Here is a 64,898-nt window from a genome sequence, read left to right on the forward strand (position 1 = left end):
GATAATTAAGAAAAAACTGAAGTAATACTAACAGATTCTGAATAATCATCTTTCTAGAAGTTGTTTCCAGGAGTAGTGGCAGTATTGCTAGGTACAGGTAAACAATCCTGTGGTTGCAGTTAACCACCAATAAATAGCCTACGATAAGTTTTATTTGCAGTAGAACCCAATATTCCATCACAGCAATGATGACTATAAATTGTGAAATACCTTTGCTTTCGATGGACTCTTGAGATGTTAATCTCTTTCTTTTGCCAAGTTCCAGTGAGTCCTTTGTTTTGTACGATTCGTGATCACCTGTGCTGGATGCCATCTTATAATTTTTTGTAACTAAGACACAAGAATATCAAAACGTAGAGATTAAAGCTAATTAAAAAACAAAATATTATCTATCATATCAAGCTATATCATGTGTTTGAAACAATTTACAAGAGACTTTCATACTAAAGTTAGTTATGTTGTATAGATGAGTATAACAATTCAGAAATATTCTTTTTAAATTCCTAACTGACTAAAGAAACAATGCAACCTCTCCTTTATATACCTAATATTTCTAACTTTGCTCAAACTGATTATTCAACTTTACATGATAATGCTCAACCACGTCTAACAAATCTGATACTCCCTTTTTATATAATAAACATTTTAGCATAACACATATTTCTTTCACTAACCTTCAGAAACAATCATAGAAGACATAAAATTCTGATAAAAGCAAACAGGAAAATATAGTTGCTAACCACACAAGGGAAACCAACCAATCAAAAAAAAACGAAAGTTGAACAAAGTAAACAAGTGGAAACAATAAATCCACATAGTTTGTTTAAAGTATTACAAATGTACGTACAAGGAAGTTGTGTACTACAAAGCAGGGTGTTGGCATGGAATAAGATGGAAAAACAGCCATCTCCAAATTTCTCTGATTTTTCAGAAGTTTTAGCAAATTTCTCTGATTTTTTAGAAGTTTCAGCAAATTTCTCTGATTTTTTAGAAGTTTTAGCAAATTTCTCTGATTTTTTAGAAGTTTCAGCAAATTTATCTGATTTTTTAGAAGTTTCAGCAAATTTCTCTGATTTTTTAGAAGTTTTAGCAAATTTCTCTGATTTTTTAGAAGTTTCAGCAAATTTCTCTGATTTTTTAGAAGTTTCAGCAAATTTCTCTGATTTTTCAGAAGTTTCAGCAAATTTCTCTGATTTTTCAGAAGTTTCAGCAAATTTCTCTGATTTTTCAGAAGTTTCAGTAAATTTCTCTGATTTTTCAGAAGTTTCAGCAAATTTCTCTGATTTTTCAGAAGTTTCAGCAAATTTCTCTGATCTTTATGTGAATATCCTGATTTCCTGATGTAACAAACACTATGTTTAACGTTGTTTTTGATTTCTGAATATTTTTATTTATTTTGATTTTAATTTTATCACGGAGCTTAGTGTGACGAATGCTCAAATATTTTAAAGTAAGGTGGATTTTGACATAATTTTGCCTCCATTTTTTTCCACTTCAAAACTAAACACAGTGTAAAAAAACACAAACTAAGAATAAAACATTTGTTTATTTACAAAAAGATATGGAAAACTAATCTAAACCGGTTGCATAATAAAAAAATTAATTATATATATAATTTATAATTATGTATTAATTTATAGTTTCAACAAATTTAAAAAGTTGAACAAAACAAGGCCTAAACTTACAATCTGTAGAGGTACTTACACGTCACACTATTGTTATTTTGTAGATGTATATATTTCTTCTTTGTGTTTATAGACACAACAACATTCTTATAATAAAAACGCCGAAGAATAATAAACAGCTTTTATGTTGTTTTGTATCTTAAACTCGGGGACCTAGAAATAGTTGGGTACTACCAACCAATGCTAGCAGATCCACCATTGTTTGCAAAGCCATCAGTCACACTGTCATTGTCACCTTCTGCTACTCTGACACCTACCACAGTGCCTGCTCAGACAACATGTTAGCAGACGCATCTGCAAAAGGCCATTAAGCCATAGAAAATTCATCTTTTTGTTAGAATGCCACACACACAGATGTGTTAAATGCTTAAATGATAAAAAAATTGCGAATACATAAGGCTTGCCATAGTTTTAAAATATATCTAGAGACGGTTGCATTCAATTACAGTAAATCTTCTATCAATCATTTTCACGGGGCTTTTTAGGAAGATTTTATCATGCATGCAGCAAAAAGAACACGTCATGTGTTTTAGGTGTGCTTTCAGGTATGCTACATTGGTCAACTGCTTATAAGATTTAGGATTTTGCATGTACTAATAATGGCACACATTAATCAAATTGTGGTTGTGTGTGTGCTATTGTATGCCTCTCTAGTTAATATTCACTTGCTATAAATGTCAGAAAAAACTTCATAACACTGACACAAAATATTCTCTAAAAATTTGAGGTCCTTTGCTGCATGGTCATGATATATTATTTTTGTTCTCAGGTGAAATAACACAAAAGGCGGGTAAGTTGGACTGAAAAGAAATCATGTCTTACCAAAACCAGTGTACATATGAACATAATGAGAAAATCAAATTTCCTTGACATAAGGAAAACATCAATATTTCCCATTTAAGACAGATGACTGGTATAAACATAAATTAAAAAGGACGCCAGGTAACACCAGTCTGAGAGATAGAAAGAGTTCAGATGAGCTATAACCAGGCTAAGTATCCGTAGAACTAAAGATGTTATCCAGATAAGAAGATTGAATTGACTGGGGCACTTGGAAAGAATGGAGGGGTATAATTGGGTAAGAAAGTGTAGAGACTTGATAGTTCCTGGGGCAAAGCCCAGAGGTACACCGAGAAATACTTGGCAGGAGGTTATAAGGACGGACTTGATACAGAGGAAGTTGAGTTTAGATCTAACACAGTCTAGATCAGATTGGAAGAGGGTCATTAATATACCCCGTCCAACCCATGCTAGCATGGAAAACAGACGTTAACCCGAGAATGATGATGATGAATGGACCAGTGTAAGTATGTTTCAGGAGCAATTCCAATTCGTCTCATAATACAGAATTGACATATTACAATATTGCCACGTATATCAATCACAGCACTAGACAATATTTTAGACGATTCGTTTTTGGGTGGGTTGGTTATCAAGTTTGACAATTCCTCTGTGGTGAATTGACTTTTAAAGAATCATCAAGAAAATATGAAAATCCAAAATTCAGTAAATTTGAGTAGGGGAATGATCTTGATCAGAGTATGTACTGTACCTCAATCTGCAAAATATTTCAATTGAGGGACATAATTTTTCCTCATTGGGGGACATGTGTGCCATTCGGGAGACAATCAGTTTTCATCAGTCCCATGTAAGCATTTTTTATTAGGTCAAACTCTACAGAATTAATGGGGCTAAATGAATATTTAGCTCATTTTAATTGTGGTGACTTCAGTAAACCTTGTAGCTGGCCTGTAGAATGATAGGTACCACTCTGGCTCTGGCCTAATAATGTACCTCAAATAAGGTCAAATAATAAAGCACTTTTGATCCTGTAAACAGTTAGCCATGTTAGATTGTATCTGCTTAGAGTATTGTCTCAGTTGCCCCATGTCAACATGCCTTGCTTTGCAATGCTTAATGAAACAAGTCAATAAATACGGATACATGAGTCAGTCTAATTTTAGCCATAAAGAACTGAGGTTGTTGGAGACTAAAGATTTTAAGCTATTGATCAAAGGGATATTGACAGCAACGACATGCCACCTAAAAATAGTTAAGTAGGAATGTCTCCGGTAGGTCTAAGATTAAGCACTTTGCCCCTTGGTCCCTAGCATGGAGCAATTAACTACGTTGCCTCCTTTATTTTTATCCGTATCTTGCCACACAGCTGGTCACCTATCAAACTCTAGTTACCCAGTTTGCTAACCAATATGTCTTTTCCGCTGTGTGTTCCTTTGACAAACTGCATAGACTGCAGTTAGCTAATGACTGCTTGCACCGATAGGACCAACTTGACGTTTTGCTCGTTACCCAACACTTAAGAGGGGCTCCCTTATTACATAAGTCGTAATCGTCTCCCACCCTGCATCACTACATACTACATATGCATGTTTCAATTGTGGCCAGCGAGGACATTTTGCCACCAATTGCACTAGGTTTCCCAGTATGAGACTCTGGGCCACAACTAGGTGGTTGTGGCCCAGAGTCTCAGAGTGCTTTCCAGTATCTTTCAGACAGCTGCTTCCAGTACGTCAGATTTCCCAGGGTTTGCTGGCAGTTCAATAAAGACATGGCCTGCTCCAATAGACGCCTCTTTCCACACGTGTTCCCATTGTTCAAAAAACCACCCAGCACACCGTTGCTCATTTAGGCCCTCTCAGCAAAGTGCCCAATAATTTTTTTCCTATTTATTTCTTTGTATCCACTCCTGTATAATGTTGCAGTGTTAGGCAAATCAACAGTTTCACACCCCAATCAGGTTCTATCAGGCTTCACCTATAGGTTTAAACTTGGGTACCAAAATGGACAGCTTTTAACGTCAACGACTAACAACAATTTTATGGAACATTTAGGCAAAGTTAATAAGGCTATTTTAAAGAATTAAATAGAGGACACACAGTTGGCCCCTTCAATTACCCTCCTCTTCCTTTTTCATTGCTCCCTATTGGGTGCAGCTCCTAAAAAACATGGTACCATCCGGGTAATTTTGGACCTCTCATTACCACAAATTTTTTCAGCTCACAATGGTATTTTAGGCAGGTGGTCTAACAACTGTTATCGCAGATATAATCCATCTTTAAATTTAAGTGGTGTTCAAAATGGCCAACCTCAATTGTTAAGTAACAATAATTTCTTACTTTGATTGTCTCACTTGATCACTCAGCGCTATCACAAACACAACCAGCAAGAACACAACACAACTTGATCTATAACACAACAACACAACTGGATATCAATACAACTGCACAACCACTTGAGGTCCCACCAAGAACATTCACTATTGTTTACAGTGTATATTATGGAGACAACAAATTAATATCAACAATCTCCTTCTTCAATTAGTGAATGTTGGTGGGAATCTGTGTCTTCTCATTTTTATTAGTCTTTTTCATTTTCCGTAAATCAACTCAATCACATGTACACTATTTACAAACTTCTTCACTTTCTCAGCTTACAGCCGAGCCTCTGCGATTGCTTGCAAAAGTCGACTTGACGAAGCTCCATTCTTTGTCATTGGATCTGCCATTTGGTCTTTTGTTGTTATCCAACTAAGTTTTGAAATTTCTTTCTTTTCTATCATTTCTTTCAAGATGGCAATGTAGGTCTAATTCTTCTGTCCAAAATACCTTTACCAGAATATGCAGCATCTACCAAAGACTTGCAATCTGTATAACATTTCATTGCAATCTGGAGTCCTTCGCTATCAAAGACAACATCTCAAATAATACTCGATAACCAATATGACGATTTTGTCTGAGTAGCTACCCAATTTAATTGACCAATTAATTGCCTCATCTTTGTCTTTTCCTCATCACTTAAACCGTCTGATTTGGACAATAATCTCTTTTTAGGTAGGTATTGGATAGTATTTACATATGATATCTGATCTAACATTATCTCGTTATCTTTACAACTGAGGTTTATTCCAAGGCATTTAAATGCAACTGATTTTTCTACACCAACTTGAAAGATTTTTCTTATCTCTTCAACAACCTCTCTCTCAAAATATTCGCTCCCTCTCCAACAAAAATCATCAACATGTGTAGAAATAATACCTGCTAGTTTACAATTGTGGTGCCAATAAAACAAACCAGGGTCATATTTACATACTTTAACATTCAATTTGGTAAGTTCTTCATAAACCTTAAGATACCAAGTCCTTGAAGCATCGTTTAATCCATAAACACATGTCGTTAATTTCCATACTGTTCCATCTTTGTAGGCTTCCTTGGGTGGACGTATATATAATTCTCTGTCAATAGGGTTTCCTTGAAGAAATGCTGCTTTAATGTCGATGGAATGGCATGTCCAATTCATGACAGACATAATAGCAAACATAATCCTAAGTGACTCTTTACAGCAGGTCGGAGAATCTACTTGTACATCTGCTTTATCTTCAAATCCTCTTGCTACTAACCTTGCTTTAAATTTGACCAAACCAGACTGGTCACATTTCTTGGTAATCACCCATCTTGTTGATATCAATGATTGCTTAGACACTGGAACCTCTTTATAAACATTTTTTTTGATCCAATTTTCCAGGTCATTCGTTTTTGCTTGCTTAATTAATTCAGTTTCTGTGCTGTCAACTAACAGTATCTCTTCACTATTTGATGGACTTCTTCATTTATTCCTTCTATTTTTGATATTCCCTTTTTCATATCAATACATTCTGTAGAGCCATCTTTATGGCGAACATTCCAAAAATCTTTATATTTTCCTCCCTGAGCCTTCCCAACTTTTCCAGCTCTTGAAATTACTTCAACTTCTTTTAATTGCAAATCTTCATTTGTTGCAATGCGTATTTTCATCTTTGGTTTTAACTTAACAACATCATTTTCAACATCATCATTTTTATTGTTAGCATTGACATTCCGCTGTTCACTTACATCTTTATTGTGTTCCACATTTTCTAATTTGCTTACTTCATCAATAGGATTTATACTATCAAAGTCATCATCATTTCTCCCCATTTCTTCTTCTTCAATAGTATCTTCAGTATCTTCAAAGTATACATTGTACTCTTCTAGTGTAACAGCATCTACATCAACCTCATCATTTTCACTGTATACATCATCATCTTCTAGTACAAGATGTTTCATAAACTGTTCTGTGTTTGTTTCAGGTTTTGATGTGTCATCAGAAGCTATTCTCTCTTGAGCTTTCACATGCTTTAAATTACATGGATGCACACGATTGTATCGACTTCCATGTTCTACCAAAACTTGCTGACTTTTAAAACTTATAACTGTACCTGGGCCATGCCAATGTTTGTTGTCTTTTATCCGTCTTTTATCGTCATTCATGTATTTCACATTTCCAGAAAGTCTAGTTTGATGTCTCAAAACTCGCTGTATCTTTTCTGATGACTTGTTTTCGATATATGCTTGTCTTGCTGCATGCATAGCATTTAAATTTTTCGCTACTACTTGACTAGCAGTCTTAATTTTCATTGCAGGTGGCTTATTTGTCAATATGCATGGTATATTGGGGTTCTTGCCAAAAAGTAATTGGTTTGGACTGTAGCCATTGTAATTCGCAAATAAGTTCTTTGCACTAATTGACCAACTTAAAGCCACTTCTAACTCACGGTTTTGATCATTCATAATTTTTCGAACAGTTTCTCCAATGATAGCCTTTCAACTATTCCGTTACTCCATGGACTCTCTGCAGCAGTGGTTACAACCCTAATGTTAAATTTTTCACAGAAATCAATGAATTCACTGTTATCGAAATCCCCTCCATTGTCAACCATGAACTCTCCTGCACAGAACTTTCCACCCTCTGCTACCATTTGTTAAGTAACAATAATGACTTACTTTGATTGTCTCACTTGATTACTCAGCGGTATCACAAACACAACCAGCAGGAACACAACACAACTTGATCCGTAACACAACACAACTGGATATCAACACAACTGCACAGCCACTTGAGGCCACACTAAGAACATTCACTATTGTTTACATTCTATATTTTGGAGACAACATATTAATATCAACATCCATGACGTGCCCAAGCTCTGGGACATTTAGTTCAATAAATCTAAAGAGTGATCTGTGTTATTTACTGTAGTTATAATTGATAGACTAGGTCCTGTGGTTACGTACACAATGTGGGTCGGAATATGGATTTTATATATGTCAAATATTTTGACCTTGTGTTTATTTTGGTTATGGTCTGTTATTTGCTTTCCATAGCTATCATAAATTAGTTTGTATGTGTCTCTACGCTTCTTTGTATGTATGTATATTTTTGCTGACACACATAAGCCAGTACTCTTAATGACTGACTTTTTCCTACAAATTACCCCACTAGTTTGGGGGAAATTTGGGGATGTCAGGCTTCTTACGTCAGCCATAAAAATTTGGACAGATGCATGTGTGAGGCTTGTGTATCTTATTATTACTTGATATTATTATCACTTATATCATCATTAAGGCGAGACTTTTATGAATTCCATGCTTGTGTGTGTCATGATTATTTGATAACACATGTTTATTGAGTGCAGAAAGGCACCATATGTAATTATATGATTACAGTGAAGTGAAGGTGTACCTTCATGATTGAAGAGGAAGAGAAATAAATATTCTTCTTGCATGACAATAAATTAAATAAGTAAGTAATCAATAAAGTAAATAATTAATGAAGTTAATAAGTAGTAGTAATAAATATATGAATGTATTAGTAGTGTAATGTACCTCATGAATGAAGGAAATAAGAATGTAGATCATGCATAAAGAGATTTGGGTCATGCCTTGAAAACCATTCACAATAATGATCCATGAGGACATTAATATTGTGAAGGGCAACCATAATGTGCATACTCTGGGGTAATTACCCTCTTTGCCTTATGCAAGCATTTTGGTGTGATTACCTTGTTATGATTATTGGCAGCATGTGTTATCTGTCCTGCCTACTTCGATCATTGTATAACCAGGCATCCCGATCCATTCCCCCAATTTACAAATTGCGTTCCATGCGAATGATGTTGTATGCAAATTTGTGTGTGTTTTTAATGAGTCACCAAGACAATTACCAAACCACCCTTCAAAACAAAAATTTCACTGTAAAAAGGAACTTATTGTGTTTAGATTTCTTGATGCAACTGGTCAAGAAAAAACATTTGTGGCTAATACTAAGGCTAAGTAGAGTCTACATGTCTATGGGTTAATTTCTTTGATCATCTTTTTGTGATACAATATTTAATTCTATATTCTGTGTTTTGAGGGATGTTGCATACTGCCCTTAGGAATCACCAACAAAATGTATTTGTCCCCCTTCACAGCCTTTTGTTAAAAAGAGGCAAGGGAGTTTTATTGGACAAGAAAAAGGAATTTTGGGGGCAGATAGAGGATGTGTAAACCTACGTAACTATACTTTCAGGTCAGCGCCCATACTTAAGTTGCCATAAGGAGCATCAGTTTGACATTTTTGTGTGGAGTTTTAAGTTTGATGTCTCTTCTATTGCAATTTGACTTTTAAGAATTGGTTAAAGCTATTCTTATGCTTTCTTCTTTTGGTTACAAATTTCATCTCTATTGTGAAATTTTGTTGTTGTTTAAAGACCACTTTAGCAGCACAAAACATATTTACAAGTCAGTAAATACATTTGCTTAATCAGCTATACAGGGTTATTTTTTTAAAAATCAATATTACAATGATTCATTATTTTTATCATTGTACCTCTGATTTTGTATGTCTTAGTTAGCTAGACATACTTCCGTATGTCTAGCTCACAAAAGACCGGCAATAAAGAGGTACAGTACTGTGAAAAGGTTTGTTAACATCACATGTTAAGCACGAACCGTATGAATTCTTTTGTGTCTGTACTTTCAGAACCGTAAAACTATATGTTTTGCAGTTGTAACACATTGACGTTTTTGGTGCATGTGGGCTTGTGAGAAAGCAACCACGATACACCTTTTCACAGTTGAGTAAAAATACCCTTATTTTATCCAACTCAAGCTATCTGTACAACTAGTTGCACCGTGCTAATCATCTTAAAGCCAATTTAGAAGAGATAACTTCAATATTAAAACTGAAAATGACCTTTTCTTTTTACCAAAAATACCCACTGCTGTGGGCTGGCAAATGTGCTTCTTGTTGTTTTCTTCAGTTTTCTTATAGCTGAGCGGCATTGTCTTTTGAAACCACTACTTTGTGTATTACCACAAATAACTGTGAAAACGTGTCATTATTCTGTGTCAAAGTTGTGTGACCTTTATTTTGGATCTTCCACAAAGTTGCTTTAAATAATATTCGATTGATTATTGATTGACTGAAAGATGGAGAGAGAATATAATTGCTAGCCTTGCTACAACCAAAAAGGGACACAATTTTTTTGGTTCTACCTAGCTAGCTAGCTAGCTAGATAAAATTTTCAAAGTCAGTAATTTTTTATATAATCCAAGTAAACACAGTCAGTGTAAAAGTTATTATAAATTGCTAAGTAACCATATAAACTGCTTTATCAAACTACATGGTTATCTGGATTAGCTGGGTGAATATGTAAGAGATTTCTCCGTAGTTAGTTTAAACAGAAAGAAGCTTATACTAATCACTCTCTCTATCTAGCTACAGTACTTGGTAGTACAGTACACAGAGATCTACTATATTATTTCGCCACTAGCTAGAGCTATTACTTACTGTATTAATGTAACTCAAATTATTCTCTCTTGTTTTCTATTTATCTGGAAGTTTTCCTCCATTTCACTGCTAGGTTTTAAACTTTGTTTACATCTTGATGCTAGACTAAGTACACTGATATTCAGTTACAATACAGCAAAAAAACAATAAAGCTATGTGGTTCTTAACCTTCCTGTACATATCTAAGGACTGTACGGCTGCATGCGGGGTTTGGTAAGTCGTCCACGTATTACTTCCTGAATATGAAGGAGATATAGTATTCAACATGCGTTAGACCTATGTACGTTCCCAAGCCTTGTGGAGATAATGAATTCCTATTCTCCATGATGCACGTTGTAGTGAGGCTCATGAGTGTCTGTTGTCGAATGTAGCAAGCCCTTTCTTTCCCTGTAGTACAATGTAGTAAAGCGTAATTTTTTGTAGCGATGTGTAGCAGTACGTTATTTTCAGTAGCAGGCCGTAGTAGAGCGTATTTCTTTGTAGTAGAGTGTAGTAGCTTATAGTAGAGCGTAGTAGCCTGTAGTAGAGCGTAGTAGAATGTATTTCTCTGTAGTAAAAGCGTATTTCTCTGTAGTAGAGCGTATTTCTCTGTAGTAAAGCGTATTTCTCTGTAGTAGAGTGGTAGTAGAGTGTAGTAGCCTGTAGTAGAGTGTAGTAGAGCGAACTTCTCTGTAGTAGAGCGTATTTCTCTGTAGTAGAGTGTAGTAGCTTGTAGTAGAGTGTAGTAGAGCGTATTTCACTGTAGTAGAACGTATTTCTCTGTAGTAGAGTGTAGTAGCGTGTAGTAGCCTGTAGTAGAGCTTATTTCTCTGTAGTAAAGCGTATTTCTCTGTAGTAGAGTGTAGTAGCTTGTAGTAGAGTGAAGTAGCCTGTAGTAGAGCGTATTACTCTATAATAGAGCGTAGTACGCTGAAGTAGAGCGTAGTAGCCTGTAGTAGAGTGTGGTACGGCGTACTTTTCTAGTGCTGCGCAACATAGGCATCCACATTTAGAATGTGACTAAAAAGCCAATTACAATTCATCACTATACAAACTCTATTTACAAGAAAAATAATTATTCACAGAGCACTATAGTTAAGAAACGCAGGGGCTTACAGCAGTTAAGCTTCATACAAATAGTTTCAAAAAATATTCTAACTTTTCAGTTAAAGTGAACTGGGGAAAACGGCGTTCAAATGACTACCATCCCCATAATGGTCTCGCACTATATACAAACGAAAATTATCGGGACATTTTCCCACAAAGAGATTCTTATCAGTACATCAATTGTAGTTGGTAGATAAACAAGGCATGATGGCCGATTCGCCAGTGGTCATCATAATATCATAGACAAAGAAACAAATTTAGCAGACACGCCTAAATATTCATTTTCACTTTCACATATTGTGTTTTACTGCGCTTACCCAACGAGACATGATCCGTTTGTTTGAGCCTTACAGAATACATTACAAGCAATGTATGTCCTAAATACCATGAGTGTTCACTATTACGCTTTTATTTATACATCAATAGTCAATTCCTCACAAGTTACTTTGGGGATATTAATTTTGCTCTTGATTGTCGAATGTCTAGTTGTGGTTTTTAGGGAAGAACAGTTGAAATTTCATTACTTTTAAGCTGGATCTCGAACAATCGGTTTGTAATGTCATCCATACTTCATACTTTTCAGGTGCACAATTCGCTACTATAATTGCCCTACAGTGCATTTGCAAAAAACTACAACAGACTTCATGAAAAAAGTAAATGAAGCTCAATGTCGTGTTTATGTCCATACGCAATGCATGATAGCCGTACATTGTGTGAAACGAAACTAAATTTGGATATGTTTACATCCAACAAAGAGCTTTTGATCAGTAAATCAAGTGTAGTTGGTAGATAAACAAGGCATAAAGGGCGATTTGCCAGTGTTCATCATAATATCACATACAAAGAAGCAAATTTAGGAGACCGCGTCAATATTCCTTTTCAATTTCACAGCTTGTGTTCTTCTCCGCTCATTCAACAAGTTCGAAATACCCTGTCAGGCTGGTCTTGCAATGCTCAATGAACAAATACAACTGGTAAACGAGACGGAAGACAACCCATTTATCCCAGATGCCGAGGAAATGATTGATGCGGCTCCCTTAGAGACGATCGTAGACTACTACAGAGAAATACGCTCTATTATGCTCTACTACAGGCTACTACACTCTACTACATGCTACTACAGGGTACTACGCTCTACTACAAAGAAATGCGTTCTACTGCGGCCTGTTACAAAAAATAACGTATTGCTACACATCGCTACAAAAATTACGCTTTACTACGTTGTACTATAAGGAAAGAAAGGTCTTGCTACACTCGACAACAGACATTGATGAGCCTCACTACAGTGTGCTACATGAAAATACGCTCCATGGTACACTGTTGTTCAGAGTCTAGGCTATTGTGTGCTAAAGTGGGGCTTATGGAGAATAGGAATTCATTATCTCCACAAGGCTTGGGAACGTACATAGGTCTAACGCATGTTGAATACGTTGTCTCCTTCATATTCAGGAAGTAATACGTGGACGACTTACCGGTTTTGGTATTTTTGTGGTTTGTTTGTTGTTGTTCCAAGGGCTCTTTTCACTTCACCATCCTAGTATCAAAAATTGTAACAGAGCCCTGGGGAGGAGATTGAACAAAGTGAAATTTTTGGACTATTTTTAAACTTCCTCCTAGATAATAAGGTTAAGAGTATTAGTTAAATTTTGGTCGTAAAACATAAAGCCAATTGGATAAAGTCAAGACAGACAACTCAAACTTCTGTGGCCAAAAAAGACCGTCTGAAAAGACCGTCCTGTCATATTATAAAAAGCGTAGGTTGGTTTTCAGCAGCAACGCTTTATAACAGCCTTCCAATGGATAATCGACAACAAGTAATTTTCATTTTCCGTTAAAATATTTTTAAACTATTCTTGACATGTTGACAGTTTTGTTGCCTCTGTCCTTCACACTCTTTATTCCAAACGTGCCTTCGATTTTTGTCCTTTTCAATTTTTCTAACTTTACTGATATTTTTTGTATGTAATTTTCATTTCACCTATGAATGTTTTTAGTGTTTTGTAGTTTTATATTTCATTTTATAGAGACATCGAGGGATATACCCTGTTTATTATTTCCAGGAGGGGCCATAGCTTATATGGAGAGTCCTAAAGTATTTGATGCTCCATTTTAAGCTAAGCAGACCCAATAAGGGTGGGCGCTCTACAACACAACTCCCTTAAACTTCCAAAGTCAACAGAGTGCACCATCTCTCCAATATCCCTCACACCTCTCTCTCCAATATCCCTCACATGTCTCCCGGTAACCCAGGGCTATGGTAACATTCACTTTTCCGTATTAAATCGCCCCCTGAACCAACGGCGGTAGCCCTTTATGTAACCATATTATCATTCTCTACCCCCACACCCCCACCCCCTCCAAGAAAAAAAAAGACATCAACAAAAAAAACGTTTTTGCTTTCACAAACCCAGTGCTTTTTTAATATAGTCCTAAAGGTGACAACCACTTGCCAACAACAATTTAGTTTACAGTCAACAACAGTTAATCATACCTATTTGCAAGGTGTACTGGTTATTGAGTCTCAGATATGAGAAAGCCATTTTATTTAAATTAAGTCATAAATTGTTTTTATATCGTAACAAAAAAAGAAGGATGAATAACAGCTTTTAACTCGTATGCAGTGTCAGCGGATCTAAAACTATTGACCAATAATATGACTTTCTTCTATTAGACAAAAAGCAGAACCTGAGGTTTATCAGCATTGGGACATTTTCAAACAACCTCGTTCCCAGGATCTAGTGGCCCCTGAGTTGTTATATTACGAAAATGCCCTGGGAATTTTTAAAAGCATCAACACTGAAACTTTACACTAAGAAGCAGCAAGAAATAAAGATTCGCATTCTGAGAATGAAAACACAAGTTCGGGGTAGTAGTAGACACAAATGATTGGAAAAAAGTTCTGTTAAGTAATTTTTTGGATAGCATCTCGTTAAAGTCTGCGACATAATGTTGGCAAACTTGGCCATTACATTTTGAAGTGCACCATAAAGTTAAGTGGTAGCTACATGTTGTGGTCAGCTATGCTTACGACAAAACATAACTTCAACGAAAACGACACATAAACAGTATTTCTCATTTTTGGTGAATAGTTTGAATAGTGTGAATTAAAATTCTGTTACAACGATTCTCTTATCATTAGATGGCGACATTTGTTGAAATAAACATAACCCATACGATAGGTAATAAGAATTACCTTCACAGAGAGAGAGCAACACAACTAATCTAATTGAGATATCACTGCTGAAAAAAGAAGTGATGGTGAGTTGTAAAACCTAAAGCATCTACAACAGTACTGGAAATAAGACAACATCTTCTGCTACTGGTTGAAAACAAAAACTAAATACCTTGTTCAACCTCTTACACAGTGCTTTCTCCTTGGTAGGTTAAATCATTAAATATGAAAATTACAGGTTTATGGGATTGTGAACAAAGAAAGAAATGAAAAAAAAATAAGCCATAATCTTTTTCTCTTTCTGACAATCCTCGGACAGCAAGAGATTGTCAGAAAAAGCACTGGGGACGAGGTTGGAGTCAGGCGGTTTCAAGTAAGACTTAGAACCAAAGATACTGTGAGATATGTATGTATATATTTCGTCAGAATATTTTTTTTGTACATGTTTGTTCGCGTTTACAATCAAATAATGACTGGAGAAAGTAGAAGACATATTTTGTCTTATCATCAAGCCCCATCTAGTTGAGATAGGTTAAAAGGAGGAGGTTAAAACTAACGTAAAAAAAATATTTATATTACCTCTCCGCTTTGTATAATATTCCAATATTTTTCGAAATCTTATTCTCTACTGTTTGTATATGGCTTTTCCACGACAGGTTTTCGTCAATAAGAGCACCTAAAAAGTTTAAAGAGCGCTTCCTTTTTATGCTAATTTCATTTATACATAGATCTGGAAGTTTCAATGGCAAGTCGTCTGAATTAGACTTTTTGCAGAATAGCGTATATTTTGTTTTATTTACATTTAGGGACAGTTTGTTTGCTTTAAACCATTCATTAATACTATTCAGTTCTTTGTTTACCGTAGTAAAGAGTGTTTTGATATCTTTGTGAGGGTAGAATAAGTTAGTATCATCTGCAAAAAGAATAAAGTTTATGAGTGTCGATGCATAAGGTAAATCATTAACATATATTAAAAAAAGGAGCGGTCCAAGTATGGAGCCCTGTTGAACTCCACATTTTACATTTTTGAGTTCAGTCGCATGATTACCGTGAGGAATACATTGTTTTCTGTCTGTTAGATAGTCTTTAAACCAAAGTAAGTTTGAGTCCTGTACTCCTTAATACTGCAACTTTGATAGTAAAATTTTGTGATTCACGGTATCAAATGCTTTTGAAAGATCAATGAACACCCCAAGTGTAAACATACTTTTATCAAAACTTTCTGAAATCTTATTTACCAGTTCGCTTACCGCGTGATCTGTAGAATGTCCTTTTTGAAACCCAAATTGCTTTATGTACAACATATCATTATCAACAAAATATTTAAAATTCTATTGAACAAAATGCGTTCTAAAATTTTAGAAAAACAAGGTAGTACTGAGATAGGTCTTTAGTTAGTAAGATTGGTGCGATCTCCTGATTTAAATATTGGTGTTATTCGAGCAATTTTTAATTTTTCGGGTACAATTCCCTGTGTTAAAAATAGATTAAATGCATAAAAAAGGGGAAGCTTAATCAGATCAAACACATTTTTTATGACGTTGACACTCATTTCATCAATACCAGCACTTTTGTTGCCTTGCAAGCAAGCAGTATTCAATTCGGCCATTGTTAAATTATATTCTTCCATCCTACTGTCATACCTTTTCAAATATGAAACAAAATGCTCACTACTCGATGGGTTTTTTTCCGAGAGGCTTAAACCAATGTTTACAAAAAAATCGTTCAACACATTTGCTATCGATGCTGTGTCATTTATCATTTTCCCATCAAGCGTCAAACATTTAGGTAGATCATTGCTGACATTTTTAGATTTACCAATAATTTCCTTAATAATATTCCAAGTTGTTTTAGTGTCATTTCTATACTTTTCAAGTAAAATGGAATAATGATTCATTTTAGAAACTTTTTTTAGTTTTTCAAATAAATTTTTGTATCCCTTGTGCCTCTTTTTTTTTGAGTATGTTTTCTTTTTTAAAAACTTTTCATATAATCTTTGCTTCTTCTTTGAGGATATAATGAGTCCTTTTGTCTTACACGGGCTCAACAGGTTCTTGTTTTTGACAGTTACACGTCTTTTCGGAAATGCTTTTTCGTACTGCGTGTAAATATATTTTAAAAATAACTCATACGCGCTATTAGCATCTTCGCTTTGCATGACTAACTCCCGGTATAAGATACTGTAAAAATGTACGCATTAAGACACACACTTATTCGTTTAAAAAAGCTCTGCATCTATGTCATCCTTTTTTGTCTTTTGTGTTTCTTCTGCCTCTAAGTAGCCAGATTACAGGGACCTGTAATCTGGCCCTGTAATCTGGCTCAACGCAGAAGACGCGTGCGTTCCGTTTCTCGATTTTAACTTTTTACTCACATTTTTTCGACGGTGGAGGAGAGCATGCGATATCTCGGAATTGAGAAACAAAGAAATGGAAACTTCCTCAAAGCTGTCTTTCACGAAAAGGTAGGAGGTCACTTACCAGCAAGTTCCAGTCACCCAGTGTAACCTGGCTGCAAATATGGACCAGTTCACTATTCCTAATTCTGTTCCGGTATGCCAGCTTGAATGTGGAGTTGCCTTTGAGGGTCTTCAACAAAAAGAAAAATTATATGCTCATTATTTGTCAAATGCATGCTACCAGGGAGGATTAATTGTTCTTTTACAAACTTCCCCAGAATCGCCAGGTATTTTTATGTTGTTGCAAAGATTATTTTCAGAGGAAAGACTTGAAGCCTTGAAATCTAAGACTGTGGTTCCTGATGGCAATATAACAGACAATGATTTCCAGGTAGCTAGCTGAAGTTATTGTTAAAATACACTAAATTTAAAATATTTGACCAGCCACAAAAAAAATCGCAATAGTTGTTGCATCTACTTCATTGCTGGTGTCTTATTTGCATTTGTGTTTTTTACTGTACACTAACTAGATTGTTAACTATTCAGTCTGGGGATACGCTTATATAAATTTGCTTGATATCACCAAGTGTCGCAAAAATAAGGGGTGAATAAGAGAGTGGTAGGACAATGGTATAGTATATATAACAAAAATACACCTTGCTGCTTTTTTCCAGTGCATGCTCTGTTTGTTATTTCATTGTAAGTTTACAGCATGTAGACATAAAATTGCGGGGATAACCATATAATTTCCTTGTAAAAATAAGCACTGCCCACTTTTGTCATAACGCAGTACTTTGGGTCCTTCTGCAAAAAGCTGTGAACAGCTTCAATAACCCCATGACTACGAAAAACAGACCTAAAACACAAAAATACATTCTAAAAAATTATTTTTCATGAATTTTTGTTTCATTTTTTAACATCCCATGAGTTGTTTCTAGGAGTATATCACAGGATTTCCAATGGGTTTCTAGGAGTGGGTGTCACCCCATTGTCATAACCATTTACACCGCCTTTATTTTTTATCAAAGCACAGTTTTTCAGTGTCAGTTCCAACGTTCCATAACTATTCTTTTCCACAAAATATTAATCTGCTGGAAACAGCAGCCATACTATATAGGTAAGGAATAACGAGGGTACCGATAAGCTGCATATGCCATATAAAGTGTGGACGTTTTCAGTGAGTTCATTGTTTTAAAAAATATCCAAGTATTCGTCCCAAAAAACCTGCATAGGCCCCAACAATGCCTGAAAAAAAAGCGTTTTCTCCCAACTGTCGTCCACATGGTATGTTACAAGGAATTGCATTTCGGGAATGCTCCAGGGGAGTTCTGAAAAGTGCGGGAGGTTTTGAAGGACAACCGCCAATTTAATATGAAAAGTCACCTAAACTGGCCCTTATATATGCAGGCATTTTAGGCTTATCGCACCCTCTTAAACAATATTGTGGTCAAAGTTTACACTAATAAATAGTTTACCTTAAATTTTATTTGAATTTCTGCTAGAAAGAAGCTTTTCTGGGTCAAAGCTCTTCTAAATACTCCTGGAAAATTCCTAGAATTTACTTTTAATAATTAGGTGCGAAACCTGTGGAAAGTGGTTGAAATTTGGAGATATTTATAGGTCTTGGAATGTTAACAATGTTAAAAATTTAGCTAACGTTAAAAAAAGAAAGAAAGTTTTATTTTTCGCCCAAATGTATACAAAATCTTCAATTCTTTAAATAAGTACTAATTTATTTAGTGCACTCAATAGCACATGGTTATATGTAGATCTTTATGCAAGAAGGTTGTTTAAAATATATGTGGTACGCTAATTCGAATCATTGTGGTACTTGAAAACTGAAAAATATATTTGAAAAGGTACTAGAATATACTGGAATTTTATTTCAATTTTTACTAGCCTGTATCTCTAATATATTAGGTGAAATCTAGTGAAGATCACTTATAATTAAGGGCTAAAGGCTCGTAAAATAAGCTAAAGCCTTATAGAATAATTTTCTGCAAAAGTTAAAGAACTCAGAAAATATACACCATATTGCACTTGGCACAGTGCAAACTAGTACTTATTTTTCAGTATGTATAAAAAATGTCAAATTAGCAAACAAGAAAATGCTTGAAATTTAATTATCACTACAAGTATAAAGAGATTCCACGATCCTTCTAAAGTTAAATGTTACTTTAACTATCTATCAAGTTACATTGACCAGTTACATATTCGTAAGTCCTTGTCTGCTACTATGTCTGTAATTTGTTTTAAGGCCAGTTGAGAAATGAAGAAGTCTCTATTCGTATTTGTGTTGGTTAGAAAAATATTGATAAATTTGTTAAAATTTATGTAATTGTTGTTATTGTCTATTACTACTTGTAACAACAATTGGATCAATTTTATCTGTCACTCCTATATAAAACATAATTAATATGCTAATAATGTTCCATATGATTTTGTTTAGGCATTGTTAACTTATGCTGCTGGGTTTTACTCAAACATGGGTAACTATAAATCGTTTGGTGACACAAAAATAGTTCCAGCAATAGCACAGGTTAGTTTTTGTGTTGTCATACAGTATGTATCAGGTTGTAGTTTGCAAAAGACTATTTAAAAAAGGTTAACAGGAATGCTTTTTGTTCATAAGACATGTATGTATTTATTATCTATATATGGCAGGAAAAATTTAAAGCAGTAGTATGGCAAAGTGAAGCATACAAAAAAAACACAAAATTAATTGAACAGCTATGGGTTGGATGCAGTGGTGCTATGTATAATCTGGATCAAAGAAGAAAAGAACTTGGGCTTGGAAAAAAGGTGATGCTTTTTATTAAGTTTGTTATCCTGAAAGACATGCAACAGAAAGGATCAAAATGATTGCTGTGAGCAAGCTCTTTATGTTTTTGCTTTTATTGTTACTAGGGACTTTCTACATATTATTCTAGTAATATTACAGAAGAAGATGTAAATTTTGTCCAAGAGTTCATGCAAGAAAAGGTCAGTCTTTCTACTAGCATTACTCTTAGCACTAAATTTGCCTATTTTAACACAAATCATTAAAGAAACAATCAATTTAAAGCATATTAGACATCATTAGTTTTCTAAAATCTTGGTTAATTGTTATTAATCAATTTTTTTTCACTGTGTCTCTTATTTTAACTTTATGTTAGACTAATCATAAAAAAAAAATTAAACAGGATTTTAACTTTGATGTTTAGAAGCTGAGCCCATACAACACCCGTCTGTTCAAGGTTGCACAAAAAGATAAAACTGTTAGTTATCAGTTGCGACTAGCATCAGCCGCTGGAGCTGGTATATTTCTGTTCTTGTGCATAGATAAATCATATTTTTATTTTATTAAAACTGAACAACCAGTTCCATTGTTTACGTAAAGTATATACTCCTTTAAAGCAAACTCTTAATTTTGTTGTTCATATTGTTGTTGCTTTTGTGTGCACAAATGCAACTTTTTTTAATTTTTATTCATCCAAGATTTCCATATTTTGTCACTGCACTACACCCATTCATCATAGTTGTCCAGGTATTTAGCAAAAATGTCCTCTTGCCATGTCCTGTTTACCTTTAAACCTAAAGATATGTTATTTTTTCCATATCAAAAGTCTGTTCTGGAGTGAAGCAAATTGCAAACATTGGACTTTGTTAAGATAAGATCTTATTGTGCTTTTAAGTGTATAGGTACCTTTAATCAGGTTGCTGATTTCTTGCAAAAGATAAAAGATGCTGACTTAAGCATTTGTAGCAGAACATTCCTGCTTTTTTAACTATTAAGGGATGCAGTGTAGCTTAGAATTTCTATACTGTAAACTTAGAGAATAAATAGTATATATCTATATAGCAGTTTAATTTTGAAATCTCGTAAACTCCAGGCGATATAGCCAGGTAGCGACTTTGTTCTCTGACTATCAACTGTTCAACTGTTGGTAAAAAGTCATGATTTTACTGATCAATGGTTATCTAGGTATGAAGTTAAGTATCTTGCTAACTATACAAAACTGCTAACATTTTTTTTCTAATTCTTCAAAAAGGGTCATTGCCACCACTAAAAATGGCAGTAAGTGCTAAATGTGGCACTTGTAATTTCTTTCACTGGATAGCGATTTTGTGGTTTACTTCACACATTTTTAAGTGCCAGTAATTGTTACATTTATTCATTCGACTAAGCAACAATCAAGGCAAGTAAAGCGCTTTTCACACAGACCTGTTTGGCTTAATTGCAATTGCCGACACAATTGCAGGTCAAACAAAGAAATTACCATGAGTAAAAATGATGCCATGTGGTTGTTTGCATGCCATAACTTATTCCAAAATATTCTTTGCATTTTTTTCATGTTTAAGACAAGTGGGGGACATTTAAACTTGTAAACCGAGTACTGAGTGTGTGATTTAGCAACTCCCTCAGTATTAATTGCCTTGTTTCTGATTAATTACGTAGGTCAAACTGACATTAAAATGTTCTTAATAATCCCATTATAAGATTTTTTGTAAGCAAGGGATTATTTGCTAACTTTGTGCAAGTTGCCAAAGGCATATAAAAATCAAATTTACAAGAAACAGCTGCTGAACAAAAATGCTAAGAAAAAATGAATACAAAACTGTGAGAACAAAACATTATTAATAATGTTTTAACAACAATTTTATGCGACAAGAACAACTACCCTGAGCACCCTTTATGAATTTGTCAGATCAACATTTAAGAAATGATACATCAAACTTGATAACTACAAAGGGACATGACCAACCAAATTACTTGAGTCTGATAAAGTAGATATTATTATTATTATTTTGTTAGTTTTATAAACGGGGTGACCTCGGACAACACTTCTAGTTTTAATTCTATATAGAAGCTTAATTTACCATAAGGTTAATCTACCTGTGCCATCTCTGCATTGAGATATTGTTTAATTTTTTTAAAAAATTAAAAACATTTGAATTTGCATCTTACATTCAAATATTTAAATTGAAACGTGCAATCAAAGCAAAATAACATTTCATTCTCTCTCTTAAAGTAAAACAACATGGTCGATTCTCAAGAAATGTCCCACAAGGGAGAGAAACGTAACTCCTTTTCTATGGAATTTAAAAAGCGAGTAATAAAGTTTGCAGAATCAAATTCCCACAAAAATGTGGCAATAAAATTTAGTATTGATGTAAAAAGAATTTCTTAATGGTGTCAAAACAAAGACAGGATTTTAACAATGAAAGCTGAATGTTAACAACTTGATAAGGCAGCCAAAAAATCAACCAATGAACATTTAGAAATGAGCTGCTGAAATAGATTTTAGAAGGACGTATCGCAAAATGCTTCGCGTTTCTTGGAAGCTCCTTATGTTCAAAGCCAAGTCACGATTTGATGAGATGTGTGGTAAAGTTAACTCTTTAAAAGATTCAGTCGTGGTTGGTTTGAGAAATTGATGAAAAGAAATTCTCTTGTACAGTTAAGCACAATTCCCAAAATTTAGGAAGATCTTTGTTCCTCATTTGTTCCTTATTTTGTTATCCATCTTCACAAATTGGCTATGAAAATTGATTTCAACTCTTCTAATATTATTACAATGGTTATTTGCTAATAGTTAAATAAACAAGCAGGTTACAATAGAGTGGAATAAGGAAGTGATCGGATCATTCTCATTTCGAAAAAGGCGTCTTGTGTGGGTACCTTTAAAGCTCACATGAGATTTGAAGGATCACACATGATGAGGTTAAAGTGTCATTACCAGGTGGATGTACAAGATACATTCGGGTTCCAGACGTTTACTGGATTTTTTAAATATATTATAAGTGGCTCGAAATGGCATTCACCAAAATACTGAGGCAGGAAACATTAAACCAACCACCAGGCACATAGTTGTTGAATATCAAAAGATATCCAAGGATCTTTTGTTGATAATTTCAATGGCAGCAGCTTGAACATCAAGGCGTATGGAAGAGGAGATGGCACAATTTACTGTTTCAAATGAAATAAACCCTGTGCAGCAGGTAAAGATCTTTTAAAAGATTAAACAAACTTGATCAATGATCCAGATAATGAGATGGAAGTCAACCTCTTTATTGACCCAATAGAATCTACAGTGAAGAGGAAAACGTCTCATATTCTTCTTGAGGAAGACTGGGATGAGGACTCTTTTGGTGATGTTTTGTAAAGTTGTAATTTCAGAAAAAAAAGCACAACAAAATTTTTTATATCAAGGCTCCCCTTTTTAAATAAACGCCAAACACCCTGGGCATTTATTAGATGATTTATGTCATATCTTTTACCTAACTCAATTTTTTTTAATGTGTAATAAAAGAATGTATTATTTTTCTGATTTGCTGTTTTTTGTCTATGTGTTTTAAAAGCCCAAAAGTATTTCTGAATCAAATTTAACCAATTAGTGAGGGCTAACACTTAGTTTGAGATAAGGAAATACATTACTGTATTATAAATGTGCTAAAGATTGGAAAGATACCTGTACTTGAATTATTTATCTATCATAGGAGCATGTAACTAAGTATGCAGAGTTACAGTAACTCTGCATACTGTAGTTTATGCACCAAGAGGTTTAGTATTAATACAACAATAATTGATTACCTTATGCTGTACTATCAAAATCGCCCAAGGTCTACGTGCTAGTGCAATGACTAAGGGTAATATTTTCAGTGCAGCATGGGGTAATCAGTTATTATTGTATTTTTAAGCATCTAAGTTAGATAAAAATAAAAAAAAAAGTTTTGTTTAGTGTATTTACACTTTAATAATATACTTCAGTACTTTCTTTAACACTCAAGATAAAAATTCAAAACAGCATGCTATGCAGGATTCAAAAGTCCCTGTTGACTAAAGCCGTATAAACAAAACATTGCAATGTTTGACACTTACAGAAGAATGTGTAATGTTGAATAGCAACTAAAGTTTAAGTTATAACGAAAATTGACACAGGCTTCATATTAAATATGTAATTAAAAAAGAGAAGGATTAAGTCTGAAAATAAGGAATAACTTATTTGTGTTACTATATTTAGTATGTTTAATAAAACTGGATATCTTCTCATCGTTTTTCATAGGCAATGTAGCTAGATAGTTAACTATGTACAGTAAGATCGATAAAAAACAGTAAAATGTTTTTTATCGATAAATGTATTGTAGTAGTTAGATATAAAATCATTTCCAGTGCTTCTTGAAATTTTTTTTCCCAAGCTTGTTTACATTTTAATCTACATTTTTTTTGACGGTGGGCAATACCTCTCCATATCGGCCCATCATCAAGAACGCTAAGCCAATCAGAATGTCTGAAAACCTGTATTGCTCCCTTGCAAAATCCAGGCAGTTAATAAATACTTTTGTGGTAGTAGTATAAATTAGTGAATTTAAGGTTGCATTTGTTAAAATTTCATTATCATCACCATCATCTATGCAGATATACTTTCTACAGAGGATTAAAATGTAGAACTTAAAATATCTACCTATCTACATCTATGTTGCATCTTGTAGTAAATTCTGGATGACGAGAAGAAAACCAAAATGAAATAAATAATAGATGTCAGTTGGAAGTGAATCTTAAAATTTTGGATTTTTTTCAACTCTAACAGACTTTTTTTTTATTTGTCATAGTTTTTTTGTTTTTTAATTATTTATTTATTATTTAGTCCAGTGGGGGAAATAGTATTGCCCTAGATATATCCGTGAAAAAATCGGTGGATATATCTAAATATTTTCCACCAAATGTCATTTTCATGGTTTCATGGTTGCTTTAAAATTTGCCAAATCTTTTTTACCTTTTTCTCTTTCATTTTTGTGTAATTTTCCCACTAAATTGACTTTGAAAGACTTGCAATACTGTCTTACTTCCTTTTTTCTATGGGCTATGTATCCCTCATATATGTAGGCTACCCGTGCGCGTGTGTGTGACTTTTATAGAGGATATTATTTTGTCTCAGTGGCTAAATGGCAAAGTTACCATTTTAACATTTTGTACCAAGCAAATAGGGCAAATAGTGCATTAAAATAAGATTAATGAAGTCATTGCATTGCACTTTTAAGTTAAAGGCTATATAACTTGAAAAAGGATGAAAATAACTAAAGTCGTCTTTTGAGCTGTTAACTAGGGACTAAAATGGAAGCAAAATAGAAGCACTTTCCCAAAGCTAGGTCAACCCACCTGGTCATTTTTGTCGTCACCAAAATTCAAATGATGGATCTTTTCTGTTGTTCTACCCAAGTGGATTTTTTCAAACCATGTTCCTATTCCACATGGTGATAACTGCCCTTCAGCATATTTGATTTTGTGATTAAATTTGTTTTAGTTTATTAATTTTCAGACTTCCCAGCTTCATTTTTTATTATATTTTTTTTATAGAGAAAGCTGGTGAAGATGACGACGTACACCAGCACTTAGGATGTTCCACATTTAAAGATTTTAAAGTGGAAGTAACCAGAGGAGATTATTCTGAGTTGCTACAGCGCACAGTGACTTATTTAAACAAGGCAAAGGTATTATCTTCTGAGTTGCACGATAGTATCAAGTAACAATTAATTTTAAGTGTTAGTTTTCACATAAAGTTAAGGCTAAATTTAGAGCCTGTTTACTGATGACTGATAACAACAGATAACAACTGAATATTTTGCAAAATTATAGCGAACTGTGCTAGTTCTGTTACTTCAAGGCTTGTATATATTTCTTACAGGAATACGCTGCTAATGAAAATGAGGTCCAGATGATTGAATATTATATTAAGGCATTCACTTTTGGAAGTATTAATGCCCATAAGGATGGCTCCAGATATTGGATAAAAAATAAAGGTCCGGTAATTGAAACGTAAGTTAAATAAAGGTCCAGCCATTAAAACGTAAGTTAAATAGACCTGAAACTCCTACTAGTCAACAACATTTTGAATACAAGAATGACTCGTCTCGTAGAATGATCTTATAGAACATAGCAAATAATTTCTTTATTTACAATGCCATTTTAAGAATCTCTAAAATGCACTGAATTTAAGAAGTATTTATGCTCTTATTCTTTTCTAAGCTCTACCCCGTATAAATAAAACCTGCTTAATTTCATGTTCTATTTACAAAAATTCAAATTTAAGCTTAGTCGAAATAAGATAGCTCTTGGCAAAACACGCCAAAATATAGTGTCTTTATCTAAAAAAGTTGAGATAAAGTGTCTTTATCTAAGAAAAGTTTAAATATAATAATTTAGGGCTTAAAAATCGTAAAGTATGTAAAATTTGCCAGGGGTAAGGATTTTTATTTACTTCAACTTTTGGTGTGTTCTTACTTGACATTCTATTGCAAAAAAAAATTTTTTTTTTAAATAATAGCAAAATATGTCGTTCAATTGTACGCAAGGTGGTTATTATGAGTAAAAAGGCTAATCATTTAGGTCAACCACATCGGTCAAAAAGTGTGATATCTCACATTCGCTCCTCTTTGTCTATCCCATAGATCTTACTATTTGAATATATTTGTCAACATAACAGAAATTTCATATTGTATAAAGTTATTTTAGTTGATGTAGTAGTACTACATAGAAATTCTCTGTCAATGGAATTTGTAACATGCGAGTAACATTTTTTCTTGCTACGAGGAATACTTCATTGTAAGTTTTTTTTATACAATTATTTGTAGTTATATTGGTTTCATTGAATCCTATCGTGATCCATATGGCGTCCGTGGTGAATTTGAAGGTATTCAAAAAGATTGCATGTTTTAGTTTTCCCTACTGTTTTCATTGATACATATGCTGTAGTGATTTAAAAATTCAAATTAAAAGTTTCTTTATCCATTACAGTGTTTTTTGCTCATTTTTTACTTTTACTGAAGATAGACGTCAGACTTATGTAAATGTTGTAAGCCCTTTTCACAAACTATTCCCTCCTTGTCCCTGAGCATCTTACAGGGCACAAGAAAGGTCTGTATACCGCATCCGTAATTTTGAAGTTCTGGTTAAGTACCTGAAATACAATATACAGTGTTTGAAAAATAATTAAGCACTGCTTTAGTGTAATCAGCCTTCTTACTTTTAGGTTTTGTTGCCATGGTTAATAAAGCTATGAGTGCAAAGTTTGGCATCTTAGTTGAGAATGCAGAAGAATTGCTGAAGTTACTTCCTTGGCCGTCCGAGTATGAAAAGGATACATTTTTACGTCCCGACTTCACCTCATTGGATGTACTAACTTTCGCTGGAAGTGGTATACCTGCAGGAATTAACATCCCAAACTGTATGTTTCTTTCCTTTGTTCGTATTTCTAAACCCTTGCATTAAAATTTAAGAAATGCTGTATTTTGGATTTGTTACATTTCCTATTCGTAGACGACGATATTAGACAGAATGAAGGATTTAAAAACGTCTCTCTTGGGAATGTGCTTCAATCGCACTCAACAGATCAAATTGTGACATTTCTTAACAAAGAAAATCAGGTAAGCTAACAGAAATTCACCACAAACAATCAGACTTTTTCCACCCCTGTATCAGGGTGTGTTTATAAGCCGAGCTTTGCCAGTTGACTAAACTGGTTTGGTTAGCCGGGATCTCAGCTACTGTAATAAACCTTTATTGAAAATAAAACCAGCTTATATGAAACGGCAGCCAGCTTGCCCTGCAGAGTCTTGGTTTGATATGCCAAGATCCTGGATGGCCAAACCAGCCCCACTTAGGTAAGGAGTTTTTTTTGTTTAGGTAATCAATTTCTTTTGTTATGAATTTTTTTTAGTTTTCTATTGTTTTATGTTACAACCTGCCTAACCTAGATAGTTTCTTTGCATATAAACATAAAAACCAGCCTGGAAAGTGAGTCGACTCAGACCAGACCACCTACATACAAACAGCCCCTCAATGATAACTACATAGCTGATAAATCCCTCAAAGCGTTATTGCATTTCTAGAGTACGGGGTCTGCTTTTAATTTAAAATCTTATGAATATAAATGGAAGTACTTAGCAGGGTTAAAACGTTCAGAATACTTGACTGTTGTTTTATCTCTTATAATAATAGTTGTGGATACTACGACAAGTTATGTTAAATGAGTTTGTTTTGAACTCTTCTCTTGCCCCTTCTGGAAACAGAAGTTTAAAAAGCAGTTTAAAATAGCCTTGATTGTAAAATTGTTGTAAAAAGATATTCAAACGAAGGTGGCTTTGCAGAATCTCTACTATTGAAGAACATTTCGACTGATAAGGTTCAAAAAAACTTATAAGGATTTTAGGGTTGGTGTTTTACAGATAACTTTATCAAAACATTAGCTGGTAGACTGGAATAACATTTATGTGAGGGTATAAGGTGTTAAGATGTCTTTATTTTGTTTGTTTTTTGTCAGGAATTGTATTCAAAATATAAAGCACCTTCTTTTGAAGTTCAAGTTGGTCTGCATGAGTTGTTGGGACACGGGAGCGGAAAGTTATTTCAAAAGGTAACAGTTAAATACCCCAACTATCTTTCTGGAAATTGTTTACAAGATTCTTAACACATATGTTTTCATTTTTGCTCCTATCCTAAATGGTGTTCATATATTTGTTTTAAGATTTAAAAATGCAGTTTTAATTTCTACATTTCAGCATAATTTGGAAGATAATATTTTATGCAACAATTTGATTTTGCCGTTTTCGTTGTATTTTTTTTTATCATTTTTTAGAACCAAGATGGTACTTTCAATTTTGACGTGGATCAAGTGAAGCATCTGGAAACAAATGAAAAGGTATGACACGAGACAATCATTGAAGAACGTGATATTAACCTTCTTTACCCCCACCGGCCCTAACCCCCACCAGCCCTAACCCCCGCACTCTTCAACAAATCTTCTTGTTCTTTGGTCGTTGATCAGTTGTTTTGGTTCGTGTAGTGACAGTGATTAAAATGTAGTGATTACAACGTCAGATTGGACTACATTATAGACGTTATAAGGTGCTCCAAAAAAACTAATTGCTAAAGAGAGATCCAGTAAAGAAACGAATGGTGCCATGTAAGAACTAAATCCATATACTTAGTGTTTCTTGTTGTTTTTAGATTACATCTTGGTATAATCCTGGTGAGACTTGGGATACAGTGTTTAGTGCAATGGGTTCTAGCTATGAAGAATGCCGTGCAGAGTGCGTGGGAATTTACTTGTGTCTGGACGAAGGTATTTTAAGGTAAGAGGATGTATATTTTACTGAAGTTACTATTGGAACAACAGAAGGGAAACAGACCCTAGCTTTTTAGGCTTATATTGACGAACTCGACATTTCTAGTTACCCACTTTTCTCAACTATTTTCTTTAATAAAAAGTGTTAACAGAAACTTTCGTAAGGTTACACAACGCGTCACTTATTTTTTTGATTTTAGAACTTTTGGTCACGAAGGTGATGAAGCAAAGAAGATAACTTACATCAATTGGTTGAATATGGTCCGTGCAGGTCTGTTAGGGTTAGAATTTTACTCACCAGAAACCAAGGAGTGGAAACAGGTGTGTTATTCTCTTTGGAATGAATGTTGTGCGTGCGTGGCGTTAATTTTGATTGGTTCCGTTTATTACTTTTTTTGTTGTAATGAAAATTTCGATGTAGAGCCATTTTTGATTTGTCTTGTATTTTGAAACATTTTTTGTTTAGGCTCACATGAATGCTCGTTTTGTTATTTTACAAGTACTTATGGAGGCTGGAAACGAATTTGTTACTATACAACGTACCACAGGAGAAGACGGAAAACCGGATTTAAGAATTGTGTTAATAGAAGACCAAATTAAGACAACTGGAAAAAATGCTATCGCTGAATTCTTGAAAAAACTGCAGGTAAAAATGTTTTAAGAGACGCCGGCACACTGTACACGCAGCGCGACACTGCAAACTGTACACGCGACGCAAATATTTAAAGTGGAAGTGAATGGTTGTAATTGTAGAATGTCCTTGATAGCTTAAAATTGTACATATTGTCAGTGTTTTTTGCTACGTGCATTAAAGGTGACAAACACCCCCTCTCCCCTCCCTTCCCCTGGATAAATGGCCTTTTTCCCCGAACAATTGGCCTTTGCTAATTTCAACTTAATAACCATTCACCAGCTTACTTCTACCTATACCTAGAATAACAGCAATAATAATACTATCGCCACCAAAATGTTCTTATTTTCAAGTTTTTCAGGTGAAGAAGAACTGTAAAAAGCTTTTTAAATATTTCAGTTTGCAAGCTTTTGAAGTACTCAGTTAAGAACGTAATAAGAACACCTGTAGTGTAAATTGCTTCTGAAAAATTGTTCACTAGCTAAAAATTCAGACGGTATAAATATATGGAGTAGTTATTCAATGGGCAATTATCCATGGGGGAATTATTTTAAAATGGCAACAAAAGAAAAACAGATTGTCTTTTGATTGCTAGGGAAATTGTGTTTTTTTCAGTTTTCTAATGTAATGACCTTGAATTTCTTGATATTTCGTCCTGCCAGTCAGACGAATACTTACACGGTAACTTTCTAGGCGATACGACAAAATTGTTAAATATGTAAGAATACTTTCACTTACTACCTGGATAACACTTTTAAATACTTTGGGCCTCCTAAAATTAAAAACAAAACTTTAAATGAGCACCATGTTTTCATGTTTTTGTAAGGGAAGATGATGATCAACTTCAAACAATTTGGTTTTTTAACTTACATGTTAAATCTCAGAAGTCAACATTTTCTTTTCTACACCTATTTTTTTAGTTATACAAGGCTACTGCGGATGTCAACAAAGGCCAAGAGTTGTACAAGAAATACTCTACGGTGAATGAAGATATGCTAGCCATGAGAGAAACAGTGTTATCAAGAAAGCAACCGAGGCGAATGTTTGTGCAAGCTAATACAGAAATAATTGGTAGGTGCTGTAAAAGTTAATACGTTAGAATGTTTTTTACCCGCATGGTTTATTGACTTGTGAAAAGGCATGGTTTATCTATCTATGAGTCATTTTACTACTTGCGTTTGAAATTTTCATTTTTTTTTAGATAGTCTGCATAAAAAGCTAGACGTATTATTTGTGCAGATACAAATTTTGTGTATACAAACTATATCATATGATCTGTTGAGTTGTTTAGGGTAAATTATGCAACTCGCAGATATAGGTTTTTTAATTTTTTATGTAAAAAATCACCTCAGTTCAATTTCAGGGAACACGGGAACTTGAAATATTTTTTAAACACAATTAGAATACTTTTTTATGGCCGTTTTTCAAACACACTTCAAACACGAGTTGTAACTATGCATAGACAGATAGATATTACTTGGTATAACAGTAGAATTTCAAATGACACACTCGCCTAAAAGTTTTCGTTTACCGGCTTAACTGACTTACTTACTTCTACATGTCTGCTACCATTCTTCGCCTCTGTTTCAGGTGACGAAGTGAAGTTGACACAGTATCCTGGTAATGTTTCTTCATTAATAGAGTCTTTCACCAAACGCTTTCCAAAGCATGATAACGACTTAGAAAAACTATGGAATGCTGAATCTTCTTTTCATAAATATTAGAAACTATACTCCAAATATGCTAGAACGCCAAGTTGAAACTTTTATCAACATGGCTCGTAGGAGGATCTTGATTATTAGAAATATACATATTGAATTTGAAGTAGAGAACTTATTTTATATTGCCTTTCCAATAATTGGTTATTATAAAAATCTGAAATACTTAGTCACGCGTGCGGAAGCGAAACTTTTTTTGCTACACACATGTTCTCGTGTCTAAGAGTGGCATAATTTATTAGTGGAAGAACAACATTGACTCGATGTAAACAGGCAAATTTGTACAACCAGTTTGTATTTTTTGCTTACAATAGTTTTGTTACAACAACCTCGGGTTGTGTTTTTATTAAAAGCTTATCTCCCGTAGCAAAAAAATCTGTTCAGATTTAATATATAATTTTTTAGGCTTTATAGATTTCCAACCAATTATGTTCCATTATAACGTTGACCTTTTTTTGTCAATATCAAATGTGCCATGATTGCCAAACCACTAGTTTTAAATCCAAACTCACGAAAGACACGTTATTATAGATTGAATAAAATGAAAATATGTTTTTAAACTATAATATGTATGGCACACCTTACACAGACTTTTCTAATTTTAGGACGGATCAGAACAACGTTTTAAATTCACATTTTGAAAATTTAGTCAGAAGCGAGCTATTGCATACAACATCAAAATCTACTTTCACATGGTTTTCTCACCAAAGTTCCTGAGTTTTTAAAAATTTTATAACTTTAAGATCAGCGTTACTTTCAGCACAAAGTTAAATTAGAGAAACGTACGAATTTAAATATACTCCATATGAAGGTCCGTTGTAAAGAATAGGGGAAAGAAAAAAAAATATTATTTTAAATATAACGTGCCATGGACATTTAAAAATATTTTTTAAACATAAAGGTACCAAGGGTTTCACACTTTCTGACATCTGTTAAAAAGTCGTTCCAACAACTTGCAGCGTGGTTAAAAACGTTCTAATAACTTTGGAGCTTTTAAGTACTCTCATTGATAAGTATTCTTCAAATTAGGTAGCAGTCAACCTCGACCCCAGGGTTTTTCTCCTTTTGATATCAGGACGTCGAGACAGAAACAGAGAGATTTCTTTCTCGCCTTCCGGATATTGAAAAGAGAAAAAATATCTCAGGTCTAGGTTGTCGAGCGGTGGGTTTTTTAGGTGCAATAGTATAAGGTCTTGTAAACTAACTTATGTAAGAATACATCATTCTTTCTTTTATTAATACCAAATTAAAATTAAGAACATATTGTAGAATGTTTATAAACAAAGCTAGCACAAGTTTTCCTTAATTTCTGCAAACGTTTAACTTCGCATTGTAGAATTAAAATAATTGAAGTTAAAACGGGACTTCTTTAAATTGTTTGATCGTTTCTAATGCAGCATATCTATCTTTTGATTTGATCGTCCCAAGATGAAATTTTACACGAATAAAACTCATCACTAAATTTCAAAGCTTTAGTAAAATTGGTTGTCATTGCGAAAGCCAGATTTTTAGATTTGATAAATAAATAGTGTTTCGTTCAAGTGGCAATCTGCTGCAACATGATCTGTTCGAATACTTTTGACAACACTGGTAATACGATAATATCTTAGTTCGGATGGATTCAAACATTTTAATATGTTCTATTCACTTACCACTAAGACGAAAATATGCTTTCTTTAATACAACAGTATCACATCATCAACAACGTGCTCCGTGTATTTTACTAGAAAATCTTCAAAACCAGTCTATCAGGAGTGTTTAATAGATTTCACTGCATCGTCCATACGTTACTGGTTGAAGATAGAAACTGTTTGAGAAGCGAAATAAATTCGGATAAAAATACTCCTGAATTCTGTATTTGATTTCAGTATTTGAAATTGCCACATATTTTTTGTTTCTCCTGAATTAAAACAGTGTTTCGCAACTACCCTTACGGAATCAATTTTCGTGAGAATTATTATTCGCTTGTTTGCAGATTTTAAGGCCTTATTGGCACGCTCGCTATTCGCAAAAATATTTTTTGGGTTTTTTGTCGATTCCGTCACTAACGAAACTAAGTTCTTGCAAAATTCATTTTTTCGAAAGCTTGTTTTGGCAAAATTTGGGGTCATTGTGTATGTGTAAATTTACCCCTCCCGCCCGCATGTTGCTAATTAACAGATGTCATATTTTCTTTCGCTGACGTTCGCAACTGTAGAATTGGAGAGTGCGCAGTCATCAGTCTACTCAGATCCTGAGAACCCTTAGGTCAATGATAGAGATGACTATTCCTCCCATGAATTTGATTGTTGATATCGACACTTGATGTTGATCTTAAACTGTTTAATGAGCAGTTGTAATGTTGTGCGTAAAATAAAACATTAACGATGTAAATATGTGAAAGTGATTGGCTGTTCGCGAAAATAAATTAAATTATCGCGAAAGTTATTGAACTATCTATTCACAAAATTAAATTCTCGTGAAATATAAAAAACTATTTTAATTCGCGATCGAATTTTTTTTCCATTTAGGTAGTCTGACCCATCACAAATCTCCTTTTCATGATTTTTGTCCCTATTTTTACTTCGTTGGTTTTTGTGTTTATAAACAAATCCGCCATTTTTTCAGATTCACAGAGTGATAGAATCCGGAATACGTTTTGAAATAGAAAAATTTCTGAAACAAATATGGTAGACTAAGCTGTCAGTGAAGGTAGGTTCGTCAAAAAACTTTGATTCTACCACAATCTTGGACATCACTAGTGGAGACCCGAAATCTACTACTTGTCAGACAAGTAGTAAATTTTTGACCATATCGCTTCATAGGCACCGTTGGAGTCCATACATATTTGGTTGTCTTTATTTTTGAAAATTGTTTTTAGGTCAAGAGAAAATACAATGCTTTTGGCTTGGCACACACTTTCTCAGTATCCATTATTTTTCCAACCAACTTTCATGCATTCGGGCAGGGCAAATTAGACGTTTTTATTGACTGTTCATCGTTGAGTTAATTGAATTGCCAAATTTAAAAAAGTATGTGGTTTTTTCATGTGTGGAAACCTTTCTGTTAGAGCTAGCTAGCTAGCTAGGTAGAAAATATAAACAACAGACCACAGCAATTAAAGAAATCCGTCTCAAAAATTCCAATTCCTTTTGGCTCTTTTTCTACCCAAAAAATCTTTAATCTTTATTAACAGCCATTTTCCCTTTTTTACCTAGCTAGGGGGCTTCGAAAAAATTTTTCGGGCCCCGTTAGCGAGCTATTGCTGCTAACATTCAGACCCCTCCTCCTTCTTTTAGCGGATTTCGGTCCGTGAAATACACACATTCGGATAAATCTTGGAATGTTCTGGGGCATGTTTTGTAGATAAAAGTTATCGGAATTGATGATAAGAGGAATTATGCTCACGTACGACGAAGAATCTTCAGGCCACAAACAAATTTTTAAAATTTCCCAATCCCCAGCGGATTTTTTTTCAAACTTCAGCTCCCTTTCCCCCCTTAGCAGTGATATCCCGCTAACAGGGCCCGAAAAAAAATTTCGAAGGCCCCCTACACAAAAGTGCACACATACCTATTGTTCTCAAAATAAAATCAAAACAACTATATATATTGTGTGAAAAGTGGTCTATACCTTGATGTGCAACAAAAGTACACAAAACAAATAGAAAAATACTAGTCGTTATCCCGTGGAAAAATCCACCCGTTTTCCCGTCCTTTTTATACTGCATTGCATGCTTCTCACTACTTGCGCAGCTAAGTTACCATTTTGTGTGACAGACAGACGGACGGACAGGCATATACGGGTATTATAATATAGATGCTCAACTTTTTCCCCAGGAGGGCCTAATACTCATTTCAGGTCAAGCGTATTTGTTCTTCCTAGATTGCAAAAACAGCCTGTTTTTAAACAGGACAGCCGCATTATGTACGCATGTCCCAAGTTTGTTTTTTTTGCCCTGATTATTTCGTCGTGGTGACCGGATTATGAACGCTGATATAATATCTGGCCATGCAGACTACGATTGGCATTTTCTTCGAACTTTTGTGAATGAAACGTGGGATTATTGTTACAGAATGATGGATTTCGTGCTTTTTTTTCTCTGCGGGATAAATCACCATTGAAAACTAGGCATTAGCGAAAAAAAATCTCAACATAATTTCTAAATATAAACTCTTCTTCTGAGTGCATTTCAACAAAATATACTTTGAAGTAACTAAATTTCACAGAAGTAGATTTTACGGATGGGTGGTTGGCTCATTTTTTTTTCGCAGGAATTTTGGGATGACCTAAATTATTCGTTTTGCAGGAATTAAGTTTGGTGAAAAATTATTAAATAAACTTGCGAGTCCCAAAAATTCGTTTTGAGAACAGCAACAACTTTGTCACAAGGGCTATTTGCTTGCCAGAAGTGATAACGAATGATATAAAAGCCGATTGGCCCTGAGTTTTTTCTATAAGTAATGAATAACATAAAAGTGTCGCACATAAGGCGGCCTGGCCGATTATATTAGTTCTATAAGTGAGAAATGATATAAAAATTTTGTATACACAAACCGACCTGCCCTGATTATGTTTGTTCTATAAGTTTCAATAATATTAGACTGTCGTACATAATTTGGCCTGTCCTGATTATATTGGGGCCGTTGTGCGTTTGCTTAAGTAGGAACAAGAAGGGGCTAAAACCAGGCATTTGTGTTTACTTGCTTTGAATTCTAATGCTATAAACAATTTTGTAAACGTGATAAGTTTGTAAACAAACAAATAAACAGAACAATATCTTAAGTGTTTTCTTAGACTGGGTTTTTATGTGTGTGTGGACTTCAGACATGGTATATAATTGTAAAAATTTGATAATTTTCTTGTGTTTCTTTTATAAACAAATCAACAGAAAAGGGCGTAAGTTCTCATAACAAATTTTGAGAGAAAAAACATATCAAGCGTTCAAATCTTACTCATATTTCTAAAAGTGCCAATTTTATTGCCAAAACATCAAGAAAGCCACCTAGTCATGCAAGTGTAATATAAAAGGGTTTGCTCTAACATGTCAAAAACTTCAACTTTTATATGAGGCTTGAAAATTTTTGTTTTTTAAAAAATATGTTTCTATGTTGCAGTATTTATTTAACCCTATTTAAGAAAGGGGTACTTTTACCAGCCCCTTTGCTTTTTATTTTCAATAATTTTTCTTCTAGATGAAAGTGAATGATGATTCACTTTATCCCATTATGAGAAAGTGTAGAAAGTTTTATTCCCATCACAAAAAAACAAAAGTGAGATTTATTTATATACATTTTTTCAGAATTGCTGGAAAAGTTCTGTATTTTTTTTTAAAATAGATTTTTTAAAGTAAACATTTCTTCTGATCTAAATGTACTTGTCCTTGCTATTTTGAAGGTCGATTAGGCAAATATTAAAAAAATAGTCGATAAGATGCATGGAAAATCAACTCAGAAATGAAAAAGATCTGTCACTTTAATTTTAATAACATTAGTAACCCATCCATTCCGAAATGAATTCGGGGACCTAAGTTTGAGAATTATCCAATTAAGTCCCAGGTTGTCCCTAATTACCTGTGCATTAAACAATGACTGACATCACCACCTCACTGTTTTAAAATTATTAGGCCTTGAAGTTATAGATGCATTGTAATAGCTTCATTAATTTAAGTGCATTTTTAAGTTTAGAATTTTTTTTCTCTTTAAATTTTTTTTTATTTTATTTGAAAAGCATTATCCTATAGAGAATTTATCTTAAAACACCTGTTTTCAAAAAAATGATCGGAAATGTTTTAGATAATACTGAGTGTGTCAAAAGAGGGTTGCCGTATCCTTATGTACATATATCTACTTATCTGCATTGCAGCATTTATATCATATTAGAAAGATTTTGTTGTACCAAATTCCAAACTTGCCTCCATTTTATAACATAATCTAAATTTTCATTACAGCAGCAATCAGGGAAAACCACTATACGCTGAGTCCCGCAATCCTGGTTCTGTATACCACTCGCAAAACAACTTTATCAATATCAAATAAATAGAAAATTTACCATACCATTTGCTTGCAATAATTTTAATTTCTTAAAATTTCAAAGTATTTCAGAAAATTGTTTTTGCTTTGTGGATATTAATCACTAGTTGAATAGCCAAAAAATCAATTGATTAGGGAGGCAGCTTGATGGCATCTTTATTATTAACTTTCCTAATTTAGACTTAAAGAAACTTATTGGTATGCATTCATCACTTGCTCCTCACCTACATCAAAGTTGTGCTGAAATCATAAAACTGTTTGAGAAATGTCACGAAGAACATAAAATTGGAAAGTTTTTTGGCAAGTGCAATGATCTTAAATATGAACTTAGTAAATGTTTTGCTGCAGATACTGCAGATAGACGAAGGAAGAACCGTGAAGAAAGTATTAAAAAAAGAAAGAAATTTGAACAGCAATATCGGGAGTACTTATTCAATGAAAAATAGTTTTGTAAAATAGTGTTTATATGTAGCAAGTATTATATATAAACTTATTTTATTTACATATTATGTGGTTTTTGGCAAAAAGGAGATCACAGATATATTGTGGAGTAAACAGACGAAGCACCAAAGACAAAAAGTGGTATAATTGTCATGCTGCTAAAAGAATACCAGATTTATAATTCTAATCTAGTCTAATGAACATTTCAGCAAATTATTGTTTTTATGATTGTATACTGAAATTGGGTTATAAACAGCAAAAGTGAATATTACATACATTTAAACCTTTCTAATTCCTTTGTTTGTGTTTGTGTGTTAATAAAGTTTTAGTGATGTTGGATATATAGTTGATGAGTATTTTAATGAGCTCACACTTTTTTTACTTGAACAAACGTTTCTTCCGTTTTTTCTTAGATAATCTTGACGGAACGAGTGAGATTGTTCTTTTAACCACTGATAGTGTATTACAATGCTTACTGAAATAAAACAATTAAAAACCTTCATTTTTAGAATTAAAAAATTCATGAAAAGAGTAAAATGTACACTTAAATGGGCATTGCAGCATCACAGCCACAACAACAAGTAATAACACATACTAATATATGCACAAGAACTGTTCAAGTCATGCCTAGCTCATCAGGTGTAAACAAAGTGAGCATATTTATTTTTCTTATAAGCATTTTGTGTTGAATCAGTTCCCCTTCTTTTCCCATAAAGGTATGCTCTTCCAAGAGCAAAGCATTAACTTAAAATTGATAAAAAATTTATTTCGTAAAATCTTTTTCCCCTTGTAGAGATTTTATTTAAAATGATGTTTTTCTCTTTACGTATGTAATATTTATTACAAAAAAGCATATGAGGAGTACACCACTAAATTAAGCATTCTGTGATGTCTCCAATGAGTGCCACTCAAAAAAGTATGTGAGGACCTTTTTTTGTTTCTCATGTAACAATTAAATAACAATTAAAATTTAACAATTTAATTTTGATTTTTCGATTTGAAAATGGAAAAGCTGAGAAAGAGAGAGTAAGAAATTTATAGAACTCAGAGAAATTTTATTTTTATTTTCAGTTTAAAGTAACCAGTTTTTCTCTAAACAGTACAAATTTTTAGGCAGTGGAAAGAAACTTTAGGGGTATTTAGAAGTGGGGTTAACTACCCGTGGTAAAAACAACAACTGGGATAGCTGTTTAATAATTATGATAAACCTTTTATGAAGTAGTTTTAAAATTTAATTATATTTCTTGTCTTTTACTTTAGAAAGAAGGAGAACTCCTGAAATACAAGAATGTACTTTCAGGTTGGGGAAAGCGTTATTTCAAACTGGAAAGAACATACTTGCACTACTTCGAAACAAAACATGTATGATGTTTCTCATTATACTCTATATACTAAAATGTTTTAGTATATTTTTTTTAAATTGTATATTTGTATTTTTTCAGTGTCTCTTGAGCCCCTGGGGTATTTTTTGCGTAAAAAAACTAGCCTAATGGATGGGGATTTGTTACGAGAAATGTTTTTGGAACAGTGATGATTTTTTTACAGACTCACAAACCATTAGCTACTGTAACACGAGGTGAAATCAGTGAAGTGAAACCAAGTAAAGCATTTCCAGGAAAAGTTAACGTGTTTGAAATTCTTCTTAAAAGTGGAATAGTGTGGTACTGTCAAGCAAGCAGTCCTGTAAGTTGCTATATGTGCATATACCTATGTTAGTGTAATTGAATGTTGTTCAGAACGTGAATAGAACGTAAGTTCCATTGAAAAAAGTTCTGGCGAAACGATTATCGTTGTTAACGTTTGATTTTTGTTAACGTAGGAATCAAGGTGTTTTCTTAATTGACATACTATATGTTATGTTCTATGTTTCGTTCTGTGGTTTGTGAGTCTGTGTTTTATACTGTGTATCACGTGTTAATACATTAAAACTGTAACTTTTTTATTTTATGTTAGTTTATGTTGATTTAATTCGAGTCGGTAGTTTAACTGTTTTTTGGGATGGAAATCGGCAAAATACTGGAAAAATAAAAAAATGTTGATAAATCCCGACCCAAACTTTTTTTGGTCGGCGAGAAATTACGAAGGTCGTTCAGAAAAGGTCAAACGAATTTTTTTTAAGGACGGCCTTATTTAAGAGATTAGTGTTCTCCGTGTGAAGCTCCATAACAATATATTATTTATTTAAATAACTGGTTTTTTTTATACCTGACGCATATTGATTATAGTTTCTCTGTTGTTATTTTTAAGGAGGATATGGTCAGTTGGCTGCAATCTCTGTCTCCAATACCAATCATGTTAGATAGTACACAGGTGATTTATCAAATACTTGTGTTTTTTAATGATTAGGATTTATTTTTAAGGAAAGCATTTTTATGCATTAAATTTCCTTTTATGGCCTGAAATCGGGAACAAAAAGGGGAGAAACGCCCTACAAAATCAGATGTTTTCTTTAACTGCTGATATCAAACCGCTGCTTCCTTCCCTTTCTCCGCAATGCAATTGGCTTCAACGAAACGTCATCTCCTAAGACAACGCGAAAGGAAGATGTTGCGGAAGAATGTTTTTAAAAATAATTTAACATTTGTTTAGTATCCAACAATTCCACTGGATGAGGCATTCGTAGAAATTCACGCTCCACCACCTCAAGAGCAAATGCAACCATCTCCATTTCCGCCAGTGTCGCCACTCCCACCCTCACCGTATCGCGATTTGATGCATCAAGCTCATCACACAGCACAAACGTGCAACACACCACATGGTAGGATAGTTAGTTGAGTGATTGAATACCATGCCACCCTATTTAGTGATGTTTGTTGCCCTTTGTAGCAAAATGTTCGTCATAATTTTTTTAACTATGTTTGCTCCTAATTTCTGTACAATAATATTCAAGGATAATATTCCAGCAGATACTCTTTCTCACAAATAAAAAACATTGTGTCTCAGGATCTTTTGTTGTGTTGAAATGTACCACTTTACGTACTACATGTAATTTTTATAAGAAACACAACTTGACGGTGAGTTTAAAGGTAATTTAAACTAACTAACTCGCAAAATATTTGAAACACGGAAGAAAAATTTAATGGTATAATGTACTGTATAAATCTCTTTAAAATGAAGAAACAGGCTGAGTCTAAAACGCATGTTTCTTGTAAAAAAAAACGTACATACAACAAGTGAAAATTAAAAGGCCAAAATCTTTAAACAGAATACAATTTATGTGTTTGTCGTCATGGAAATTAAAATAGCAAAAATGTCAGTAAATTTCTTTCTGTTTTGTGTTTTTGTGTAATCGCCAGTATACGTTTTAAATTTTTTGAATCAGAGAAATAGGACGATGAACTTTTCGCCTAATCATTTTTTGATAAACTATACAATGCTTGCTTGAAAATTTCTGTTTCCCAATTGTTTTTGTCCGATTTTTTTAAATAGCCTAATTTCTAATTTTGAAGAATTTGTTTGGGGATTTAAATCTAGTTTACTCTTGATTTCCAATTGTCTGTTTTCAATAACGCCTAAGGATAGAGCTTGAAGCTTGAAGCTTGTTGTTATGTCCTGTGAAAGGACATAATCTCTACTTTCTCATACTGTTTTGTTTATTCTAAATCTTGGTAATGTCGGGAATTTGCCAGTCCGATATTTAGTTTGAAATTTATAATCGAAGTTTAAAAAAACTCCAGTGTTAGTCTTGTTTTTGCTATTCCTGATCTTCTTAAATTTGTTTTTAATTTTGTCTTTTCAGTATGTCAACACTACAGCCCACCTCCTCCATACTCTGCTGAGGAGAGCCTTCCTCCTGTTCCTCCACCACCCGATTACAGTATGAAGCCATTCAATTGAGCTGTTATCAAGAATGTCCTTCTTAAGAATTAATTAATGTGGTTCGTGCTGGTAAAATATCTGTAGGGTTAGTTGAAATTTCGAAAGATACAGTCGTCCGACATCAGTACAGTCACACTAAGCAGTGACTAGAGAAGAGTTGAATTAATATCTTTTCATTTGACCACTCAAGCAATTCATAGATAGTAACAGAACTTGATTTTTGCAATATTTTTTAATGTTGATATGCATTGTATATTTATATGTTAATATTTTATATTCTACATTTGCTCTATTTTTTGAGAATATATACGTTCTTTGTGTTTTGTATTGTACAAAACTTTCAATCAGCTACAAAAAGCGGTGTCTGACATCTGACGAAATACCCCAACCTCGTTCCCAGCGCATGTTACGTTCTGTCGTTCTGTCATAATCAGCTTCTTTTTTAAGAATATCAGGCAGGGATATCAGGTCAAAAACAAAACGTCTATTGTTTAGAACAATGGAGAAATAAGAATGACAAGCCTGGTTAGGATTTTGGTGTTCTTATATAAAAAAGCGTGTATGCTAAATATATTGAAACTGCTTGAACTCACCCGCAGTCGCCGAATGTCGATGGAAAGTAGAAGCTCTTCTAATTTCGAATTACTGTATTTAGCTCAAAATTTATTTATCTTTTGTATTATAAATTGTTTTTATCAAATACAACAATCTATAATTTTGTATGTTCTTTGCATGTTTGGTAAGACTTTAAGGACCATGGACTACGTATAAAACACAAACCAATTACGCGGCGCAATTGAAGTAGGCGACGCTCAGTTCTTACTTGGCGAAAGTGGAATGTGTTTAAATCGGCTAATGTAAAATAGATACCGTCACGAAGTCAATATTTTCATCGTCGGAGCTTCTTACAATTAGTGTCATTCATCGTGTTTCGCGGAAAAAAATAGAAATTTGCTTGAAACCTTTTAGTTTTCCGTGTTGGTCAATCGCACTAAAACACACGAATTAAATATTTCCGTTATTTCCAAGTCGATTTAGTATGCTCATAATTTCGTATTACCATTTTGAATTGATTAGTTTTTTTCATTTAAAAAGAAATATAAAAGATATGAATAGTCATGAATTTTTAAAAGTTTAAATAAAACTTTCTAAACAGCTGTAAGTTGTTTTTGTGAGAAAAAGAGAAAAGTGCACGAAAAGTTAAAATAGTGTTCTTACAGAAGGGTTGGTGTTTTTTTGTTGTGTTCTTAAGCTTATTTCTTTCCCTTCAACTATTGATGATTTTTTTCTTTTTCTTCTTCCATTATCCCCTTCTTCTTCAAAATATCCGGATTATTTATATAATGTTAACATGATTTCATCGATCAAATTGAGCAAATTTATTTTTCGTTTCAGCCATGCTACCGCGCGTTTTAACATTTCTATTCTTGTTTACTTCTGCCCAAACTTGGTATCCATGGCGACAATCATGGGGGACATTTTATTGGAACGATGAAGGAGATGTTAGCGGTTTAAACGACATTCCTGCTACGTATCAAGGCTTAGATGTATACAAAGAAGAATACGACGACACGAAAAAAATGGGCAACGAATTCATGGACCAACATTTTTATTTGTGTTATCATAAAGACGGAACGAAAACATATTATAAAAAAGTTGATCCAATGTTTTTTCAGAATAAGCGTTATTGGGTAGTATCTGCTACAAGTGGCTTCGTTGCCTCCATGGAATTTTGTTGATCGTTTATATGTTGGCTTAAAGTCCTTTAAGATTTTTTCAACAGAGGCATAAGAGTTCTTTAAGTAAAGAAAACTTGGTTGCTGCAAAAGAAAGACAGGTTACAGAAAGCGCTGCAGATAATTTTTTTTACAATTTTTTTAAAACCTTCAAGAAAAATCATTTTTTTTAAGAATCTTTTTAGCAATATAAATAACAAATCTAACATTTACATTTCATGATTTTGTTGTAGATAATAAAATAACAAATAAATATAAAAGAGAGAATTGCGTTTGAATTACTTATATTGTGGATTCCCTCCAATCTCTTCCCCAGGGCTCTTTTACGCCCACGATATTTTGACGGGATGGTTCCGTGATAGTATAATAATAATATTACGGAGTCTTCTCGTCAGAGCCCTGGAGACGAGGTTAGATTTCATCCTGTCAGCCGGCTAAATCGAACTTTTTTCTAACTAGAACTTATTTATGTTATCTTAAAGTATTTCCAATGGATTCTGTTTAACCTGCTTGGTTAAACCTTTTCTATATCAGACTGTTTTCCTGAAGACGGAGCTATGATCTCAAACTCCGCTTGCTATGGCTGTTTTTGTATTCAATACTGATACTTTGAGAAAAAACAACTTAACCGAGGGCTCGGATTTATTTATTTTTGAGAGCCTCGAATCTCTTGTTTGAGATTTTAAGCTAGTTTTTCTTATTTTTTTATCTTCTCTTGAGAATGTCGAATCCAAATACTTTCCAATTTTATTTGTATTCAAACGTATACACGTCGTACGCTTGATATTTTTACCACTCATAAAGAAAACATTGCGTGGAAGCGATTTGTTATCCATCAAATAGTCCCTATGTATTTGTAGTCATTGGTAGGATTTTAAAGTTTGTAAAAATCCTTGCATAGAGCTGGAAAATTCACAGACCAAGTCGCGAAAGAACCACTCTCAAATAAATATGCACAAATGATAATAATTTTGCTGTTTTCTTTTCTTGTTTAACAAACATTACAACTCTTCTTGCAGTTCACCAGCATATAGGTCGGATTGGATTGACACTCTCCCTTGCCTGCCCAATATGCGCAATTTTTGTCTTTATCACCCAGTACTAAAAAAATGTCTTATAATAACTAATGGCAGTCAGAGAAGTTTTTATAATCTTTATTATTCTTCAAGTTTTCGTTATTTAAAAAATAAACACAATTTACGGATTCGCTTATTTTATAACCCTAGTATAGAAATTAAGGTCGCTCGGTTCTTTGTTATTTTACAAATGCGTCTGTACAAATGTTTTTAGACGCAGAAAAATTAAGAAAGCTCAGTGTTATACAGCAGAACGTTTTCCCTACCATCTCGACAACTTCTTTTGCAGTTTATCAACATGTAATTCGGATTTATGGTGCACTCTCCATTGACTGCCCAGTATCCACAATTCTCATTTGAATCTGTGCAAACAGTGGCTCCTAAAAATGACATGCAAATGGCTGGTACATAGTTTCCCTGTTATAAAAAGACTTTATGTGACATTTGCACAATATGAGAGGAGTTTACAAACACTTGCACGTTCGCGATAAACATGCTCGTTTGTCGGAAATTTAAATGCGAGCGACTTCGAAATTTCTTAAAAATTGGCTATTGAAGTTAGAAATGTGAAAAAATGAATATAAAAAAAGATTGACGTTCAAATTCTGCATTTAAAGGTAATGTGCGAGGGAATTTACTGTTTCAAAATCTAAAGGCATAGGATGCAGTATAAGACCTTGATAACGCCTTGAGATGGAGAGCATTCCGTACACCTACCTCCTCCGTTGGTCTTTTTACAGTTATACATTTTGTTGATCTGAGCAATATCGCCTTCACTGAAACCATTCCTGTTGCCAATCACATTTTGTTTGCTGCCATCAATCGTTCGAATTGTGTCCTTACAGTTTCTGCCGTATCTGTCGCAACCAAATGCCTGTCGGGAGTAATGCATCATCGAAGCGTAGTCGTAAGTGGTACCAAGACTATCTATTTTGTTTCGCGGTAATTTGTTGAAATTAAATACCATATCTAAAAAAGACGCGGTTAAAGCTATAGTAATGTAAAAACAACCTCGTTACCAAGATTCTTTAAAGAATCCTAGTGAATAGATTGTACTTCTATAAGAAGGAGGATTTTTTTTATCTCAGATGGTAAAAAGGTTTAAAAGAGTGCGCAAAAAACTTGTTTGAGTCATCATCAAAACATTTAAAACAAAACTTTTATCAGCTCTACTCACTTTGGTCGTATACATTACGCGTCAAAATGTGAACATGCTGGTCTCTGTCTGGTCGACTCTGTTCGTGATACAAACCTGATTCGGAAAATACATTCGTGTAAAATAAAATAACTTGTGTGCTTGTGTTACAGTAATTGCAAATGATCAACCTCGTCCCCAGGGGATTTTGCCTTTTTGACATCAAGACCGGTATTTAGCCATAAGAAGTAAGCACTTAGAAGTAAGCACTGGGAACGAGGATGAACAAATGAGGTTCACTTTAGATTAAAATTAATACTTAGCAATTTGCGATAGGGTTGTTCAACAAGAGTTAGATGGTTTGATAGATGCAAAACAAAGTTAGCGTAAGAAATTTATTACCAATAGAATGTCCAATTTCGTGCATCGTTGTGCCTTTGCTGCGACAACCTATACCGAGTGTGATCTCATTGACACCATTGTTTGTAAACTCCGGATTGTTATATCCCACTGGTGATGAACACCTGACAAAAGTGATCAGAAGTGTCAGAAGAAGAAGAAGAAGAAAAAGAAGAAGAAAAAGAAGAATAGGGAGAGAAAAACATTACCCTCCGTGACCAACAAATTTAATGTATTCTCGTTGATTGGTTCTTTTCACGAATTTTAAGCACGTGAATTCGTGGTAGTCTGCAATCGCATCTGCAACAGCCTTCTTGCCATCGTTGCCTGAAAAAAATATTTATCCATTAAAAAGCAGAAGTAAGGTGTAATATTAATTTACTCAGGTCATGTATTTTTATCCTTTCATCTTTGTAGTTTTTGTCTTCCCAAGTTCACCTCACACGCAACAGTTCAATTTCTATAGAGAACTGGTGAGTGAGAACTGAATGTAGTCGATCTTATTTTCCTTTTTCCGCACAAAAATTGTCATTAATATACAATACCGTGTAAAGGGGGATTTTTCACGAGGGGAATTGAACGACGAATTTGACGGCGAATTCGATGGCGAATTCGCTTTTTAATTTTCACGACAAAATAAATTAGACGCCAAATTCATTGTTTACATTGATTAGAGGCGTTCTGATTGGCCTAAGACTAGCAGCAAAACCTTTAGCCCCGAAAAAGTAGGAACTGTTTTTACTTTTCAGCGAAGCGAATATTTCGATGCAAAATCATAACAAACAAAACTGCGCATGCTCAGATACAATTCGCCGTCGAATTCGCCGTTCAAAAAAAGGGGAGAAATTACGGCATGTAAAAAACTGCCCTTAATTTTTTACCTATTTTCGGGTGTTGTTGTCCTGAAAATGCAGGGGTGAGTAGTATTATTGTTAAAACCTTGAATGCTTGTTTAAATGCTGAAATCTTGCTTTATTCGCCATCAAAATCAAAGTAACTACATAGCAACCTTAATAGCAACCTATTATTACTACTATCAGGAGCCTTTCAGTTAATGGACGTATTTGCTATGCCATCTCTAGAATTAACTTTCGGTCTCTCAAGATGATATATTGCACTCGCGAACATTGATTAAGATTGTCTACAAGCAGTGAGAAAGGAAGCTGAATGGTGTACCCTCTGAAGTGACTTTGTTAGGCATTACGCGCGTAGTCGGCTGAACGCGCGCTGTCGTGATTTAGTTGATTAATAAACCGCACAGCTCGAAAAGAAAACACGTTTTTCGCTGTTCGACTGATGCAGTGGCACCAAAGAAAAAACTCAAATCAGCCATAGGCAGAGGTTATTATAGGAAAATATTTGTATACAAAATTATCTCACGTATCTGTTCTGGGTCAAATAAGCTTTTTAATTCGACTTATTTAGCCCAGAAGATGCTGTTTTGGCGCCTTTTTGTTGCATTAAATAGGCAAAAATTTTTAAAATGTCAGTTTCGTAGCAGAAAATTTTTTGGTATATTGCACAGGTCAATATTTTGTTGAAATAGACCGCTGAACACGAACTGTCAGGTGCGTGTATTAGTGTTTTACACAAAAATTCCCTTTAGAATTATCTTGCTTTTATATTACCCTCATAGTCATTTTTTTTATTCGTCCCTAGGGCATTAACGCTATATATTTCGCAACTTTTTTGCTTATTGTTAGTTGCTTTTTTACGCACAATAAAAAAACGAATAATGTTCACAAAAGTTGTAGTCTTTGTTATTTGGATTGGACTTGATGTACTGATACCTTGGATGATTTCAATTTATATTTCAGTAAGTAGTATTCAATATTTCATTTGTATTTACGCAGCCTTCTCTTTTTTATTGAATTTCCGGGCCCGAAGGCGTAGGAAATTCTTTAAAACCGTCGTTTTTTTCTTTCGGAGCATTTTTTGAGAAAAAATCGACCCCGGGATTTCACGTTCCTCTGAGAGGAGGATACTATTAGTATAACTGACTAACCCTGTCCCAAATGGTCAATTGCACAGATTTAAACTTCGTACCCAAGCTCCCTAAGTACTGGGAAGTCATCTAAACGACGTTTCAGGCCAAAACTGGTATTTGTTTTCGAAAAAATTTGGCACAGTTAACAAAAAAAGTATGCTGAACATAGTGGTGACATTGTAATTTTGATTTTTGTCACCCAAATGTCATTTTAGGCCAAAATTTGGTCCAAAAATTAAAACTGCTTTATTTTCAACAAAATTTGGCACAGTTAACAAATAAAGTATGCTGAAAATGATGGTGATACAAAATTTTTGTTTTTTGGCACCTAAATGTCATTTTAAGCCAAAATTTGTCCAAAAATTAAAACTACTTTATTTTCGACAAAAATTGGCACAGTTAATAAAAAAAGTATGCTGAAAATGATGGTCACATCAAAATTTTGATTTTTTGTCAACTAAATACCGTTTAAGACCATAAACGTTTCAATCGCAAGACTTTCAACCATGAATGATGGGCTGTATTATTTGTTAGCAATTTCTTTTAAAATGTGAGTTTATTATGACACGTTTTTTGTTTGTGTTTGTTGTAAGATATAATGTCACTTGTGTGCTTTATCTTCAGAGCTTCATGCACCAAACCTCTTCGATTGTTTGGCACGATAACACAACGAATTAGCAAGTCATCAAATATTTTGGTAGCGAGCGGAAATTCTTAGAGCCCCCAGGGCTTCTTGTTTTATTTTCTTTCATTTGTATTTTTTGTAGCCTTCTTTTGAGCGTCGAAATAGAAAGCTTCATTACCCCCTAGTCAATAGAAACCATGTCAACCAAGAAGATAAAGGATCGTTTCAATTTTGAAACTAGGGAAGAAGGCTTTCGATATCATTTTATAATTTTTTTTTAAACAATTTATAAAGAAATATCCATACTCACCAATTCCATTCGTGACAACGTAAGGTACCACGCCATTTGGCCATCTGTATCCGATTATAGAAGCAAAAGCACTTCCTCCATTTTTGAGAACTTCTTTTTGATCTGGCCTTAAAACCATATCACCTTGGTACAGATTTGGGTCTAAAAATTCATAAATGAAACAAAACGTGATTATCATATTTTTTTTTATTATTCTCGCAACTAGCTACTTCGTGTGGCTACTGCTAAGCTTACCTTTGAAGCATATACCTCGATAAGTCAGTTTTAACTTTATTTCAAAACAATACTTAAACTTGTCAATTACACCTAGTGTGTTATTGCAACTTTGTTACCAAGATCTTTACTATTTATTAACATGACAAAGGCGTAGAAAAGCCAAAAATGTCCTGGAGACGAAGTCGATACTATACTGCAGTATACTTGAAGCTTCAACTTACTTTCCATTTCTCGAACCCATGCATGCGAGTCATGCAGCATGGCTGCACATGCTAAAGTAATAAAGAGTTTCACTTTCATGTTTTTTCCAATGCAGGTGCAACTGAATATAATGGTTGATATAAAGTTAGACACGTTTATATATCTTCCTCGTGTAGCAATATTTGCACGGAAAGAAGAAAAGGCGAGATAGAAAACGGGGGGACAGCCTTTGCTAAGTAGAAATTTACTTAAACTGTTGGATCTTAACTTATTTTTCTACCAGTGAACATGTAAAATATTTCTTGTTTAGAGTTCTTGGTATGAAATACAACTTGAATCAATAATCAAAATAGTCATTCGTCATTACTGAACAAGCATGTCAATCCAAAATTTAAGTCATCGCTGGAGTGACAGTAACAGTGTTAAGCAGTTTACTCTCAAACCTTCACAATGTACTGTCAACAAATTTCGGACAAAATACATTCGATAAAAACGGAATTATACCATTTTTTAATTCAAAGTTTTCATTAATTACTATGCATACCATAGTTTTTGTAGCTATGTATAAGTGGAACAATATTAAAACGAGATAAACCGAGCTTTGGAAGTTATCTGAATTCTGTAGGCAATCAAAATACTAATTTTGAATAGACATTATCCTTTTTTGAGCCTACCTGTTCTGGATGTCTTGACACAAACCCATAATTTAAAATTTTACTTCTTTTTATCTAATTGTAGGAGAAGGGGAGATGCAAGGGAAAATCAAGTTATAATGAATTTGATGTATATCATGGTAAGGAGAAGTAGATAAATATCTTTGAGCTACCGAAGATGAAGAGGGTATTCAGCAGTTTACACTGGAGTAGAGGGGAATAAAAGTTTTAATTTCGTTTGGCTTTTCTATTGTGTTAAAATAGCGTACATGTTGTCATGGATGGTGGACTAAAAGTAAAATGACACACGCCAAAACAGATTTGATGTACGTAGTGGCAGAAAGTTTTTCGATAAAAAGTAAAGTATTACTGCAAAACCGATGGTGTTTTGCTGTGGCGTCACGCCAAGACATCAAGTTTTACCTGTGGTGTCACGCCAAGACATCAAGTTTTAGCTGTGGTGTCACGCCAAGACCCCGAGTTTAAGCTGTGGGGTCACGTCAAGACATCAAGTTTTAGCTGTGTTGTCACGCCAAGACGCCGAGTTTTAGTTTCACTCTCTTAACCTTTTTTTATAAAAATCAACAACTATGCAAAGTGAGGCAGGCCGTTAAAATTTTCAATCGAGATCCGGGCAAGGCTATTTTTTTTCTATATGAAAGCACCAGTCCGGCACACTTATTTTGGAATTACAAGGAATTACAAGGAAGTTTGTAGGCATAGAAATAGTTATGTTTTGTTGACAAAAAAGAAATAATTAAAGAAGAAATAATTTAAGAAGAAATAATTAAGAAAGAAATAATTAAGAAAGAAATAATTAAGAAAGAAATAATTAAAGAAGAAATAATTAAAGAACAAATAATTAAAGAAGAAATAATAAGGCAGAAATAATTATGACAAAAATAATTAGTAAGGAAATAATTAAGAAAGAAATAATTAAGAAAGAAATAATTAAAGAAGAAATAATTAAAGAACAAATAATTAAAGAAGAAATAATAAGGCAGAAATAATTATGACAAAAATAATTAGTAAGGAAATAATTAAGAAAGAAATAATTAGGGCAAAAGAAGGGGAACTTACAATGGGATATAAGTTGATGAGTTGATGTATTAGGGAGACAATAAATGAGCAGAATCACTATTGGCAAAACGTTATATAAAAAAAATGGAACAAAACTTGATTGAAAAAATACAGGACGTACACATTCAATAAAAAAATAGGGAGTTCCAGTTCTTTTGTAAATTATATTTTGTAAAACTTCATAAAAAACACCCTGTTTTTCTTTTGCACATTCCAAATTATTTTGGGTTGTGTGTATTCATTGCAAAAGCTGAATAACGAAATTTACCTAGCTTTCAATTAAATTGAGACACAAATATAAAATTTATGAAATTTAAATATCAAACAAGCTGTTTTTTCCAGCCGTGGTTAATGTGTATATTTTCTACATGTATGTCTCGGTTTCTCATTTTATTGCAACATGTGAGACAAAAATATAGCATCATTGTTTTTAAAGTTTGCTCAGCGAAACTGCATTGCATCGAAAAGTATCCAGACAAGACGTAAACAACACTACCAATTAGTGAATCAAGTGTAAATATTTTTTTAGACAGAACTGTATAAGGAAAAAACATTCAAGTAAAAGTCAAGCAGTGCAATGTCTTCGAACTATGATTTTTGTTAAACAGTGCACTCCAATCTTGTTTTTTTAGGAACTCTCATAACAAAAGCCTTTACGTAGCGGAGACCTCTATAGTCCAAATTTACAGTACGTTTTTGAACTGACACCTCTATAGTGGCCACTCCCAACGTTAGGTCACGTAGGATACGGTAAATTGCCTCGGCTAAAACAGATTCCGCTGTAATTCTTTTTGGTACCACATAGGGAGTAATAAACCTTCAATTCCCCGTTCCCTCTATACGGCTAATTCGCAATGCATTATGGTAGTTGTATTCTACAGTTTTCCCTCCCAGAAGCGAGAGTTTGTAAATAAATAACAGCATTCTTTTTATTGTGGCGATAATAACAAAAAGCCGTTATTGTTTGTGATAATTTTCAAATCTCCTCAAGAAAATCATTATCTCCCTTATCCAAAACCCGTGTTATTGATGTAAACATTTAAATATTGTTAGTTAGTGAGGTTTTAGGAGTGAAAGAAGTCGAAATGGAAGTAATAAATAAGGATACAGATTTAGATATAATTTTAAGCTCTACAGATCTTGGGCCTAGCTTTTCTCAAAGCTCTTGTGTGGTACCAAGACCTGTTTTTAAAGAATTAACAAATGCCGAGAGGGACGAAGAAGTGGAGGAAAGAACACACGAAGATATAAGTCAATGGTCAACTGATCTTGCAGCTATGCCTTCGATCACCCAGGAGAAAATTCACCAATATTTAGTTCTTGGAAATAGCTGTGATAGCAAGCCGAAGGGTGCTACAAAGCATAAAATTCTTGGATACCAACTATTCAAGGAGAGCTACGTGAAGAAAGTGAGAGTTAAAAGTAATGTTATGGCTGAAAAATTAACTTTTCTTGTGAAATGTTTTGTAGCTGCTTCCATGAAAAGAGAAAAATATTCTGTTTATGTCCACCTGTGTCAAAGAAGTGGTGATATTTTGTATGCGAAATGTTTATGTAAAGCTGGAGCAGGAGGATGCTGTAAGCATGTCGCAGCAGTTCTATTTCAATTGGTTGAATACAAACAGTTGGACTTAAAAATTGTCCCTGATGACAAGACATGCACAGATTTGTTACAAAAATGGCATGTACCTGGAGAAAGTGCAAATTCTGCACCAATAAAATTTTCTGCAATGGCATTCGAGAAAGCAGACCTTACGAAAGACACAAATGAAAGTCGCAAAAGACCGTTGGTCACAGGAAATAGAAAATTTTGTTCTACACCACTGTTTGCACATGAGCCCTCAACCGAAAAAGTCAAAAAATTAGCGACAGACTTATTTGAAATAGGGCAAGGAACTTCAATGGCATATTTATTACAAGGAAATGACTATAAACCATCATCATTTTATGACACATCTATAAAAGAATTTAATTTTGAACAGACAAACAGTGAAACAGTTGAATTACGTCCGACAGTTAATTTATTTTTGCAGGCTCTTGACTTTGAACCAGAAATAGCAGAGTTATCAGATGAGCAAAAGTCATTTGTAAACAATTTCATTCATGTCAATGCCGAACAAGTTCGAGACATAGAAAAATCCACATGTACTCAGTCTATTTTGTACTGTTTCTTTTGAAGCCCATATTGGAAGCATACGGAATTGTGAATGTAAAAAATCTGTCCATGTAATCAATATTCTGCTTATGTGACTTGTCGACATATTAAATCGAACAGCCATATCTTCTAACAAAAGTCCACATCGAATTCGAACCAGTATCATAAAGAATTCTTCTTCTGCGCTCAATGATCGTGATCGGCCTCGTTTTGTAGAGTTTATATTTTTTGTATTTTCAGTGTTAGTATTTGAACCCCAATATATTAGTTTATTTGCAGCTGGTTGTAAATATTCTAAAACTGCTTTGAATAATTTATAAGATTCGAATCCGGTATAAAACTTAAAGTGTGCTTCATTGTGTTTAAACCGGTCAATTGAAAATGCTATGTCACTTATAGTGGCTTGTTGTTTTTCAATAGTTTGATCAAGTTCCTTTTCATGAATTCTCATACAACTAATTTCGGCTCTCAATTTTTCCAACTCTTGTTTTAACTCTTCCTCCACAGATAATTCTGCAGCAATGTCATTTGTCGTAGCCCTCACAGGAGAAAATAGTTGCAATTTACAGTTTGTACTGTTGAGAGTTTTTCTTGGTTTGCTAGCTGTTGGTTTGATAGTTTTTGGGACTATTGTGGGAACATTGTTCATATATGTCTTCTTTCCACCAGTGAAATGAACAGAGCAAACTCTATGCGATGTAGAAGGTACAAAATCCTTTCTACTGATCATAAAAAGCCATTTCTTTCGAAGCTCTGAGTCTTTAGGAATGACATAAAAAGATAAGTCTGGATTCTTCTTTGAGTTGTTTTGACAGAGAGGTACACAGCAAGTTATCCCTCCTCCTTTACATTCAAAATTTGGCCCTACCAGATGAGAAAACGTTCATTATTTTTTCTTAGTTTTCAATTTCTTTGGCCAACCTTATTGTTTTCAGTTTTGCGGGTGAGCAACGTTGAAAAAGCGCTAGTCGCGATTTCTGCGATGTCTGCGTTATAGAATAATTAGCGACGGCCCTCGAAGGTGCCGAAAATGATAGGAGATAATAGACCATGCTGGCGCTAAGCCGTTACAACTATTTTTATTCCAAACAGGGTCTAAAACACCATGTTTCATTTTTGACATCCAAATGTTTCTGTGAAACCATCATCAATCTCGTCTCAAAAAAGATATTGGTATCCAATGACAAAACCTGTTCTTGTACTTTGATGAAAAACAATTTGTGGAAAAATTAATTTCTGAGGCTGGACTATTTGTTGATGATCTGTGTGCAATAAATAACGGAGAAGATTTCCTAGTATATCACCACGCTATTTACCCTACATAACTTCACCTAAAAGTTGAACATCATTGAACCGAAGCTGCAATTCTAGATTTACATATTGAAATGAAAGACAACATTTTCATATATAAACTCTTCGTCAAAAGGGATAAATGCATCGCTGCAGTAACGTTTTTAACAAAAAATATAACAAAACTGTTAAGAAATAATTGAATTATTAATGACTCCAAATATCATTCAAATGTCATCACAAACGCATTCTTCTAGTTCTGCTACACGACTTTTTCTATATTGCTATCACTTAATACCATCTATCACTTCGTAGCTGGTCATTGAAACTCAACTTATGGTACAAACTATCAAATCCCGTTTGACTCGTGACAATTGCCATCAATTATACCAACGACTAACACACCTATGACGGTGGGAATTAGCTACTCCTGCTGGTCATCCGGCGCAATTGAAACTGTTTCAATATAATTGCGTTAATGTCATATTATGTAGTCCCAATACTGCTGCACATGTTGAAATTATGACTCAAAAAAACAATAAGAAACAAATAAAGCAAAGAGATCAAAATTATTGCAAACTGAGGGTAAAAATACGAAGATGTAATTTTTATTCCCTCTTTCCTATTGAGAATGGAAAAAACTGTTTCTCAGGTCCATTTTTAAAACAATCTATTGCCTGTGAAGTCAATCCAATGAGATGTTCTGACATCTATTAAGAGAGATTTAAACCTGTTTTCATCATTGGGAACTACCCTACTTATGTTGTGATAGATTGGGAAAAGCTAAAAAATTTTTTTTGCCTTCCCTTATAATAAAAATTTACTCATTTCAAATATTGGCCCAAATTTATTAAGCGTTAAAGACTTCAAAACACAAAAAGCTGTACGCATTCCCTTCAAAAAATTTCTCTTTTTTTAGGCCATTAAACAAAATAAGACGTGAAACGTTACTTAAATTAAAGCTTCCCCCCAACATGTAGTCTTAAACCATAGTGGATGTGTGGCCATTGGGTGGAAACACACCTTAATTTTTTTACATAAAAAAAACTTTTTAACAATTAATAATACATGTTACTACACAGAGGTACTTTTAATTTGGTTTACATATCTTTTGTTTGTTGCCATGGTTACGCGTTGGTATGCAGAATGTAGATTTTGCGTTGTATGGACTGCCAAAAAATCTAAAAAACGCGTGCGGAATCAAACTTTCTGTCGCCGGTTCTTTTTATGTTAATATAAGCAAAGTAGTTTTCTGGTATATCGCAGGTAATATATGGTATGAAAAGAGGGCAAAAAAAGAATTTTCATCCAACATAACTCAAAGTCAGGAGACTCAGCTGAACTTATTTCACATCCTAATAATGCCCACAAGTTTTGAAAGACTTTTATATATTTAAAAAAGCATCAGAAAGTGAACCGAGAAAAAGGCATTTATATTTTATTCTTCTGAATTCGACGGTTTTCGAAGCAACTGTAGAGGTGAGACTCCGCAAGATTGATTTTAAAAGCTCATAAGTCTTAAGCCTTCATTTTAAACTTAAGGTGACCAGTTCATTTTTCAGGGGACACTGTAGAGTGTACTTTTACTTGTGGCTTAATTTGATATAGTATTTATGCGCATAGAATCTTGCGCTAAGAAGCGCCCATGTATGGACTGAAACGCGTTGGATACATGTAAAGTAGTTGGAAAGTGATTTAAAATCGCTGAAAATGGATCTTCTAGGAAACTTCTGGTGGTAGAATTTTCGTAAATAATAAGGCTAAAGTTTGAGAATACAATTTTCTACAAAGATCTTTATTATAGCACATCCTTAGTCGAACCAACACAACACAATGCATGGCCGTGATTAATCTAGTGCTGCTCGTGTTGTTCGTGCAGTTTGTGCAAACAGTGGTTGTTTGCACGAACTACACAGCTTGTATAAAAATACGGTAAATTTGCTCGGATCGGCTTTGAACAGCTTGTATAATGAGCTATATCCTTTACTGCAATGTAAGTTTCAAAAGATCCGGGGTGGGTGGGTTCAGAACGATTTTTTGGCGGGAAAAAAAGGTAAGTACAAAAATAAACATGTTGTATCTTTTAGATTGCGTTAGCATGTTTTATTTCGAAGATTATAACATGAGCAAAAGTGTTACATTAACATTGTCTGCAACTCTTTCGACAATTCCTCAACATCCAGTTTGGATTTTTATAACATTCACCAATGCTTTGCCAGTATGGACATTTTGAATCGCTGTCGGTACAAGTGGTACCTGTAAAATAAAAAAAGCGTCGGTACAAGTTATAGTTCAATGTTTATATCCAAGTAACAGGGATGTTTTACCGTAACTTGTTTGAACAAATCTGTTTTTATTATGAACGCACACGCAACATAAATATCTCACATACGTATTTAATTCTCTTCTGGTAAACTTTCCCTATACTATTTTATTTACATCGCAAAGTCGTAAATTGATTCACTTTCTATTTATAATTCTTAGATTACACATCTTCTTAAAATAATAAAATTTTGAGTTACATAAAATACAATTTAAAGAAGATGAAGATATACAGGTGTAAAAAGAAGAGGAAGAAAGATTAAGAAAAGGATTCAAAAAATGCGTTTAACAATTCAATCGAAGAAAAAGAAGAAGAAGAGGAATAAATTCAATGGAAACAATAACAAACATTACCTCCTCCCGTTCCAGTTCCCCCTGTTCCAGTTCCCTTACAATTGTACATCAAATTGATTTGCTTGATATCTCCTTTACTGAATCCATTGCTTCGACCAATCACAGTTTGCATATTTGGATCTTTTGTCCTGATAGTTACTTTGCAATTGCGCCAGTTATCGTCACATCCAAATGCAGTTTGATCATAATGCATCATGGAGTAATAATCGTACGGGGTGTTAAGAGAATTGATGTTATTGACTTTGTTGAAGTTGAATACCATCCCTAAAATATATATCACAAATCTCTATCAAAATAACTATGCTCAAATTAATAACGAAAATTTTCTTTGCCATAGATTGCGCTTAAGAGTTTGCTGTAAATAACGACCTAACAAAAAAGTCAAGGGAGAAAACACACGTAGACAGTAGAAGTCGTTTAGGTAAGCGAGACAATTTTAGTATTTTTTTCATAACTATTAGGTCTATTTATTTTATGCCTTAAATTTTAAAACACCCAATACACTGAATTTCACAAGACTGTTGGAAGATGAAAAGAGAATGTAATAAAGATATCCAAAATCTGTAAAACAAACAGCAAGCAATTACTTTGGTTGTACACGTTGTGTTTCAAGATGGTAACATAGCCGTCACGGTCCGGTCGACTTTGCTCGTGATATAAACCTAAAAAAGAAAGGCGTTGTTTTTTTTAAAAAAATGTCTGTGCATAGTAAACCTTGCTGCTCACCGCAAATTCTTATCGTAGGAGTGATTGAGAGTGGCGGTATTTCATTAGGGGCGCTCAGTCTGTGAGAGTGACACTGCTTATAAGGTATTGCTAATTCAAAAGAAATGTTAAGGGGGCGTCTACTCAAGAGTATACAGTGCTTTATTAGAACGAATTCCCACGTATTGGAGAATAGCTAAAGGAACAGCTATATTGTCGAGCAAATTAAGTTCTTGTGTGAGCATTCTGAAAAATTATTCACAAAATGATCTTCTTTAAAGCAGAATTTACATTATCAGTTTTCGTCTGATACACACGGGACTGGATAATGTAAAAGACACCCGACAGACATTTTTTAGAGGCCAGACTCGACACGATTGCAGACAATCGACCAATGGAAAGAAGGATTTTATATGTAAGCATGGCACGTGACTAATCTGTGCAATAAAAAAGATACTTCTTCATCTATAATACATCTTGCTTCGATGATTCAAGTAAAATTTGTAAACGATATAGTAATTTGCAAACATTTCTAAGTGCGTTTCTAATTTTCTAAGGATTACGTTGCCTCACTTATACTCAATAATACTTTTTCCAGCTTAAGCTGCTTACCGATAGAATGACCCATTTCATGCATGGCTGTGTCTTTGCTGCGACAGCCTACACCCAGGGTGATCAGATTAACACCATTGCTGGTGTATCGAGGATTGTTAAAGCCGACAGGAGAAGAGCAACTGAAAAAGAAGGGTGGGTTAAAAACAATTTAATTTAACAAAGAAACTTTTTTCCTGAAAAGGGTATATTGTTTCCGATAGTGAACTGAACATTTTTTTTAAATTTCTGGTTATCTTGAAGGCTAAAAGACTTTCTGGAAGTAAGAAAACGGATGACTAAACGGCAGCTCTGTTTTCTCTCTCAGCGCAGAATATTAAACATAAACAACATACCCTCCACCATCTACAAACTTGATATACTCGCGTTGATTAGTCCTTCTTTCAAATTTTAAGCAAGTGTGTTTATGGTAGTCAGCTATAGCCTGTTGAACTGCGTTGTAACCATCGTTGCCTATATAAAAAAAAGCAAAAGAAAAAAAATAAAGCAAACTCATTTCCGAAGGTCTATATATTCGACACGGCGAGTCGAAAGTAGTTTCTTCCATCCGCGCCGATGAAATAAAATGACCAATGAAGCTTACCGATAGAGCTGGTAATGACGTACGGCACTACACCGTTTGGCCATCGGAATCCAATGACTGATCCAAAAGTGTTTTTGGCCTTTTCTAATGCTTCCTTTTGGTCAGGTCTCAAAACCATATCACCTTGGTAAAGTCCTTTGTCTAAAGTTTAGATAAATAAATAGGACGTTTAACGAGGTATGTATTTATAAACTATTCTACTATTTAGAGCTCCCTGAGATAGAACATCACAAGAAAACCAATGAATGGAGTTATTGGTTACAAAAAATTCGACTTACTTTCCATTTCGCGCACCCATGATGCAGCAAAATTGAGCATAGTAATGCAGGTGAAGATGAGAAAAAGTTTTGCCATTTTCGAAGATTGAAAACACACCTCACAATATGTGCCTCTGAAGATTGTGAGATCTTCCAAAAATGTACGGATATTTATAACAAAATTCACAAACAAATTTAAAACAAACAAAAGAAGAAAAAAATAAGGGACGGGGGAGGGGGGGAGGGGTTAGGCGGAAAAAAATCAAAAAAATTTTGTGGTAATTCTTGTAAGAATTCTAAATCCAAATTTTAATTTTTTTTTTTTTTGGTTTTTTTTGAGGGGGAGGGGCAGGTTTACTAGGCCATCCATGATGTCACAAGGGCATGTAACTTTGCTAGATTTTCTGCGCAATTCATAACATGGCGCAACAGTAAAGAATGTGAAGTAAGAAGAAAATTCGAAGTTTTCATAAGTAGGAGGACCTACTAAGAACACAAAACATTACAAGAATATAGATATTTAACTTGGTATATTTCCATCTATTAAAATGCCGAGTCGATTATTGATTTTTTTTTCATCTTGGTAGAGATTAGAAAAAACAAAGAAATTTCCACAGACACCCGGCTTTTGAGAGACAAGTGAAAAAAGCAATTAAATTATTATGGTTTTTAATGTGCAAATTTACCTTATCGATATGCAATAAAAACTTCATATTGGTTATAGTATGGGATGGTAAAAAATCGATTAAATTAACGCAAAGTTTGTTTTTTTAGAAAATAAATGTAGAAAACGAAAAAGCTGTTCAATTTATTTGCATGTCAAACATTAATTTTCAAATGTATATTTTCGCGTTGTTTGCGCCGCCATTTTAATTGTTTTAAAAATTGAGACACAAATTTAAGATAAATATTAAGGCTGATTAAAAAGGAGACAAACATTGACAACCTCGTCCTCACCTTTTTTTCATATTTTAACCCTATTCGGTCCGGGGGGGGGGGCGGATTCCGCCCCACCTGACGGGCTTTTTTTAATAACTCCTGATTACTTTCTTATATGGCTATGATACTTACTGAGTTTCAACATTTATCTATTAGACACCTGCATGCTAAATTTTTAGGTCCCATACCTTTCAGAGGCCTTGATATTGGCCATTACTCGAAACTACCCCTAAAATCTCTATAAAATCCTTATAATGGGGAAATATAATAACTACTGTTAGGAATATCCTTAGAACTTGAAACTTGCAACACAACTTTGTTTCATCAAGAAGAATCATTTTGGATTTTACCTGAAAATCGGAAAAAAAAACGAATTTTCGGGCAATTTTTGGCAATTTTTTATCCGATCCATGTAAAAACCGGAAGATATCTTTAAAATATTTTATTTAGCTTTCAGAAACTTCAAACAGAATGCAAAAATCCGCTCTAGAACAAAAGTAATTATATTTTAAGCAGATAGTGGCATTTTTAACAATTTTCAAGCTTCTGATGACGTCACAGAAAATGTGCTGATGCAAGCAAAAATTTATTGCCGCCATTTTGTTCCTTTTATGACGTACTATAAGTGTGCCAAGTTTGATTCAATTTGAACAATCCTATAAAAAATTATTGAGGGGGGGGGGGGGGGGGCGGAATCCGCCCGCCCCCGGTCATAGTATGTTCGAAAAACCCCGGACCAAATAGGGTTAAAAGGTTAAAGGAACCTAGACACCCGGGCAAATATCTAAAAATTAGAAATTTCTAAAAAATAGCCTACCTTATCAGTAAAACACCTAAAAACCTTTTTTTCCGACAATCTTTTTGCCGATTTTTCTTCCTTGTTGCTAATTTTTATCAGTTTATGCAATTATTCTTTGTTAGCGACTAAATTCAAAAATTTATTATTGAAGATCAAAAATTTAGTCAGCAAAAAAGTGACTAAATTTTGTCCAAGTGACTAATATTTTTGCCGATTAATTTTTTTGCCAACTTTTTTTTACCGATAAGGTATAGAAATATAAGCAAATATTTTGATTGAATTTCTGGTAAACCAGCATCCACGCTATAGATAGTAACATGAATTTCTGGTAAACCAGCATCCACGTTGTAAATAACAACATGACTTTCTAGTAAACCAGTATCCACGTTATAGATAGCAACATAAATTTCTAGTAAACCAGCATCCACGTTGTAGAGAGCAACATGAATTTCTAGTGAACCAGCATCCACGTTGTAGAGAGCAACATGAATCTAGTGAACCAGCTTTTATATTGCAGAGGGCAACTTTTTCATTTGCTAGAGAAAGATATTCACAAAAAAGTGACGTAAAATGTGTAAGTTTCTCAAATTGCTGCTGATGGTGTTGATAATGTTTTAGGATTTTCAGCCTGGTGTTGCTAATATATAACGTGTACCATAGCCCTTTTAGGCCTGAAGGTTGGACACGTGGGGGGGTGCCCAACGTTGATTTGCTTCTTAATAAGGTCTTGGTTATTCATTAATATTATTTATCCTATTTGTTTACATCTTTTGAAAAAATGTTGTAAAACAGAAATCCAAAGAGAAGGGTTTTTAAAAAATTTTAGAAGCATAATTCTTTGTGTTCTTTTAATTGAATCAACGTAAAATTTTACACACATTTTAGCACGTAAGAAGCTTCATATCGCGCACACCTTTATCCAAGTAAAGTGGCTTAACAAAACAATTTTTTTGTAACATCCACGAGGGGCAAACGTTTAGCTAGTGTCGACAGTTGGCTTACCAACCCAATTATTTTGTTTCAGCAATAATGGCAAGTAAAAATTTCCTTCACTCTTTAATTTTTTCAGAGTTTTGATATTTTTTTTATATAGTTTCTTTTATATTGCTTTGTTATATTTTCTAAATAGTTTTAATCAAACTGTAACGTGGAAAAGTTTCATCAATTTTGTAACCAAACTTTAGATTTATAATATTTTGTCCATTTTTTCATTTTTCCAGTTTTCTCCGTGTCTTTATAATTCGAGTTCAACAAATACAGTTTAAGAATTAGTCCCTACACACACATCGCTAGACGCAGTGTGAAACTCTCAAAGAGGATGAGTAAAATCAAAGTTCTCAGGAAAGAAAACCAGGCTTTCCGGGAAGAGAACATAACGACAGGTAGTTGAGTAATGTTTAGCAGCCTCAATCCTCACAAAAAAACGCAACAGGCCTAGCATCCGGGTTGGATGTTCAGTTTATCTAAACGAAATTGAATATTAACATTGCTGTCTCAAAAGAAAAGCCTCCCACAGAAAACTTGCTTCCGTGTTTGGACAGAAGTGGAATTTTATTCTTTTAATAAAAAAATTGCGTAAATAGAACCATAGGTGTAGAAGATCCCTGGGAACAAGCCTGGCTGTGACTTATACTGTTTCAGGTGTAATACCATAGGGTCCAAAACTATTTTAATTGAAGCTACCCTGTCAGAAACAACTCATCATATCCAAAATATAATTATTTTTGGGAGGATCAAATTTAGTGCTCGCCAAATTTGTTGATTCGCAAAAATAAATGGTGGTAAACGTTTGGAACTACTACAAAGCTATCGTCAAAATCAAGATTTCTGCCTCTTGTTTTCTAAGTCGAAGTATTGGAATATTTTCAGCCTAAACGCTTGCTTGCCCACTCTAACTTTGAACCCAGGCTCTTCAGCTGCACAAAAAACCGTTAGACTCTGGGTTTGAGATTGGACCTACAAAACACGGTAAAACGAAACAAAACTTGCAACTTCGTTCCCAGGGTCTGTTGTCTCGGTGAGTTAAATAAGGACAAGTATAAATCTCTTTGCAATCTACTAAAAACGCATATAGGTCCCTTTCTCATGCAGTCAATGTAAAAGTTTGAGACATATTATCATATTAACTCTTGTGAGGAAATTCAAAAGAAAATACATTCTTGAAAAGAGTAAAATGTTTCAGAAAAATGCGATTAAGTTTTCTATATTAAATTAAGACTAGAGTGATTTCAGGAAGAGTAAACATATTAAACGACTATTTTATTTATAGCAAAAAAAGCAGACGACCTCCCCAGCGTCTATATTCGCGACCTTTATTAAACAGAATTGGAACTCTTTTTTTATGAGTAAATTTGAGATGAGAGTTATTGAAACCTTGTTTAAGATGACGGTATTTTCATAAAAAATTGAGAACATTTTCATATTTTTCCAAAAAAATTGAAAATATTTCAGATTTTAAATGTAATGTATATTTTCTAAATAGTTTTAATCAAACTGTAACGTGGAAAAAGTTTCATCAATTTTGTAACCAAACTTTAGATTTATAATATTTTGTCCATTTTTTCATTTTTCCAGTTTTCTCCGTGTCTTTATAATTCGAGTTCAACAAATACAGTTTAAGAATTAGTCCCTACACACACATCGCTAGACGCAGTGTGAAACTCTCAAAGAGGATGAGTAAAATCAAAGTTCTCAGGAAAGAAAACCAGGCTTTCCGGGAAGAGAACATAACGACAGGTAGTTGAGTAATGTTTAGCAGCCTCAATCCTCACAAAAAAACGCAACAGGCCTAGCATCCGGGTTGGATGTTCAGTTTATCTAAACGAAATTGAATATTAACATTGCTGTCTCAAAAGAAAAGCCTCCCACAGAAAACTTGCTTCCGTGTTTGGACAGAAGTGGAATTTTATTCTTTTAATAAAAAAATTGCGTAAATAGAACCATAGGTGTAGAAGATTCCTGGGAACAAGCCTGGCTGTGACTTATACTGTTTCAGGTGTAATGCCATAGGGTCCAAAACTATTTTAATTGAAGCTACCCTGTCAGAAACAACTCATCATATCCAAAATATAATTATTTTTGGGAGGATCAAATTTCGTGCTCGCCAAATTTGTTGATTCGCAAAAAATAAATGGTGGTAAACTTTTGGAACTACTACAAAGCTATCGTCAAAATCAAGATTTCTGCCTCTTGTTTTCTAAGTCGAAGTATTGGAATATTTTCAGCCTAAACGCTTGCTTGCCCACTCTAACTTTGAACCCAGGCTCTTCAGCTGCACAAAAAACCGTTAGACTCTGGGTTTGAGATTGGACCTACAAAACACGGTAAAACGAAACAAAACTTGCAACTTCGTTCCCAGGGTCTGTTGTCTCGGTGAGTTAAATAAGGACAAGTATAAATCCCTTTGCAATCTACTAAAAACGTATATAGGTCCCTTTTTCATGCAGTCAATGTAAAAGTTTGAGACATATTATCATATTAACTCTTGTGAGGAAATTCAAAAGAAAATACATTCTTGAAAAGAGTAAAATGTTTCAGAAAAATGCGATTAAGTTTTCTATATTAAATTAAGACTAGAGTGATTTCAGGAAGAGTAAACATATTAAACGACTATTTTATTTATAGCAAAAAAAGCAGACGACCTCCCCAGCGTCTATATTCGCGACCTTTATTAAACAGAATTGGAACTCTTTTTTTTATGAGTAAATTTGAGATGAGAGTTATTGAAACCTTGTTTAAGATGACGGTATT

General features: G+C 34.0%; 5 protein-coding genes and 1 long non-coding RNA gene across 7 annotated transcripts in view; 3 read left to right on the plus strand and 3 right to left on the minus strand.

Annotated features, from left to right (window-relative positions):
• The window catches only part of LOC130658027 (GTP cyclohydrolase 1-like), a 4,227-nt gene extending 3,861 nt beyond the window's left edge, over positions 1–366 (minus strand). Inside the window, exon 1 of the mRNA XM_057461050.1 lies at positions 211–366. Coding sequence (XP_057317033.1) covers positions 211–313 — 103 coding nt within the window. The 5' untranslated portion in view covers positions 314–366. The remainder of the gene's footprint in view (positions 1–210) is intronic.
• A 15,930-nt stretch (positions 367–16,296) lies between these two features.
• Positions 16,297–38,545, plus strand: LOC130656308 (dipeptidyl peptidase 3-like). 2 transcript variants are annotated; one of them, XM_057459141.1, is made up of 17 exons: positions 16,297–17,381; positions 19,440–19,529; positions 19,655–19,792; positions 19,898–19,972; positions 20,194–20,287; positions 25,329–25,462; positions 25,657–25,787; positions 26,603–26,661; positions 27,001–27,195; positions 27,288–27,394; positions 28,291–28,383; positions 28,606–28,668; positions 28,977–29,101; positions 29,295–29,415; positions 29,561–29,740; positions 30,646–30,796; positions 37,635–38,545. In XM_057459141.1, the coding sequence occupies exons 1-17, from the start codon at positions 17,112–17,114 to the stop codon at positions 37,898–37,900; spliced, it is 2,292 nt and encodes a 763-aa protein (XP_057315124.1). In that variant the 5' UTR covers positions 16,297–17,111; the 3' UTR covers positions 37,901–38,545. The 2 variants fall into 2 exon arrangements, with proteins under 2 accessions (XP_057315124.1, XP_057315125.1); XM_057459142.1 differs by lacking the exon at positions 37,635–38,545 and adding an exon at positions 31,316–31,549 and having other exon boundaries at positions 16,300–17,381.
• LOC130656311 (uncharacterized) lies at positions 34,041–36,695 on the plus strand. The gene is made up of 3 exons (XR_008984896.1): positions 34,041–34,134; positions 34,304–34,454; positions 36,618–36,695. It is a non-coding gene; the product is annotated as an uncharacterized LOC130656311 (long non-coding RNA).
• LOC130656309 (pleckstrin homology domain-containing family A member 2-like) lies at positions 38,400–43,717 on the plus strand. The gene is made up of 7 exons (XM_057459143.1): positions 38,400–38,545; positions 39,156–39,257; positions 39,441–39,578; positions 40,143–40,205; positions 40,485–40,653; positions 41,635–42,938; positions 43,110–43,717. Exons 1-6 carry the CDS (start codon positions 38,444–38,446, stop codon positions 41,730–41,732), a joined length of 672 nt encoding a protein of 223 aa, XP_057315126.1. The 5' UTR covers positions 38,400–38,443; the 3' UTR covers positions 41,733–42,938; positions 43,110–43,717.
• Positions 43,718–44,410: 693 nt separating this feature from the next.
• On the minus strand, positions 44,411–49,882 carry LOC130657872 (low choriolytic enzyme-like). The gene is made up of 9 exons (XM_057460864.1): positions 49,835–49,882; positions 49,420–49,675; positions 48,983–49,123; positions 46,270–46,387; positions 46,064–46,185; positions 45,704–45,778; positions 45,244–45,495; positions 44,793–44,906; positions 44,411–44,551 (listed from the first exon to the last, which is right to left on the minus strand). Exons 1-9 carry the CDS (start codon positions 49,880–49,882, stop codon positions 44,442–44,444), a joined length of 1,236 nt encoding a protein of 411 aa, XP_057316847.1. The 3' UTR covers positions 44,411–44,441.
• Positions 49,883–56,651: 6,769 nt separating this feature from the next.
• Positions 56,652–59,579, minus strand: LOC130656711 (hatching enzyme 1.2-like). The gene is made up of 7 exons (XM_057459622.1): positions 59,432–59,579; positions 59,154–59,294; positions 58,906–59,023; positions 58,571–58,692; positions 57,841–57,915; positions 57,254–57,517; positions 56,652–56,833 (listed from the first exon to the last, which is right to left on the minus strand). The coding sequence occupies exons 1-7, from the start codon at positions 59,505–59,507 to the stop codon at positions 56,718–56,720; spliced, it is 912 nt and encodes a 303-aa protein (XP_057315605.1). The 5' UTR covers positions 59,508–59,579; the 3' UTR covers positions 56,652–56,717.
• Positions 59,580–64,898: the final 5,319 nt, after the last annotated feature.

The sequence above is a fragment of the Hydractinia symbiolongicarpus genome, chromosome 9, assembly GCF_029227915.1.
Source record: "Hydractinia symbiolongicarpus strain clone_291-10 chromosome 9, HSymV2.1, whole genome shotgun sequence".
Taxonomy (NCBI): domain Eukaryota; kingdom Metazoa; phylum Cnidaria; class Hydrozoa; order Anthoathecata; family Hydractiniidae; genus Hydractinia; species Hydractinia symbiolongicarpus.

Bases quoted from the DNA above. Each gene is read 5' to 3' on its own strand.
- LOC130656711 (XM_057459622.1), bottom strand. From the start codon at position 59,507: ATGGCAAAACTTTTTCTCATCTTCACCTGCATTACTATGCTCAATTTT. The intron at 57,916-58,570 runs GTAAGCAGCTTA...TTTCTTTTTTAG, and splicing joins TGAAATGGGTCATTCTATCG to GTTTATATCACGAGCAAAGT. The intron at 57,518-57,840 runs GTAATTGCTTGC...TATATATTTTAG, and splicing joins ACACAACGTGTACAACCAAA to GGATGGTATTCAACTTCAAC.
- LOC130656309 (XM_057459143.1), top strand. From the start codon at position 38,444: ATGGGCATTGCAGCATCACAGCCACAACAACAAGTAATAACACATACT. The intron at 39,258-39,440 runs GTATGATGTTTC...ATTTTTTTACAG, and splicing joins ACTACTTCGAAACAAAACAT to ACTCACAAACCATTAGCTAC. The intron at 40,206-40,484 runs GTGATTTATCAA...ACATTTGTTTAG, and splicing joins TCATGTTAGATAGTACACAG to TATCCAACAATTCCACTGGA.
- LOC130657872 (XM_057460864.1), bottom strand. From the start codon at position 49,882: ATGTATTTTGTCCGAAATTTGTTGACAGTACATTGTGAAGGTTTGAGA. The intron at 49,676-49,834 runs GTAAACTGCTTA...GTTCACTGGTAG, and splicing joins TACATTGTGAAGGTTTGAGA to AAAAATAAGTTAAGATCCAA. The intron at 44,552-44,792 runs GTAGGGAAAACG...ACATTTTTTTAG, and splicing joins CAAAAGAAGTTGTCGAGATG to TACTGGGTGATAAAGACAAA.
- LOC130656308 (XM_057459141.1), top strand. From the start codon at position 17,112: ATGGACCAGTTCACTATTCCTAATTCTGTTCCGGTATGCCAGCTTGAA. The intron at 19,793-19,897 runs GTGATGCTTTTT...TATTGTTACTAG, and splicing joins AACTTGGGCTTGGAAAAAAG to GGACTTTCTACATATTATTC. The intron at 25,463-25,656 runs GTATTATCTTCT...TATTTCTTACAG, and splicing joins CTTATTTAAACAAGGCAAAG to GAATACGCTGCTAATGAAAA.